A 71155-nucleotide genomic window follows, 5' to 3' on the forward strand; every position below is an offset into this window, starting at 1 on the left:
TGATATGCTCATTAAAAGAGATAGGAAAAAGAAAGTGGAAAATAGAAATTTCCATTGAAATCAAATTTATTTACAAGTTTACATATATTTGGGCAAATTATAAAAACTATTGATATACCTTCATTTATGTTTTAATTCAACTATAAACTTTTTTTTTTAAGTAACATCAATCCTAAAGTATACACAAATATTGTCAAATAACTTATTCTTTTTTCATTAAAAAATGGGTAAAGAAACCGTTGTTGGGAGGAAATTGCTAATTGCATCAAGGCATATAATGGCTTATGCAACATATATATATATATATATTAAAATAAATAAATAAATAAGACAAGATGGGATAAGAAATTACAAAGAAATGTTGTGGTCAGATGAAAGGATTTAATATAGGGAAACTTGTGTTTTGACGGGGTGATTTGGTAAATATATATTTTTGAGAATCCAACTTTTTGAAATCTGAAAACTAGTTTTTAATTGAAAAATTATATCTTTTTTTATGCACTTTGAGCCGGCTACATTTTTTATACCGGGATTGCCCTTTTCTTTTTCTTTTTTTTTCCTCTCGTAATCGCCTCTCCCTCCCGTGAAACTGGCTGGCCGGCGTCATCACCGGCCGCCACTCACACCTCGTTTGATTCCCAAGAAAATCCATCCCCCATTCGATTTCCGGGAAAATTCATCCTCGTTTGATTTCCGAGAAAATCCATGCAAAACCCCCAAGGAAATCCAAAACAATTGTTTTTCTTTTTTGCTCCCTGTGTTTTCTGGATCTGTTCTAGGGGTCTCTTTGTTGTTGTGCCATTGGATTTAAATTTCACGAACCCTAAATCCACGATTTCTTAGCCAGGCTGAAAAACACAACCTTTGTCTGTCGGGCGGTGAGAGGTATGAGTGGCAGCCGGTGATGACGCCAGCCGGCCGGTTTCACAGGAGGGAGAGGCGGATGGTGGGTACGGGAAAAAAAGAAAAAAAAAAAAAAAGGCAATCTCGGTATAAAAAATGTAGCCGGCTCGGAGTGCATAAGAAAAATATAATTTTTCAATTAAAAACTGGTTTTCAGATTTCATAAAATTGGTTCCCAAAAGTAAATATTTGCCAAATCACCCCGTAAAAACACAAGTTTCCCTTTAATATATGTCCAATAGATGGAAAAGAAAAGTTGGAAGTTCATGAGCATGAATATTGTTGGCCCATTTATATGCCCACAGAGTACCCCACAAAACTAATGGATGAAACATACACACTTCATCAATCTTATCCTCATACACCTGATCTCTGCAGCATCATAAATGCTGTCTGGTAGAGTAGATGGTGATGATAATAAGCTCCAAATCAACTGACTGACTACATGCAAAAACCTCCAAAATGGCCTCATATGTAAACGAATCTCTCTTTGTATCCTTCTGTAAAAGCAAAAGGCCCACTTGCATGCTCTATTTGAATGGATTAGGTGTAAGCAAAAAGGGTGTAGGAGCCATGCAAATTGAAGTGTCTCAAGCTTGCTTTTCCAACTATCACCTACGTGTCAAGCTCTAAACCCACTTTCTCTACTATTTATACCCGCCATTCCCAGTCGCCGCTTCTCCACAACAGCTTAGTAGTCTTATCTGCAGTGTTACCATGGCTAAGAGTCTTTGTTGCCTTTTGCTTTGCTTTCTTATTCTCTTCAATTACTGCTCGGCTCGGCAGCAAAAGTCTAGGCAGCAAAATGAGTGTAGCATCTCTAGACTCACTGCTCAGAAACCTTCCAACCGGATCCGGTCAGAGGCCGGTGTGACCGAGGTCTTTGATCATAACAATGAGCAATTCCAGTGCGCGGGTGTGGCTGTTGTTCGCTATACTATTGAACCCAACGGCTTGCTTTTGCCTTCCTACGTCAATGCGCCTCAACTCTTGTACTTCGTCCAAGGTAAAGCACTTAACTAGTAACGTAATAATCTTAAGCTATATCGGAAAACTTAGCTTGTGTGCTCCTTTGATGAAATGTTAATTATTTGAAATGGGGTGTTATCTACAGGTAGAGGCTTGCAGGGAATCCTGATCACTGGTTGTCCTGAAACCTTCCAATCATTCCAGGAATCTCAGGAAGGGCAACAAGGAAGAGAACAGGAAGGGCAGCAAGGACAACAGGGACAACAAGGCCAGCAAGGACAACAAGGCCAGCAAGGACAGCAAGGACAACAAGGACAACAAGGCCAGCAAGGACAACAAGGCCAGCAATTCCTTGGAGACCAACATCAGAAGATCCGAGAGGTCGAAGAGGGTGATGCTTTTGCAGTGCCCACCGGATTTGGGCATTTTATCTATAACAATGGTAACAGACAGCTTGTTGTAGTTTCTGTCCTCGACGTCAGCAATGAGGCCAACCAACTTGATTTCCAACCCAGAGTAAGTAGAGTAATACTAGCACAAAGCTATATCAAAACACATGAATGATCAGAATACGAACTGAAGGATTTAATTATGCCCATTGTAGAGATTCTATCTTGCCGGCAACCCACAAAATGAATTCCAGCAGCAACAGCAAGAAGGGGGCGACAGTGAGGGCAGAGGGCAAGAGAGTTCCGGCAACAACATCTTTAGTGGTTTCGATGCACAGCAGTTGGCTGAGGCATTTAACGTGGATGTCCAGCTCATAAGGAAGCTTCAGGGCCAAAATGACAGGAGGGGCAACATAGTGAGAGTGGAGGGAGGCCTACAGGCACTGTTACCACCAAGGGGACAACAGGAGCGAGGAGAGCAACAGCAAGATCACCTCCATGCACGCGGAAATGGCTATGAAGAGACCATATGCAGCTTGAGGCTCAAACAAAACATCGGTGATCCATGGAGAGCAGATGTCTACACACCTAGAGGTGGACACAGGAGCAGCGTCACCGGCTATGATCTTCCAGTTCTCCAAAAGCTTGTTAAATTAAGTGCTCATAAAGGACGTCTATATCAGGTACGATACTGAATAAGGGACATGCAAAATGAAATTGTGATAAATCTGAAAATTAGAAAGGATTCATCTTAAATATTGGTGCCTAAATGTGTAGGGCGCATTGGTGCTACCATACTACAACGTGAATGCCAATAGTGTACTCTACGCTATAAGAGGCAGTGCCAGGATTCAAGTAGTACAACAGCAGGGCCAGACAGTGGCCAATGAGGAAGTCCAGCAGGGTCAGGTGTTGGTTATTCCACAGAACTTCGCTGCGTTGATAAAAGCAAGGGATTCAGGCTTTGAGTATGTGGCGATCAAGACTGATGAAAATGCCATGATTAACACTTTAGCCGGCAATCTTTCGCTGATGCGGGCTATGCCAGACCAAGTCATAGCCAGCGCCTACCAGGCGTCCAATAACGAGGCTAAGCAGCTGAAGCATAACAGGCAGGAGAGCACTATAGGGGCTCCGGGAAGTTCTAGGTCTGAGTAGAGGGCCTCAGCTTAATGCATCAAGTTTGTTTTATCAGGTTGTTGTATAGGTTTGGAAAATAATAAGAGGCCATATTACTTGGCTTTTTTGTACCCCATGATGTACAATGAGAGTTGAGTTTTTGCTCTTTAATAATAATAATAATAACACCAATAATGCTTTGCAGTAATGTTAATTTATCCAACATCACCGGAAGTGTTCTTGGCTAATTCGTAGGTGGAGACAGTGAGGGAGGGAGAGCAAAACGCGGCGTTTTAGCAGGCAATGGCAGCCCATTAGCACCTTTTATTAGACTTGATAAAATTTACATGAAATTTCATTCACATTAGAATTCCCACGTGTGTATGCATAGAATTTGGTAGAAAGCACCAATTTTGCAGTGTGCCCTAGCATAGAGATCGCAATGGGATAAGTTTTTCTGAGTACTTGTGTTATCTTGTCCCAAATATATAGTTCAGAGTTTGGGCAACTACGGGTATCACCTTGTTCCATTTCACCTCATTCCAATTATATACATAGTTAAATAAAAAATAATTTTATTTAATTTATTTTTCATTTGTAATACATATAAAATAAAAATTATATTACATTCCAATATTTTCTATTTTAAAAATTAAAATTTCTCTTATATTTAACAATATTCATTATTAAAATATCTAAATTTTATAAATAAAAAATTTGTATATTATGTTATTCAATATATACAAATAATTTATATATTATATATTAATATTAGTTTATAATTTTTTTTCTTTTTTAACCATAAATTTAATTTACAATAAAAAAATTTGTTAAAAAAATAAATTTATGATACATGGGATATGCATATCCCATATTTTAAAATGAGATTAGCATATCTCAAGTATAAATGATAAATATATATATATATATATATACTATATATCTTATCTCATATTTGATTGAATATAGAATCAAAATAAAAAATTAGATAATTTATTATATCCCATCATCAATCAAATATGAGATATGATATAATATCTCATTTTTTATCTTATACTATCCAACTAAGCATGACTTAAAGGATAATATATTATATTATATTATTCTATGAGTAAACCAACCATCCTCACACAAGTAATTCACAAACTCCCATGAAAATTTATACCATCATATTAAGAGAAAATGTCTCGTTATAACCTTGTTAGGAAAAAACTTGTAGAAAAAATTTAGTAAAAAAGGAAAAATAGTACAATTTTTTTCAATGTTCTTAGACTACTACAACATTTTATATCCTCTTTTGACTCAATCACCTTTAATGTGTCCTCTTTTGATTTATACAATATATGCAATATGGTGTTCATTTAATGCTTTTTGCCTTATTTTTTATGACAGTTTAATGATTTTAGAATGTACTAAATTATGTATCTTAATTGACAATATCAAAAATAGGTACCTACCAACCGGGTATGCTTTGAAGGAAACAGCCCATTCCAACCCTATATCTCAAAAAGAGACTACCTTAGGTACCATGCACAAAGAGGTACCTTCGCGAATCTCCACCTAATCATTGGAATCTCTATACCGACAAAACTTGTGATTCCTAATTTGGAATCTGGCTAAAAAGTTGCAATCATCACCAAAATTAACTTAGGAAGTCAACATGCACCGCTGTATAAAAGGCAAACCAGCCTATTGTAACAATCACAATGAATCCAATAGGGAAAATCGTTTTGATTAATTATACACATTTACAAGTTGCTTTATGAAACATCAAAACATATTTTTTATGAATTTGACGAAGTGACTACCATTGTTTGTTTCACTATTTTTCCTAAGGTTTCGATTATATATATAGATAGATAGATAGATAATCCACACAAATAAATATATGATCGTGTTGTGTTCTTCCATTTTGAGTACATTGACGTTTATTGCACCTCCCATAGGGCAAAGCATCTTATTAAGCAATGTGGTTTTGCTCATCCTATTCTCCTATTTATTTTTAGACGTAGAGAATGGTCCTATACAATCAACGTTGCGAGAGGGACCATCCAAACATGCTCTAATTTGAAGGATACAGTCTTTTGTTTATTTATTATTTATTTATGTAATTAATGCATTAATTTGTTGCAAGGAGGTCTGTATTGGAGTACTTATTCTGGATTCTTTTATTGAGATGTATATATATATAAATGGATTGAAATAACGCACACTCTACCTTGAGTCGGTTTCGGGTCACCCGATATCAGGGTGATAACAGATCCTAATCAAATGGTTTGTGCTAAGCCGAAAGCACTCAATTTGTACATCATGTAGTACAAAATGGCTATGCATTATTGCCAGTTATTCTCTAATCAGTATCACAATCTTGCATGCATACTCCATTAACGCATTAAGCACTTTCTGACCTAAATCTTCCAGGAGCTATGCTGGCCTCCATCCTGTTAAACTTCAACTCCTTAGCCTGTTCTTCAGATATCTGGTAGGCGCTGGCAATGGCTTTCACTGGCATGGCACGGATGAGCGAAAGATCGCCTGCCAGAGTATTAATCATCCCATTTTCATCGGTCTTGATCGCCACAAATTCAAAACCAGAATCGCCTGCTTTCATCATAAGGGCGAAGTTCTGTGGAACAACGATCACCCGACCTGCCGTGACTACGTCATTGAACACAGTGCGGCCTTGGTTTTGGACAATTTGGAACTTGGCACTGCCCCTTATTGCGTAGATTATACTGTGGGCATTCATGTCGTAGTGTGGTAGCAGCATAGCGCCCTGCATTTTTAAGCACCAATTTATGGAATGAACATTTGAAGAGCATATAGCTAATTGTTCTAATTTCATCCGCAGTTTAGCAGTATATGCCATTGAAATATATCACACCTTGTAAAGAAATGCTCTGCGCGCACTCAACTTAACAATCCCTTTTAGGATTGGAAGATCAAAAGATGTGATGCCGCCGATGCGTCCACCTAGTGGGGTGTAGACGTCTGCTCGCCTTGGTTCACCGATGTTTTGTTTGAGCCTCAAGCTGCATATGGTCTCTTCAAAGCCATTCCCGTGAGCATGTAGGCGATCTTCTTGTTGTTCTGATCCTTGTTCCTCTTGTCCCCTTTGTGGCAACACTGCCTGCAGGCCTCCTTCCACTCTCACTATGTTGCCCCTACTGTCATTTTGGCCCTGAAGCTTCCTTATTAGCTGGGCATCCACATTAAATGCCTCTGCCAAACGCTCTGCATTGAAGCCAATAAATACGTTGCTACCAGAGCTCTCCTGTGGACCTCCCTGACTACCTTCTTGTTCTTGTTCTTGTCCTTGTCCTTGTTGCTGTGCGTCCTCACTGCGTTGCTGCTGGAATTCATTTTGTGGGCTCCCGGCAAGATAGAACCTCTAGAATTAATACAGATCGATCCATCAATTAGTACTCTGATCATACGTATATGTTCTGGTAATTCTACGTTTATTTAGTGTTTCTCTACATACTCTGGGTTGGAAATCAAGCTGGTTGGCATCATTGCTAATGTCGATGACAGAAACTAAAATGAGCCGGTTGTTACCGTTGTTGTAGATAAAATGCCCAACGCCGGTGGACACTACAAAAACATCACCCTCTTGGACCTCTCGGATCTTCTGATGTTGGTCTCCACTGAATTGGTGGCCTCCTTGTTGAGATTCTTGGAATGATTGGAACGTTTCAGGACAGCCAGAGATCATGATTCCCTGCAACCCTCTACCTGTACATGACATTACATCACAAGATAATTAAGTTTTCCAAAAGAACTCAACCTTGCTTCGTTGCAATTAAATTAAGTGCTTCACCTTGGATGAAGTACATGAGTTGAGGAGCGTTGAGGTAGGAAGGCAAAAGCAAGCCTCTGGGCTTAATAATATAGCGAACAACAGCCACGCCAGCGCACTGCAACTGCTGATTGTTATGATCATAGATCTCAGTTACACCGGCTTCTGATTGGATGCGGTTGGAAGGTTCCTGAGCACTGAGTCTGGAGATCTTGCATTTGTTTTGCTGCCTCTCCTGTTGTTGCTGAGCAATGCATATACAGCCATGGAAGAGGACAAGAAAGCAAAGTGAAAGGCAGAGACTCTTACCCATGGAGGAACCAGAGATCAGGCAACCCAGAAGTGAGTGCGTTATGGACTGGGTAGTGTAGGGATATATAAATAATGGAGGAAGTGGGTTTAGGGTTTGACACGTACCTGATATTTGGAGAAGCAGGCTAGAGACACAATTCAATTTGCATGGCTATTAAACCCTATCTGGTTACACCTAATCTGTTCAAAAAGAGCATGCATGCGGGTGGGCCTTTTGCTTTTACGGAAGGATACAAATAGAAATTTTGTTTGTTTACGTGGTCCTTTTGGGGGGTTTTGTACACAGTACTTTGGAGCTTAGCATCGTGGCCATCAACCCTAACGGATACCATCGATGATGGAGTGGCTTGGTCCTCTGTTGGCAGTTGACAAGACTGATGAAGTGGGTAAATCTCAGCCATTAGTTTGTGTAGGCCTATGGATGAATTTACTCTCTTCTAAAGATTCCCCCTTTCTTCAATCACTGTACAGTAACAATTGAATTAAGCCTTCTATTAATATTAAAATTTTAAAAATCGGATTAGACCGATTGATTCAACTACCCTCATAATTTCAGTATGATCTAGCCAATTGGGTCGGAAAGAAATTGAGTTGGAATCGAACCGGTTGAATTGAGAGTCCAATCAACGAACCAAACGGTTCAATTAATTTTATTTTATTTTTCCCCAACATCAAAATGACCGTTGTTTTGATGAGTATAAAATCTCTTTTTCCCCAACCCTTCTCACGACTGCCCTAGAGCCGTCCATGGTCATCTGCAGCGACCTCCCACTGGTCAGACGTCGCTCCCCCAGTGACGACCACCCCTCAATGACACCCTCAAAACCCCAAACACACACCAACCCAACAGACCACCCTCGACACCCGCACCAACAAAGCAATTTATTATATAAAAATTATTATATGAAATTTAAATATCATATATTATTTTTAATTTTTTTTAATTTTAATAATATATAAAATATATATTTATGATATTTTTAATTTTACCGTATCAATAAACTATCCATTGATAACTTTTTTAGTTTAATTAACGATAACATTATCAAAACATTACTTAATACCAAACATCCATTTCACACTATTGACAAGGACACCCATTATTATTACATCCTAGTTATGAACTCTGAATATTTTGAATAAGTATATTGATGACCTTTCCGCTGTTAGGCCCAGTTTGGGAGTGCTTCGAATCTGGCGATGGTGAAATGCAACTCTGAAAGTCAAATATAACATTTATGAACATCCCTGATTCTACTCCCCACAACCTCTACAAGTAATAAATGAAAGTGAGGGTGGGTGTGAAGTGTGATTTCAAAAAATTAGATTCATTGACAAAAACAAGAATTGAGGCTAAGTGGATAAAACCATGTTTACATAATGATAATTCTCAATAATTATTTTTCCAACCCTATCCTTTATAGAAATTGAGTAGAGGAACATATCCGTTTCATTAATTAGGTTTTTTAAGATAAAAAATAAAATAAAATAAAGAAGAAGAAAAATACCCAACAGAAATATTTATATTTTAATAAAAAATAAAATATTTATTCTTCCTCTATCCATGGAGTGGTAAGGTGAAAATGGTATTATGCTTTTCTCTTTGTTTGAAATGAGAATAACGGTTGCTTGCTCAGAAGGACTTCCATTTTGAAAAGTACAGTGAAAATGGCACTGTAACCCAAGATAAATAATATATATAAAACAAGACAGGCATTAGTCAGTGGTCGGAGAGTGGGTATTTGAACGAAACCCAGCTCAACAGATCTCAAATTCTCAGATCCCAAACTGCAGAGCACCGCAGAGAAGATGAAATCTTAGTGCAAGAGTGAAGATGGAAAGCTCTGCTCCACTGAGTCCACTCGTTCTCATTCTTTTCCTTTCGTGCTTTGCAGTTACAGCTACAGCAGCACAGACCCAATGGAGGCCTGGGTTTCTCTATACAAGAAGCAGAGGCAGGTGCACACCCCAGTAAGATCTCTCTCCAAACCCACATCGAGCTCTCCATTTTTCTCCTTTTTGTCCATTTTTCTCGTTACCCAGGGAGAGATTCACTGTGGATAAACACTAAATGGCGTGAACAGGTACTGGGGCAGCAGGAAAGAGGCATGGCCGAGGATGGTGCCGCAGACATCGACGGTGGCGAAGGTTTTCGGTTCCAGAGCGTCTGAACGGTTCAGATCGGACATGACTCTGTTGGAAGCGACGGCTCAAGACGAGAGCGTTGAGAACGTGTTCCATGGGCTGCTGAAACAGACGAGTGCGGCGCTGATAAACTCATATGCGAGAAAAGGGTTTCCTTACTCAGCGTGGGAAGTGAAGACTCTGCTCATACAGGCATTGGTCTCTGAGGAGGCTGCAGCTCTTCAGGCAGAACACTTCTCCATCGCCAATGAGGCTTGTAATTAGCTTTTCACCCCTTTTGTTTGAAGCTCTGTTGTGGTGTTTAACAGTGTATTTGTGGTGTGTGACGGTGTACTTGGGTTGGATTTTGGTGCGGATGGAGGAAGATGAAGTGTGGGATTAATTTCTCAATTACCCAATTAGCCTCCTGTTTTGGTTGCTTCCCTTTTTAGGCCTTTTTGCCCCACCTTAGCCTCCCTCAAAAACTCTCTCCCCCATTTTCACTCATATTTCTCTTATTTATGCCATGAAGCTCTCTTTCTAACTTGATGCGGCTTTCTCTTTCCAAGTAATTCTACATTTTGCACAAAACTATATGTAAGATTAAACTATTGAATATTATGAAAATATTTGAAAAATAATTCAATTAATAATATTTGAAAAAAAAAGGAAGAATTTCAATTCATTCAGTTTTGATATGTAAAAAATTTGAAATGGAAATAATCCCCTCCATTTGGATTGTAAAAATATGAAAGAAATATTTGTTCAACTATTTTGACTTTACTTTTACCATAAATATAATTAAGAGTCTAATTTATTTAAAAAATTAAATCATCAACCACTTTTTATTAGTTAACGTCTCCACACAATCAACTATAATAAATCTTTCATAAAATCTAAATTATCTTAAAATTGAAATTTGTTATACTAATTAAAAAATATTATTAATTATCAAAACATTTTTTGTTTTCACAAAATAGGGATGCAATTTCTACAATTAGCCCAACCCAACTTGATCTCAATTCGACATTTGGATGGGTTTAGGCAAACATTTTCTATATTTGAAGTTGAACTTGGATTAAGTTTTTTTAATCCAAACTCAATTTGTGTTGGGCTTGGGTCAAGGTTCAGACAACCCAAGTCTAACCCAAACCGATTTAATATTTTTATAATATTTATTATCCTCTATAATAATATTCATTTTCTTTTTAGTTTTTTTTTTTAAATCAAATTATAATTATATTATATACTTTTTAATTTTTTAAAAAATATATATAAATTTATTTTTACTTTTTTGTTGTTATCTTGAAATTTTGTATTATTTATTATTTGAATTTCAATATAAATATATATATATATATATATATATATATATATATATATATATATATATATAAAGTTTTAAAAAATTAAATGATTTTTTAATCTTGCAACATAATCAATCCAATTAACTTAACTCGAGTTTAACTCAATCAATTCAAATTTAACTCAACTAACCCAAGTTTAACTCAAGTAATTTGAGTTCAACTTGAGTTTAGAAAAATAAGGTTGAGTTGAGTACTTCGGTTTAATTGAATTTGAGTTGAGTTTAAGTTAGTCATCAATCCAACTATATTGCTTAAGTTGCGGCCTAATACAAATAAAAGTAATGTAAAAATAATATAAATGATATAAAAGTAGAGATTAAATTATAACTAAAACATTAAAAATGAGATTACAATTTAGAATTTACTCTAAGAAAGGATAATTATTTATTTTGATAAAAGTATTAAAAGAATATATTAATTATTATAATGTTTATATTATTATTTTTCCTTCTTTTATTTTATATAAGAATATATCTTTTCTTTTTTATATATTTGCATCTTTATTTAAAATAATTTATTTGAAAATAATCTACCATGAAAAAAGATTAAAATAAGAAAAGAAAACCATTGGATGACATCAACAGAATAAAAAGAAAATGAGAGTAAAAAAAAAACAAAAAACAAAATACATGTAAGAAGATCAAAGCCTTGTTTGGTAATTGTTTTCGAGAACAATTCTAAAAAATAGTTTTTAAAAATTGTTTTTTGATTTTTATAAAACAAAAGTCTATATGAAAATTTAAAATATTTTTAATATTTTTAAATATGTTTTAAAAATAATTTTTATATATAGTATTTTATTTTTAATTATTTTAAATATTTATATAATCATTTCTTAAAACAACCCTAAAAAAGAAGAAGCGAGAATAACAAAAAACAACAACTAAAAAATATTCTATGAAAATGTTTTATTTTTTGTTTTTAAGAATATAAAATAGAAAATAGGTTTTTATTATTAAACAAGCTTCCTATGTTTTTTTGTTATGGGGAGCAAAAAATTATTCTAAAAACAGTTTTCAAAAGGGTCCAAATCTCTTATGTGATGTAGTTTTTAATATTTAATGTTATGAAAATCAAATCACTCATGGGATTTTGGTACTTTAACTTTCAAATTTTATTTTAATTTTAAAAAAATCTTAATTTAATACGTTTAGGAATTTATAAAATAACTTAAAATTTTATTTTATCTTTATTTATTATTTCATTTAATGTTTTTATTACAAAATATTTTTAATCTTTTTAAGGAATTATTTTTTTAGTTATTTAATTTTTAAACCATATCATATTTATAATTTAAATATATTTTTTATTTTTATGATTTTTAAATATATAAAATTAATAAATTTATATGAGTTAAACTAATAATTTTCACACGTGCCAAAATTGTTACTTTTACCTAAAAGGAAGTCTATGCAATTTAGCTAAATATTTAAGAAAAAGTAAAGTTTATTTAAGATATATAATTTAAATACATTTTATAAAAATAAAAATTAGAATTTAAATTAAAAAAATTTTAAATAGTAAAATATCTTTATTTTCTCAATAACAATATTTGTAAAATACACTTATAAAAGATAAATTTAATCCCACCATAATAATCACTTTTATTAAATAAAAAAATTTACAAACAAAAATCTTATCATGAATATTTAAAAGAGAAAAAAGTGATATTTTTTTAAACGTGGATTATTTAAAGTATTTTTGAATGAAAGTACTAAAATGCCCCGTATATTTTTTTAATTGTGAAACAAAATGAATGTGAAAGGTCATACAAAAGTCGGAAACCCTAGCCGATTGTTTGGCTACAGATGTAGCGTATTCCCACCAGGAATAGGTCATTACGCTTTCTGATCCTTCGCAAAAAGCAGTGTTTGGGTTTTCCTTCAAATCTTTCGCGAGTATCTTCTTTTCTTGAGAAAAAAGCTATTTCTAAATTCTAATCCTGTTTCTATACCTATTTTATCCAGGTTCCCAAACATACCCTAACACGCCCTTCAGGTACGTTAGGTTTTCTCTCACAAGTCACAACGCTGCTCCCTCTTCCTTTCTCAAGAAAATCATCCCTTGATGGGTAGCAGAAAGCTGGTTCGAGATCTATACCTCTCCAAACAGCCCCTGCTTCTCCATCTACTCTCTTCTCAACAGGTTCGCCCCCAAAATCCGAAGTTTAATGCTTGTATTGTTTTCATTGTGCAGTGATTGGACTCTGATGTTTTCTGGTTTTCTTTTTGTTTTTCTGTTTTTTTGGGGGTTGCGATGCTTTTTATAGGCTTCAAGTGCAAGGCTACGATTGATATCTCCAAATGGATGTTCTGGTTATCGTGGATTCAGTGTCTTCAATGAGTTCTCCAATAAAATAAAAGGCGAAGTTAACAGGTATTTATGTTTATGTATGCATATGTATTTTGTATCTGGATATTGTAGTTTGTTTGATTTTATTTCGGTTTTTTATTTGTTGATTGTGTGGCAATATTCTTCTATAAGATAATATTCGATGAAGGTCTGTTTGGTTGCTGAGGAAATATAGGAATATTGTACCTTTTTATTGTTTGATAACTGAGGTTTGGCTTAGCTGGGGTGATCGTCAAATCAACAATTGTTTAATAAAGCTGAAAACTTTGCAAGGAAATTCTTTAGTGCTCAATTTTCAGTTCAACTGCTGCCGATTTAAGATATAGTTGGAATTAAGATGTGAAGTGCTTCAGTTTTATAAGATAATTGAGCAGAGTTTTGTTGAATCTTTCATTCATACTTTCCAGTGAAGATGAAATTTGAAAGATTACTATAACACATTGTCAAATGCATTGTATTGAGCACTAAATTTGTTAGAAGGAGCCCCTCTCTCTTTGTCTTATAATGAATTCTAAATTAAGATGAAATGTTTTGTTGACTCTAAATGTCAATTTGAAATATGATTAACTTGTATGGTTGGGCCCCCCAATTTCACAAAAGCGGAAGTAATTGGTTTTTTTTCTCTTTTTGTAAATTGCTGCTATCATTCCTTTAGCTTTGTTCAATTGGGTTTCCATAGCTTTTTTCCCCCTCTTATGCTTTGTTACTTTTGTTAATTATTTTAGAACACAACAGTATTAAATATAATATTCAGAATTGCATTTCTTTTCTTTTTATTTACACTCTATTTGGCTAATTATCTAGAAGTGCAGTGAAACAGAAAATAAAAAGGGGAAGTAAGGCAAGAGAAGGGAACTCCCATTGTGTTTCTTCTGTCTTTTTATGCAACAATGTGAAGGAAGAAATTGTGGTTATTGCAAAACTTTTAGACCTTGTGCTAAATTGTAAAATTTGACTTGTTTACAAATCTTCTCTTCTCCCACTGTTTTGTGGGGAAAAAATGTAACAAATGACCTGTTAGTTTTCTTTGCAACCAAATAGACTGCTCTATTTTTGCAAGTTTGATTTTAGTTTTTAATACAAGGATAATCATTTCATAAGTCATCTTTACTTTCCTTTCCTGTCACTTGGTTGCAGAAATTCAGAATTTCAACAAACAGTCAAGGAGCTGAAGGAGAAAGCAGAGGAGCTCAAAGGGGTGAAAGAAGAGCTGAAAGTTAGGTAATTCTGTAACGCAGTAACTTTGTATCTTACGTAAATTTTGCTTTATTAGTTGATAGGCTGAGACATACTGTTGTATGTCAAGGCTGGGAAGGCACTTCAATGGAGGCCCTGAGCTGGTACTGGCGAATGCAGAACGAAGCAGACAACAGAGCAGCTGTACAAGCATGTGGATGGCGTGTGGACGGAGGCTGAAGCTACAGCAAAGAAGGTTTGATTTGAATCTCTCTTCATGTGCTGCACTGATCCTAATGACACTATCTTGGCCCATGCTTACAGATAGCAACTCATTATTGTGAAGTATAATGCATGTTATTATGTTTTCTTTGAGATGTTCTGCTACACATTTTTTGGGTTCCTACGGGATGCTCTTGTTTCTGTGATAAGTATTTTCATCTTGAAACAAGGCATAATAACTCCCTGTTTCCTCTATGTCTACAATATTGCTGCTTTTACCATGTTAATTTGTCTGGGGCTTTAAAACTTAGTTTATGGATTTGTTTTATTTTATGGATTTTCTGGCTTACCTTTGATGCTTGAAAAGGTTTGATGCCACTGGTTTCACTTCTTTGTATGCGTTTCATATTTTACTTTTCCATTGTGATTATTATGGTTATGCACAGCTGTAATTCAACTCCACTCAAGTTTCTCAACAATTGGTAATAGCTAATATTTTTGTCTGCTACATGAATCCTTCTTAGCTATTTAACTCTATCTACAGAGCCATTCCCTTCTTTTAAATCCTTGATGTGATTAAGAGCATACTTTCTTGCATGAGTATCATTTGTGTATGAATTTTTTTTTTCTATTCTTTCAAATTAAATAATTTTAATTACTTGTATCTCATGCACCTAGAGGCCTTAATATCTCCCCTTATACGTGCATACCTTGATTCAGTTGTCAGTAAATTGACTGATTGGGGCTTGGGCTAATATGGTTCAGTTTGGTTCATCTTTAATTCTTGTTGTCCAAAATGCACAACCAAGTAAAGATATTAAACATTCAGTACATTGTATAAAAATATGATATTTTGGTGGGTTTCAGTAACTTGGGCCCAGGCTGTATGTCTAGACCTGACTGCACCAAACAAAGTTCTTGGGACAATGAAAGATGGGTGGGTGTCTCTGTGTATGTGGGTGACCAATGTTTTTTGGATTTTAACCTCGGAGTAAAATTTAACCAACACATTCTATCTTCTTCCTACTTTGTGGATGAGCATTTGCATTTAATTACATTGGCATTCTTGTTTCATTGTAGCTGGTAAGCAAGGCTTGTGTGCATGTGTTTGTTTGATAGGCACCTTTTGATTTAGCTTTTGAAGATGATACTCTTTTTCAAAAGGCAAACAAAAGTTATATTAAAAACATCTAACAAAAAGTGCAACCAAATTACACATGTGGTACACAATGGTAGCCGAACAATCAAGAAAAAGGAAGGAAAAAACAAATGCACCTCGCTTTAACTAGAGCCCAACTATTCAATAAAGTTTAAAAAGGGCAAAGGGGACTCATTCAAGAAGTTTCTAGACTGAAAAAGGAAAGGTAGGAAGGAATGAATTTTTAAGTGCAGGGTCTGAACGCTCCAGTTTGCAAACAATCTATGATTCCTTTAATTTCAGTCTTAAAATAAGCACAATGAGACAGACCTCTATGCTTACTGATAATTCTGCCCACAAAACCTCATTACTGATAACACCTACATTACTCCACACAAAGAGAACAACAGTTGCCACAAAGTTCTTGGCTTTTTCCGAGTGTAAGAAAATGTGGTTAGTTGATTCTTCTTCATCTTTTTCCCCCTCTCTCCTCTCTCTCTCTCTCTCTCTCTCTCTCTCTCTTGTTTTATTTTAATTTAGTTTTTATTTCTTTTATATATCTTCTGATAGGCAAAGAATGATAAAATGCTCCTAACAAAAGAGTTGTGGGTGGGGTGGGATGGGATGTTACAAAGGGCATCGATAGTTGGAGAAGAGGCCCCCTCAACCCCAAAAACCCCCACCAAAAAAAAAAAACCCTGCACTTGACATCAAACTATTATTTATATTCAATAAAATCTGCAACAGTACAATGATCAGCATGAGGAGGTTGATAAGGCCAATGAAAATATATTTTTCAGTGATAGTTCTATCCATTCCACTTCTCTAAATACTTATCAAAAAAAAAAAAAAATTTCCATTCCACTTCTCCAAAATATCTTCTATTTCCATTCTCTCAAATTGTCTAGAAAGGGCACAAAGGAGTTGTTGTCCCTGCTTTACTATGCTTCTTCACCACAAAACCCTCATGCCATCCCAATAATAACTTTTCACCAAACGAGGGAGCATCTAACAAATATCACAAAGAGAGAATAAAAGATTCTCCAACCCCCTAGCTTTCCCACAATGCATGAGTAGATGGTTAGTTGATTCTTTTACTCATTTACACATGAAACAATTGTTCACCAGAATCCATGCTCCTTTTTTTTAAATGAACCAAAGTCAATCCTCTTCTATTGAGATGGTCGACTAATTTTATTGCACCTTGCAAAGATGCAACTTTTCACCGCAGTTCATCCTCTTCTTTTTAACTGATGTAAAGTCAAGATTCTCCCCCACACAACTTCCCAATGCAAAGAGCTCTACTTTTGTGGGATCCTGGAGTTTCATACTTGCTTCACAGGGAAAATCCTGTCTCCCTCGAGTAAACAGCTTTGAAGCAAAAACTTCCTTCTTTAGAATCTTTCCAAACCAGCCTATACTCACCATTCTCAAAACTACTCTCTCCTGAAGCTTATTAAGAAAAACCGTGACCCTTTACTACTCCCAATCATGGAACTATAAAATATTAAAAAAAAAGAAAAAGAAAGGTGCTTATTTAACCCAATTATGACGTCCCTTCTCTCGTACTTCACACCTCAGAACACACCCTTCTTATAGAGAGGAACACACTTTCCCTTTTTTTTTTGGAGGGTACTCCCAAGAATAGATCCAGTGGCTACCCTATCCTACTTGAGTCCTTCCACATCTACAACCCAATCATCTTTAGAATCAACAATGGAAAACAAAGAGGGGAGAGAGGTTCTTAGAGGCATATACCCACATCAAATTTCCTGTGAAGCCTTAACTTTCCTGCCATCCCCCACAACCAAACTCGTTTCATTCTTAAGATCTTTGCATCCTCTCCTTTTAGCCTTCTACAACCTGACACCAAACCCCTCCATTCCTCCACAAGAACAACCACCACCCACTTCTTCTCTAAACTCCCCAATGATGTGCCCCCTCCATAGAGGCTCCCTTTCTAAAGAAAATCTCCAACACCATTTGTGAAACAAAGCTTTATTAAGAACTGAGAAGGTCTTATCCAAGCAAATGGTTGACCTTTTCACAGATGTGACTTTTTCTCAAGGCCTTCATTCTACACTATTCTTCATTAATCTCCAACTTATATATCATTCTTGCTTTTCCTTATTAGAACACATCTTAGTAACTGTACATACCTTTTCCATGCTTACTAATAAAAGAAACTGCTCTAGTCCAACCATGTTAATTATTTTAATTTATTTGGCCATTATGTGATATGCAGGTTTCTGCCAATGTGAAGGAGAAGATTTCAGCGGCCACAGAGGATGTGAGCACTATTATTTATATTGTCAGCTTATCGGTTTTCTACTGTTGTATTTTCTTAATTAATAATAGCATGGTACTTATTTTATGTTGGGTTTTACTACTTAGGTCAAAGAGACTTTTGGGAAGGGGAAGCAAGAATTTTCAGAATCTGCTGGTACTTCAGCTAAATCTGAAGCTGATGTTAAAAATGGAAGTAGTTCACCTGGTGAAGAAAAACACCATAAGTCTGGGCCTAGTGATACTGCAGAAACATTATTTGGAAAATTTAAGTCAAGTGTCTCCACTGTATCTCCTAAAGTTTCTCTAGCCTTTGAGAAATTGAAGGAAGCAAAAGTTCTTGATTTAGCCAAGAAGGGGTATGACATTGTAAAGGATGAGTTGAGCAGTAATCCAAGTAAGAGAAAGCAAATGCAACGTGCAGCTTCTTCTGCATCACCAGGTGAAAGAAGTACAAAAACAGACATCGTTATTGTACCCTCAAAGCAATCTCGATGGAGTAAAAAATGGGAGGCACTCAAAGATAAGGCAAGTTATCCTTGGCTCCAACTTGCATGGAAAACTGTAAAAATCTTAGTTCTTTTCTCTCCCTTGACTGGGTTTTTTTTAGATGCAAGGTCATCCTGTATTCAAGCGTATCAGTGGATTCAGTGAACCTGTTGTGACCAAGGGTCAGGAGGTACAAACTGTTCACTTCACTTCACTTCACATAAATTTATCATTGGTTTTCCTTTTTGAGTTCTATCAGATGGTTATGGTTTTTGGACATTAGTACAAGAAGTGTTCGACATGGCAGACCCACAAATTAACGCACTGAGACACAGTTTTCCTTAGTTATTTGTCTCTTGGTATTTTTTTTATATCCCTTGAATTGCCCAAATTCCTTACAAATCACTCAAGGTGACAATGCCCCTTTGAAGTGTAAAATCGATGTGACCTTACAGGTTGTGTTGGTAAATGAAGCAGATCAGTAAAAACAAATGTAGAAACAGGGATTGTCTTAGAAAATAAGTGAATTGAATTAAAATAGGGAGCCAGTGAGATTGGTCAATTAGAACCTATAAAAGGAGGAAGAGGAGCCATTTACAGCTTGAAGGGAATTCCTAGGTGCTCTCTCTCTCTCTCTCTGTGCAGGTGCTATTGGACACATGAGGTTATCATAGTTTTATTTTTAGTTTTAGCTTTCTTCTTTTGATATAGAAATATAGATATATTGAAGAGTGCCTAACAAAAAAGTGAGGGTGCCACCCATGTACACAGGGAGTATATGAAGCACCACCAAAAAAAAAAAAAAAATGCAAACACAAGCATGGCAGCTGAGTAGGGCTTTAGGATCTGTTAAACCTCACTGCAGTTTCTCCATTGCCTTATGCTCATTGTCATCTTTTCTTTTCTTCTCGTCCCTTTCAATGGTCTTTTCTATCTGCAAAGCAAGCTTTGTCTCTCTTTTTCCTAAGTTCAAAGTAAACTTTGGGCCAAAAGGAGAGTCTTTTATTAAATGATTTTTTTTTCTTTTTTTCCCTCTCTTTATTAAATCCACCTAAGAGGTGCAATTTGGTTTGACTCATGTTGAGAGAGAGAGAGAAGAAAGACCTTAATTCTCATTAATGTAATGATCTACTTACAATTGAGTAATATATATATATACAAGGCTAAGAGTCCTAACTACCATACATGTGTCCTACCATATATGTGTCCTATATTAACAAGGAAAGGTTATACACTATAAATACATTATATTCAACAACTCAAAACAAGATTAGTGGTTGAATCAAATAGGATAAGAGGCTGACCTATGGTTAATCCACATTCATAAAATATTTATTATGTCAATCTGGTGAATCCAAAATCATTTGGAACATGGCATTTGGTATTAAGTGTGAGTTTTGATATATGCTTTCAATAGAAATAGTTAGATAACACTCTAGATGCAGATCATTACTAGATCATGCTTGTCTATCAAAACAAAAGGAAAAAAACAAAAAACAAAAAAGATCATGTTGTAATGCATCTTCAAATCGCAAGAATGCTGTTAAATTGTGTTCATATTTATTTATTTATTGATTGTTTTTCGATTGTTTATATATGAATTTCTTATTCCCTATTTAACCGATAAAGGCAGCTAAAAAGGAAAAAAGAAAAAATTTTGAATGCAATTTTAAATCTCTTCAGAGAAATAAATCTATACACGGTGATATTCTGAAATCCTCTTCACTAGTATATGACTTTCTTATAACTTCTGCAACTGGAAAGTTGTAAATTCCGAAATGCAGTCTAAGTGAGGGCAGGTGATGTTTTTTGTTTCTCTCCCTCTCCCTCTTGGGCGAGCCTTTGGGTGGCCGGAGTATACCTCATGTACACTTTGGGATGCTGTTTTGGCTTCTCTTGTTTTTATGTATATATGCTTTCTGATCTCGCTCATAAAAAAAATCTGAAATGCAGTCTTGATTACTGTTATGGTCTCAGCAGTTAATGTGTTAATAATTCCCTTATTTCTCCATTATAGCAATTTTTTGTTCATGCTTCTTTTTACAGTTTATTTGGAAATTGTCATTAATCTATAAATAAGTTGATTTTTTAAAACAAAAAAGATAGAAGTGGCAAACCCCTGAGGTATCATTTACTATTCTTGAGTTTTATTTATTTTTTTTTATTTTAAAAAATTTTAATTTAATTTAATTTAATTTTTTATTTTTATGTTGATGTTTTCTAAATTCCAAATGTCTTCATGTGATGTGGGTTTTCATAATTTTCAAAAATAATTCCCATTTTTAAGGGCACCATTTCATATTAGATATCCTTTTCTTTGGGAGGAATTTATTCATATGACATCAAATTTGAGCTAAGTTTTTTCTAAATTTAATTTTTTTATTATTATTGAATGTTTTATATCTTTTTTATTGGTAACAGATAATTGTGTGATTAGCAATTTGTTGATTGATTACACATGTGTTTCCTTGTTAAAATTAAGTTTCAATTATTGTTTGGGTTGGCATTGTAGTTGGCAGAAGATGTGCGTGAAAGATGGGAGACCAGTGATAACCCTGTTGTGCACAAAATTCAGGAGTATGCTATCTGTCTTTATTTAGTTTCTATATTTCTGCATGTCATTTTTATATTTAGGCTTACTAGCTGTTAATATTATTTTATGGGTGCTGGAATTTGTCTTATGACAGTCTCAATGAAAGTGTCTTTGGAGAAACAGCTGCTGCAATGTCATTTAAAGAAATACGTCGTCGAGATCCGTATGATGATATGTCCTCTGTTTTTTGTTCTAGAATTTATAATATTTTTAGTCACCTTCTAACTTTTTTAATATTGTATGGAATTTGTATTGCTTAGATCTTTTTCCTTACCAGACTTTGTGTCAGAGGTTCAGGAGGTGATCCGGCCAGTCCTTAATGCTTACATTAAGGTAGATGCTGAGCTTATTCTGGAGTGCATCAATAATTTTTCAAATTTGGCTTTAAATGTTTTTCTTTCTTTATTTCTTCTTCTGGGCGTTTTTTTTTAATTATTTTTTTTCTTTCTCCATCAAATAACAAATGCTTTATTATATGCAGGGAGATGCAGAAACTTTGAAGAAGTATTGTAGCCCAGAAGTTATTGAGCGATGTAAAGCTGAACACGGTGCCTATCAAACCATGGGTATCATTTTTGATAACAAGGTTAGGAGCTTCAGCTTTGATATGAGTGCATTTCTATTTTTATGTATATGTTTTACTTATAATAGATGTATTAGAACAATCAGTGAGTAAACTAGTCAATATGAAAGTGATTTTTAACTCCAGCCCTCAAACCTTGAGATTTTTACCTTGTTTTGTTATGTTTGTTTGTTTCCCCCCCTTTTGTGCCCTATCTAGAAATTGGTTGGTTACTATGTCCCTAGATATAGTGATACACCTGTGAGGAGAGAGAAACATACCTTGATCTTAATTGAATTCTTAGACTATGTTCGATTTCTAGAAAGTTTGAGGGAAAGAAAGTACAAAAGGAAGAAGAGAAGGAAAAAAGGGTAAGGAAAAATTATAATTTTTTTTGTTTGGTTGTTCATATAAAAGTTGAGGGAAAGAAAATTAAATTCATGAGGAATACATTTTAACCAAACTTTCCCCATTTCTTTTGAAGGAAAATGGGGAGGAAAATCTCATCAAATTACTCCCTTTCTTTTCCTTTGCATTTTTCTCCTCCTTTTTCCATGGTATCCAAACTGAAAAAAATCATTTTCCCTTTCCTGGTTTCCAGGAACCAAACATAACTTTAGTTTCTTCTAGGGAAAACAGAGGACAAAGCCACTCCTTCCCTCCTGCTCCACCATCACATTAAAAGAAAAAAAGGGAACAACTTCAGACTGCATTTTTATCAAATGAATTTGAATAATTCATGTATTGGAAGCTCATTTTCAAACAATTTATGTTATCAAAGGAAGCTCCTAGGTGTGCCTAACCACTCGGACTATTGTTTAAAGCCTAGACAGTGATTGTTGTGGCAGGATTAAGCTTGGTGCTTGCATGATTTTTTGAGTGCTCACCTCAGCTTACTTTTCACTGAAAGTTTGCAGCATTTCTTTGGTTCAGCTCCTCACCTGTGACCCTTTTCTAGTGTCATGAAGTGATCAATGAAGTCCTGTCATTATCAGAACCCATCACTTGATGCTAAAAATAATTCAATTAAAGCATTATATCTATAATGGTGTATGGGAATGGTTTGTTTTACAGAGTTGGTAGAAAAATCTGTGTGATGCCTTATGCTTTTAATTAACTGAAAGAAATCAGGTTATAGATGCTAGGCTTTCAAATAGCACCACAAATAATAGTTTAGATATGAAATGATGATGTTAATAATTGTCGATCTTCTCCTTGGTGCAGATTCTACATATATCTGATGTGGAAGTAAGAGAAACCAAAATGATGGGAACCAGTCCCATAATTATTGTCGCGGTAGGCATTTCTTTGGCCTTTTATTATGAACATCTCAAACTTTTCTGGTGGAAGCAATATATTAATGGTCCTCCTTGGGAATCATTGCAGTTCCAAACACAGCAGGTGTACTGTGTACGCAGTGCAGATGGCTCCATAAAAGAAGGGGGCAAGGTGAATGCTGTCTCTTTTATGCATCATATACTTCACATGTGCAACACAAACATTTTTTTTCTTTTTTTGATAGGCAACATGTGCAACTCATAGACATAAGTAATATCCATGGATTCTTCATCTGTTGCTTATGTACTGTCAATTTGGTATTTAATTCACAATTCTTGTTGAATAGTAGCACAAAAAATTGAAGCCTGGTACAGCCCTTCTGCTTGTTGCTTTTCTTCCCCTTTTTAACACTGTTGGATCATGGAAAGTAGTGAAAGAAAAAAAGGAGGAAGGAATTTAAAATCTCTTGTATGGTTTACATGGAAAATAAGAAGGAAAATAAAATATCCTCCATTCTTTATATTGAAGATGAAAGATGAGAGATAAATTTGGAGAATTATATGAGAAAAATTGAGTTGAGACCTAAATTTCATTTTCCTTGACATCTTTTTTTTCTTGTATTTTTTTCAGCTCCATTCTCTTTCCCTCACAACCTCTTGAACTTTCCAAGATCCAAACAAGTCCTAAGTGTAGAAAAATTTACTTTGCATTTATTTTGACTATATGAACACTCTTTGCTTCCTTTCTGTAAATACAATTTTTACCAATGACAGGTTGAATTTGGTAGTCTCTTTTTGAATCTTTGGTTTCTTTTCTAAATGTTCAATTTTATCATGCGATTACTTGAAGTTGGTATTATGTGTCCATGGTTTGTTGGAAGGGTGATGGCAATCCGACACCATTATTAGCCATTAGAAAGAGGAACGAATTCCTGTAGGGCTCCAATCTACCATAATCTATAGCGAACTAGCTCAGCTTGCTTAATATGATAGTATGCTTGCTAGTTATTGCTGATTCCTGAAAGTATTTACATTTCTTTTGGATATTATATTATTAATCCTATCATTGGCAATAACAATTGGGTCGCTAACGATAGATTATATTTATTGTTTAATCAGGATACAATCCACACTGTGTACTATGCATGGGCCATGCAACAAGTGGATGCAGAGGAACTTGGGGAAGGGGCTATCTACCCAATATGGAGGCTAAGAGAAATGCAACAGCTTGGTGTCCAAGCCCTCATCTAGCTCTTTTATATTCCCATCTTGCAAATGGATGTTGTACCGATTCATTTTCTCTGGGTTTTGTTATTTCACTGCCAGGGGAAATTCTAATGAGCTATTTCCTCATTATTTTGTTAAAAATAAGGAACATGAGTCTTGCAAATTCATTAATTCAAGAGAAAGGTATATTTACTTGTTGCCTGAATATGGACGAACTTGTGCTACCAAAGAGAACAGCAGTCACTGAAAAATTTAACAAGGAAAATAATCATATAGATGGTTTAGCCTCAGGATTGTACATAAAATTCATCAGTTGGTAAAATGTGATTATCCAGCATAACATTTTTATTTTTTATTTTTTTCTTGTGTTGGAGCTCATTGTTTTGTATTTCAGGGATTGGGCTAACAGAATGCCAGGCCTGGTTTTCAAGGACAATTGGCCTCTTTTCTGGATGCTACAAGTAAAGGTGACAATTCATGTTGATGGTTGGTGTTTCGGTACTAGCTAAATAAATTAAATGCACGAAAAATAATTGGGTTAGAAATATGAATGCCCTGGCTAGTTGGCTCTATTATATTGGATTGGCATCTTTTACCCCTCCCAAAAGGGTCCTGTCCTATTCTACCCACATGCAGCCTGGGTTGTATTTGATAAAGCCAACCTAGCCCACTAAAAATCCAATGGGAACCATCTAGCCACTCAGAAAATAAGGATGTTTCTGCCTTTCACTTTCTAATTTATTTTATCTACCTATGTGTCAAGAATACTGGCCTCTAGATGGATTCTGGGTCCAGGAATACAATTATAATTTTTAATCCTTCTGTGCGGAGTGGTGGCCATTGTTGCTATGTTCTGTCAGCCTATACGCAAGTTGGAGAATAGTGAAGGGCAGATGCGTTTCCCCCACGCCTACCACTGCAAGTTGGGAGCTGGATATCATAAAAGGAGATGAAAAAGGCATCCATCCCCGTCATCTCACTTTCGAGGGATCTGGCAAAACTAAGATAAGGCCTAGCCTTATTCTTTGTTTGTTCCAATGAGAAACGGTTCTTTAAGAATAATTAGCAAAAATGGTAGGTAAAGAACAAAGTTGGTTCCCTTTACCACACACCCACAATTCAACACGCACCATTACAGGACAAGCCCAAGAAAAGTGAGAAAAAATGGTTAGAAGTCCTCTTAGATCAATTAGCAATAGTATCCATGGTTATCCTTTCAGTAAAGTATTATCTTGCGTCAAAGACTTAGCGTAGGATCTAAGTTGGTCTACGAATTTGGTGGATGGATATGAACGCTGCGGGAAAAAAATATTTCCTTTGAAGATGGAATCTAGCTTTTCATATTATAAAGAGCCATCCATTTTTATGCCACCTTCACAACACTGCAAGCCTTCCTCTGTATCGCAAGCACGCCAATGTATTGCTTGAACTTGAGAAAGAGGCTTTTGCCAGCCAGAAAGGCCTGGAGGAGCTTCACCACCAAGCTTCAAAGCAAACTGCACAAGCTCCAGAAGTCTAAATCCATCAAGAAGAAAACCCCCTGCCAAAGGAAGGCTTTCAAGAGAACTAAATACCGGACCAGCACTGCAGTTCTTCGGCCCTCAGTATCGTCTCAGCCCCATCTTCAGCATAAAAAACAGTTAATCCAGCCACCCAACACGCTTGCTGTTCAGTATCGTCGAAGCCATGTAGTGCAGAAGAGGGCTGCACCTGTATATGTGGATGAGCTCTTTAACGAGCCCATCTCCAAGGGGGTAGAGCCCCTCCACACACCAGCAGTCGCAGCAGGAGGAAGCAAGGGTGCTGCTGCAAGGTGTCCACCGAGCACGAAGAGGATGAAGGTTCTTAACCAACCGGCTATGCTGCCAGGATCAAGCCAGGAAAGGAGGAAGTGCAGCAGTGATCAAAAGACACGCGGAGCAGATGAAATGTGGGAATCTGTGGGATTGGCATCACCACTGATGTATGGAATAGATGAAAGGGCAGAGGAGTTCATAGCAAGATTCAGGGCGGATTTGGCCCGCGGAGTATAGCACACTGAAGTGCCAGATAGAATTTAGATCTAATCTTCGAACTCTTTTTGGTATGTATTTCAGTTTGTAAAGGAGTTGATGATATGAATGAAAAAGAAAGGGGGGTTCATTTGTACCTGCACCCAACTGTTCAGATATTATTCGCTTTGTCCGCTTTAAGCCCAAAGGGAGTCCTTATGACTTTAAAATACGTTTACATGGTTAAGAGAAACTCATACTTATATGTATCAAAAACTCTCTCATATCCGATGTGAAATATATCGTGGGATTAAAAAGACAAACACCCCCTACAGGGCTAAACAATCCCTCACACTGGAGTCAAAAATCAGATTTGATACCATTTATAATGACCTCCATCCAACCGTGTAGATATTGTCCGTTTTTTGTCTAAAAGGATCTTTACGACTTTAAAACGTGTCTACATGATTAAGAGGAGTTTATATTTATATAGTGTCAAAAAATTTTTTTCCCCCTCCGATATAGGATATTACAAACATAGAACACTTGCAGGATTGGATTAAATGGATTGATGTTCTTGAAATAAAAAAACATATTTGATGATCTATTTCAAGCCCTTAACATTATAAGCATAAACACTTTTAACCAGTATGTAGTAGCAAACGAGGCTCTAATCACAAGGGAAATTAAAACTTTAGATTGCCTTGTTGTGTACTCAGACGGACACTATAGGGGATGGTGTCAGAACCAAGAAAAGCGAGTACTTGGGAGAGTGATTATAGAAAATATCTAATTCTAAGAGAGGATAAAAAAAGCATTCACGAAGTGTTAGTGAATTAGGTTATTTAAATTAAGTTGACTATTATGTTACATCTATCCTGATTTAGAACTCTGCATATTTTCTTATGGTTTATATATATATATATATATATATATATATATATATATATATATATATTTAAAAATTCAAGGTTGTTGTAAAATTGATTTAGGATTAAATAGGTAAGTATAGTTGATTTAAGTGGGAATAATGACATAAAACTAAAAATATGTTGCATTTTTATATTTTATATTAAAAAAACAAAACTTTTTAGGGTTTATTACATTTTACCTCTCTAACCTATATCGTATTTTTCACATTTCCCCCTTACATTTAATGTATACTTTATAAGTACATGTAATATACATTTGTTGAGTGACGACGTTAGATGTAATGAAGGGAAGGCATATGTTCTGAATACATAACATGTTTAAGTGAGGGAAAAACCGTCATTTCATTTTAAAACCCCAACCCAACCCTCCTTCCTCCTTTGATCGTTTGGTGGAAATTTCCTAAATCCCCAAATTGTAGCCAAAGCCCCAAAAGTATCTACTTTTCCAGTTTATCAAAACTGAAGTAAAACCATAAATTAAAATTTATAGAATCAAACAAAGCAACCAAAAAGAAAAAACAAAATTGGAAATTAATATAAAGGAGACTCCTGTTATTGGAGAAGTGGAATTTTGATCAGAAACTTCTCCAAAAAATCATTTTCACAAGTGTTTCAAGGAATTATTAAAGAGGAAAAAAAACCAACAAAGAACCTCATTTGGATGCTTCGAAACCCTGGGAAGAGAAACGAAAATTAAATTGTAGATCTAACTCATTACGATGATTTATTTCACAAAATAAAAAAAGAAATAAAACTTCAATTCAATAAGCTAAATGATCGTATTCTTTTGTGGTTTAGGAAATTTCAGCTGATCAAAGGAAGGAGGAGGAGGATTCAAACCCAGGCCAAAAGGCTTAGGTTTAAGCCTAGTTACCATCGACCAAGTTCTCACTTGTTAATATATATTAATAATAAATATATTAAAGTTTATTATTAAAAAAATAAATAAATTTTAATTATTTTACTTTAAATTTTGATTAATTAACTAATTAATGTATAAAAACCATCATTATAATTTTCTTAACAAGTATTTTTTTAATATCATTTATATGATAATTAAATATAAAAATATAAATATTAAAAAATCATATATGCATCATCATTTATTTTATATTATTGAAAGCATTTGAATTAAATAAATTATAGTTTTAATATTAAATGTATCATCATTTATCTCACGAATCCTATTTTTAAAAATTATTATCACTTCACTTTTAAATTTTTTATATTTATCCTTTTAATTTTATTTAATTTTGAATGTTTTTATTCTAAAATATTAAAAATATAAATTTATTAAAAAAATACTAAAATATAAAAAATAATAATGAAGTTCTAATATTTTATAAATTAAAATTAATTTGAATAAATAAATAATAAATTATTAAAACTGATATATTTTTGCTTACCGATATTTTCTTTTTGACCATACCTATGCTAATTATACTTAGAAAATAACTTTAACATGTGTATTTTTAATTATTTTATCATTTTTTAGAGTTTTTCTAAATATTTTCATGAATTTTGAATAATTTTCTTTTTACCGATATTTTCAATATATTTGTAAATTTCAAGTAACGATATATCTATGTTTATCGATATTTCAAAACATGAATTCAACATATTATGATCTATTAAGGAAATTAAGGGAAGGGAAGCAAGTTTATAGACTTTATAACTTGTGTGGACCAAAAAAAACACTATGCCCTTGGTACATGTTATGTACAACATCATAGCTTTCAAATATGTTATTTTTAACACACCTTTTACATCATGTCAAAATCTAATGATGTTATAATTGTTATATGCCTCAATGTAAATAATTTAATTTTATATGGAATTATCAGTGTGGACCCACCATAGCATCCCCACTCAAAAGGAATGGTTGGACTTGTTTTTTATTTGAAATTTTGATTTTTTAAAAATTTGGTTTTGGAGTTGTCACCTATTTTCATTTTATTTTTTAAGGGAAAATAAAATAAGAAAAAAAAAACTTTAAGTGTGACTCTTGAAATGAAAAAAACAGATATATGAAAAATTGAGTCTTAATTCAGGGGTTAAGTTATTTATCAGAAAAGTACGGTAATAAGCCTGACACCCCTTTAAGCCTTAAAATAGGTCTCTACCAATCAAAGTGAAACAATAAAACATGACAATTGGTTAGCTAATCAATTGATACCAAAAAATGATCATGATATACTATGGTCGAAATATACATCGAAAAATAGTCAAACAAGTAAGAGAAAACAAGGGTGTATATGAACAACAAGCAAAGTGCTAGCTTTATAAAAACAAGATTAGTATATGATAATAAGTATTAAAAAAAAAATTCATATATCCTAATAGCAAGGCAAAGACAATTAGCATTTAACAAGTACAAGATATTTAGAATGAATAATTAACTGTAAGAGAATATCACGTAAGTTGGGCCCCATTAATGTCCAATTTATTTGCATCAATTCATTCTACACAATTCCATTTTCTTAATGATCATTGAGGAAGGATTTATCAGTATATTAAAAAAAATAAAAAAAAAATAAAAAAGTGCTTGTCCCAAGGAAATATTGGCAACATGTATTTATTAAAATCGGGATTTCATTACCTAAAGACCAAAGATGAATTTTTAAAGTTGGGATTATTTGAATGGAAAGTAGATTTTGAAAACCTAACTTAAAACATGTAAATTCACACAAATACAAGAGAAACACACTACGAGGAGGAAAAGATAATAGAATGGATCACGTGCATATGGTGGCACACCCAAAGTGGCCATGCAATAAGGAGTGAATTGTGTAAGAAGAATGTAAATCTGAAAAAGTGTTTTAATGATTTTGGCTAATTTTTACAAAAATTCAAAATAATTTTTATTTTTATTTTATTTTATTATTCTTATATTTTTGGGAAGAGTCTTATTGGGATTGTGCTAGTGGAGTCTCGTTCCACTTATAAGTAGAATCCTGTTCCTCTTTGAGTCCTATTCTAATTACAAGTAGAGTCTTGTTGGGACTATGTTAGCGGTCTATAAAAGTAGGTAACCTTTCATTCTCAAAATATGAATATCAATTTTTCAAAGAGTTTTTTAGAGAGTTCTTCATACATCTTTCTGGAGGAATTTTTTTAGAACCGAGTTGTATACATCTCACTTACAAAGTGCACCAAATGCGAGATTTCGCTGTTGAATCCTGGAAATAGACCATTAGTATCCTAGTGCACTGAGTTCGTTTTCGAGGAAGGTGGATCTATTTCAAGGACAGTGTTTTTCACGCATCAACTGATAAATTTTTCTTACTATTCATTTTGTTATTTGTTTGTGTCTTTTGGGCTAGTCCTTTGTTTCCATACCCTTAATCCAACAATTTTGAAATATATCCAAATGGAAGCTTCCTTAGTTCACACTTTTCCTGACACCTCTAAAATTGACCCCTTCAACGGGACATTCTTTAAGAGATGGCAGGAAAGGGTTTTCTCTGCAATTGATGTAGCGAACTTGGGACACATTTTGACTTACCCAAAACTAGAAGATGGTTCTCATTTGTTACCAACTAGGGAAACCGAAAATAAACAAGTTAGGCATGCTATTCTGAGTACCCTTTCTAATGAACTTTTTAATATTTATTGTCAATTTAAAGTTGGAAAAGAAATTTGAGATGCAATGAATAAAAAATATATTTTGGAAGATGTAGGAACTTAGAAATATGCCATAGGGAATTTTAGAAATTTCCAAATGACCGAGGATAGAGATGTATCATCTCAAATCCATGACTACCACTTGTTGATTAATGACTTAGCTATTGAAGACATTAAATTACCTGAACCTTTTGTGGCTGGTTATTTAGTAGAGACTCTTCTAGAGTTTTGGAAAGACTACAAAAATAACATGAAACATAAAATGAAACAAATGTCCCTAGAGGATGTCATAATCCAAATTAGGATTGAGGAACAAAACCAAAATAGGGACAATGTTGAGAAAACTAATGAATTGTCTTCTAAGGTTAATGTAGTAGAAGAAAAACCCAAAAAAAAAAAGGTCTAGAAAGCAAAACTATAGGACCAAACCCAATACATCAAACAAGGTCCAGAACCCAACTATTAAAAAATGGGGTAATTGCTTTGTCTGTGGCAAGTCTGGACACCATGCAGTTCAATGTTGCCATAGGAAGAGAACTGAGAAGTCCAATTCAAAAGCAAATCTAGCAGAGGCAGAGACAGAGGTGATCATAGTAGTAATCTCCTCTAAGATGAGCATGGTCACCAATATGAAGAACTGGGTGGTAGACTCTGGGGCTACTAGGCACATCTATGGAAACAGAAGTGCATTTACTTCCTATACTATTCTAAATGAAGGAGAGGAACAAGTGTTCATGGGTGATTCTAGATCTACTTCAGTGATTGGCAAATGGAAAGTTCTCATCAAGTTAACCTCTGGAAAAGTGTTTGCCCTCAGTAATGTTCTTCATGTGCCAGATATCCGTTGGAACTTGGTGTTAGTATCTCTGCTTGGAAAGTAGGAGTGACGATCTTGTTTGACTCTGATAAAATAGTTTTAACCAAGAATGATGCATTTGTGGGAAAGGGTTATTGTAATCAGGGTTTATTTATGTTGAATGTTTATGATATTATCAATAATAATGCATCTTCTTCTTATGCTTACATAGTTGATTCTAGTGATGTTTGACATGGTAGACTAGAACATGTGAACTTTTCATATATAAAGAAAATGGTTGAATTGAGTTTAATCCCTAAACCGTCCTTAGAAAACCATGGAAAATGTGAATCTTATGTAGAATCTAAAACCACAAAGAAATCTTGTAAATCAATTGAAAGAGAATTAGATCTACTAAGTTTAATACATAGTGACTTAGGAGACCTAAAAAATACAATGACTAGAGGTGGTAAATGATTCTACATAACTTTCATAGATGACTATTCAAAGTATACAAGGGTATATCTTTTGAGAAACAAAGATGAAGCAAAAGATGTTTTCATCAAGTATAAAAATGAAGTGGAAAATCAACTAAATAAGAAAATTAAAAGGCTTAGAACTGATAAGGGAGGATCATGGGAAGATCATGGGATCATTCACGAAACTACTCCTCCTTATTCCCCTGAGTCTAAGGGAGTAGCAAAAAGGAAAAATGAGACCTTAAAAGAAATGATGAATTCAATGTTGGTAAGTTCAGGAGCACCCTTGAACTTGTGGGGAGAAGCTATCTTATCCACATGCCATATTCAAAATAGAATACCTTACAAGAAAACAGGTAAAACTCCTTATGAGTTGTGGAAGGGTTATGCACCTAATATAGCATATCTGAAAGTGTGGGGGTGTTTAGATAAAGTTTTTTTCGCTTAACCTAAAAAACGAAAACTAGGTTTTAAAACCTTTGATGCAATGTTCATTGACTATGTTGAGAATAGTGCAACATATAGGTTTCTTTTTACTTAGTCAGAAAACAGTCTTATAGATGTCAATACTATAATAGAAACAACAAATGCAGATTTCTTTGAAAACATCTTTCCTATGAAACTAAATAGTGAACAACAAGTTTAGAAAACAAGTGGAGACAAGTCTATTGGACCTTTTGAATTTGAACCTAGAAAGAGTAAAAGAGATAGGAAAGAAACAAACCTTGGAGATGGTTTCTATACCTTCCTAATAGATGAGGACCCTAGATCCTACAAAGAAGTTATAACTTTTCTTGATGCACCATTCTGGAAGGAGACCATTAACAATGAAATAAATTTACCTCTTGGTGCAAAGACTATTGGTTGTAAGTGGATCTTTAAAAGAAAGTTAAAACAAGATGGGTCCATAGAGAAGTATAAAGCTCATTTAGTTGCCAAAGGCTTTAAACAAAGGAATGATGTAGATTACTTTGACACCTTTGCCCCTGTGACTAGAGTAACATCAATGAGAGTATTGATCGCTCTAACTTCCATTCATAATTTGGTGATACACTAAATGGATGTTAAGACTGCATTCTTGAATGGGGATTTGGATGAGGAAATTTATATGGAACAATCTGAAGGTTGTGTAGTTCAAGGGAAGGAGAAAAATGTGTGTAAGTTGGTTAAATCAATATATGAGTTAAACAAACTCCCAAACAGTGACACAACAAGTTTGATAATGTGTTAGCAATTAATGGATATTCCATTAATGATACTAATAAGTGTATCTACAACAAGTATGAGGATAACACGTGTAGTCATCTGCCTTTATGTTGATGACATGTTGATCTTTGGAACTAGCCTAGAGGTTATGTGTGAGACCAAGAAATTCCTACGTTCTAAGTTTGATGTGAAAGACCTAAGAGAGATATGGGTGATTATAGGAATTAAAATAACTAGAACAACCTAATGGGCTTAAACTGTCTTAAAAGCACTATGTTGAAAAGATCCTAAGGAAGTTTGAATATTTTGATTATAAACCAGTGTCAACTCCTTATGATCCGAACTCACAGCTGAAGAAAAATAGAGAACATAGAGTTTATCAAATAGAGTATGCTCATATCATAGGGAGCCTAATGTACTTAATGAACTGTACCAGACCTGACATTGCTTATGTAGTAGGTAGATTGAGTCGGTACACCCAAAGTCCTAATCAGGACCATTGAATTACCGTTCGTAGAGTCTTTAAGTATTTGAGAGGCACCATTAACTATGGTTTGTGTTATAGTGGATTTCCAAGTGTCCTTGAAGGATTTAGTGATGTAAATTGGATCTCGAATTCAGATGAGATGAAATCCACTAGTGGATATGTTTTCATCCTTGGTGAAAATGTAGTTTCTTGGAAGTCTACCAAGCAAACTTGCATTACTCGGTCTATTATGGAGGTTGAGTTTATTACCTTAGAAAAGAAAAGTTTTGAGGCTGAGTGGCTTAGAAACCTCTTAGCAGATATCCCTTTATGGATGAGACTAGCCCCGTCTGTGTCTATGCGTTGTGATAGCCAAGCTGCAATTGCTAAGGCTAAGAGTAAAATATTTAATGGGAAAAACAGACATATACGCCTAATGCACAATATTGTGCGGCAACTGCTTGAAACAAGAGTTATATCCTTAGAATTTGTGAGGTCAGAGTTGAATTTGACTGATCATTTTTTACCAAACCACCAAATAAGAAACTAGTGGAAGAAACATCGAGGGGGATGGGGCTTATGCCCATTACAGAAGTCAAGAATGGTGGTAACCCAACCTATTAGAATGGAAATTCCATGAAGTAGGTTCATATGGGTAATAACAAATCACTTGTTGACTTGAGATGCTCTATCAACTCTAATTGTATGAGAGTCTATTCCTATGGTGTAGATAAAACATGTTCTGCATTGACTAAGGTTGAGTGTTTACTCTTAATGAATATCATATTCCTTATGGATGGTATGTTTAAATGTAGAACATACTTAATAGATTCACCTATATGAGAGTGGATGAGGGATCGCTTCCTATAAGAACTTAGGCAAATTTTTTGGAGCTCTCATGAATATCCAGGCAGGGCACATGACCTATTTGTGCCAACCTGTTTTATACAGCTCGTAGTGAAGTTGAGAAAACCAATGTAGATAAAAGTCCCTTGAGTTTCATAAAGAAACACTAGTTCATAGAAATTTATTTTCATCGTGTTTTGTGATTCAATACTTATGTGTCTTAAGATTGGTTCACAGTCTTTGGGTACCAGTACTGATGCATTGGATTTTTTTTTCCTCCATTTTTTTTTATTTTCTTTCTTTTCACATCTACACTATGTAGGGGATTATAGGAAGAGTGTAAATATGAAAAAAATGTTTTAATGATTTCTGCTAATTTTTATAAAAATTTAAAATAATAATTATTATTATTTTTATTTTATTAGTCTTATATTTTTGGGAAGAGTCCTATTGAGATTGTGCTAGTGGAGCCCCATTCCACTTATAAGTAGAATCCCGTTCTTCTTTGAGTCCTATTCTGATTACAAGTAGAGCCTCGTTGGGATTGTGTAAGTGGTTTATAAAAACAGGTCACATTTCACTCTCAAAATATGAATATTAATTTTTCAAAGAGTTCTTCATACATTTTTCTGGAGGAATTTTTTTAGAACCGAGCTATACACGTCTCGCTTATAGAGTGCACCCAAGACGAGATCTGGCTGTTGAATCCTAGAGTTAGACCACTAGTACTTTAATGCACCGAGTTCGTCTTCGAGGAGGGTGGATCTATTTCAAGGACAGTGTTTGTCACGCCTCAGCCGATAAGTTTTTCTTACTATTCATTATGTTATTTGTTTATGTCTTTTAGGCTAGTCCTTTGCTTCCATACTCTTAATCCAACAAATTGCATATAGATCATGACCTGAAATTCTCAAGAAATACAAAGCCATTTCAAAATCCAAATGAGACAATGTAGAAACTACTTTGTCTTACTTGCTTGAATATATGAGTTCCACCTTTGTACAAACTCAACATGTCAATTATGTTTAAGAAAATTCCTTTCCCCGCCATGAGCAACTATAGATTCTAGGACATCAATAACACTTGTAAGGTTGTAATTTGGTGATGTCAGAAGAATGTTTCTCTAAGCTTCATTTTTCTACACAAAGGACAATGATGAGGTCTTTGAGAATGGCTCAAAATGAGTCTGTCCAACATTCCATGTATAATAATTTTAAGTGCTATTATGCCTTGGACTCCATGACAAATGGGTCGATGACACTACCCACATAATCTATAGGATTGAACCAACCAGCAATTTCTCAAGCTTTCGTGTTTGAGTAAACATATGACCCCCATTATAACTACAATCACTCACAACATGTGTATTCCTTGTTCTAACAACAATAACCATATCCTTAAAAGCAACAAACCGGTGATACCGATCAAGCAACAACAGTGAATTGTGATCCAAATCAAACACATAAACCAGCAGAACCCTACTGAAGTCCTCTTTCAGTATGTTTTCCAATCTCCTAAACTCCTAGTCGAGTTTGACAATTACTCGACCTTGAAATTACAAAAGAACTAATGGCACAATCAGCATATCACAACTTATATATAAGTCTTAAATTGCAAAGACTGATTCCCTAAGATAACCCACGCTAATTAACCTCATCCATAAAAGTCTTTTCTATAAATTCAGTCTGCTCATACATTGCATCTCTTGTGGATGTAGCCTTATCATCAAGCAATCCATGCTCATCCTTATAAATACGTGTGAAACCAAGGTTTGATTAATCTTGATTTTGATGACAACAAAACAAGGTTTAGAACTAATGATTATATTTCAAGTGTGATTAGGCAAGACGATTTACAAAGTGGCAATCACAAAGACAAATCAAACCAATGAGAAATCATAAAGAAGAAAACCAACTCAAAGAGAAGTGTTTTTCAAGACCCAAACTTCATAAGATCTCTTTGTAAGGTTGTTGGTGCACTAGGATTTTCTTGCATTACATTATTTACTTATGCACTAAAATCATCCAAGAGTTATTTTGTTTTAAATATCTTTAGAATTGGATGATTTCATGTTTTCAACTAAAACCTTGTGTTAAATGTTTTTCAAACTTGTTTTAAAAGGTTTTAAGTTGAAAAAGTTGGGTGTTGAGCCAAAAAATGGCTCAACCGGTTCAACCGGTTGAGGAACTGGTCGATCAGTTGTGCTCGTCCGATCGAGTACCGGTCGAGGGAGGCCAAAAAGTTTCTATCTCTCCTTGTGGCCTTCTCTTTCCGATCGAGATGATTCTCTTCCTAGTTGAGGTTTGGTCGAGGACCGGTCGAGGTCCGATTGAGGCCCAACGGTCACCTACTAAGCATTTAATGCTAACGGCTAGTCAACCGATCGAACCCTAGCTTGACCGGTCGAATCCCCAAATGGCTAGTTTGACTTTTCTCTTCTATAAAAAGGTTCTAATCTTCATTGTTTAAAAATTTTAACCTTCCCAAATCTTTATTGATTATATTTGAGCCTTGGAAGAGTGTTTTTTAGTGCACCATTGTTCTAAAACTTGCATATCTTTAGTGCACATTTTAATCCTAGTTTTCTTGTATCATTTGAGCTTAAAGTTCTTGTGCTAGGATTTTTGTAAGATCATTCATTTGTAAATCTTTGAGATGAAGTTTTTCAAGAGTGGAATATCTCTTAAGAAGTGTAAAGGGTGCTTGGAGCCAAAAGTCCAAGAGGGTGGATTAGAACCATAATCCAATTGTATTGCTTGAAGGCTTGGTTTGGAAGCCTTGAAATATTGGAACCTCAAGCTTGGGATTGAAGTTAGAGGAGAGTGGAGGTAGGTCGGGTTGCGCTGAACCATTATAAACTCTTGTGTTTGCATTCTCTTTTCCCTACTCTTTTAATTTATATGCAGTTATCTTTATATTGCTTATTATATACTTGCATATAATTGTTTCTTACTTTCGCATAGTTTAAATTTGCAAAAAGAGACCATCACCCTATTCACTCCCCCTCTAGGGTGATTACCATAGGTTGGATTAGCCTCATATTTCTAACAATACACTCAACCTCTTCTTTTATACTTAGCAAGGCTTTGTCAACCTCTCATTGATGGGTCTCAATTAACTTTAATTGTCTTTCCTATTAAGTTTAAGTCTCAACCGCTTTCGCCACTTCAACCTCAAGTCTTAGAAGAACATCACAATTCTACAAAATCTTATTGTCCCACTTAGCTATTGCAGTAGCCTATTTTCTAAATTTTCTAGTGTGTTCCTGTAGCTCAGTGTTTCTTTTCTTGATGATCTCTTCAACCGTTTTCCCAGTGATCTTAGATGGGGGAATGCAAGCTGACTCCAACTGATTCCTTGTGTTGTGGACATGCAAAATATATAGGCGCCTCGTGGTCCTTAGAGCATACTGCTTAGAACCAATGCTTACATCCCACATCTTGTTGACCCACTGACTGGTTTGCATCATCAAGTTCAGAATAAAACTACAAATATGCAGCAGCCTCCTTGTAGAATACAAATAGCTCTACACTGAGGCTTACGAATTTGTGGCAGTAAACCTAATACACAACTCTTTCTTCTCAAGTGTAGATCAGAACACAAAACCAGATGTCTAGAGCAAACTCAAAGCTGTGAGCCAGAAACAGGGACACCGATTAAGATACCAGATATAGAGAAGTGCACAACCCAAGATAGAGCATACCTAGAGCGAAATAAATAAACAAGTAAAACATTAAATGAAATCCAATTTCATGTTGAAATCAATGGGCTCAAAGACCAATGGTGCAAGTGAAAGATTCAGAGCAAATATTGAAACAAATTCAACAATAAACTCTCAATGCAATAGTGAACCATATCCAGATTTTTGTTTAGATGAAAATTGTTGGCATCGAGCCAATTGGATTTAGATATGTCCAACTTCACTGGAGTCAAGAGGACTTCTTCCTTGCACAGAAGAATGTCCGAATAGGTGGTCCGAGCACACCTTTCCGAAGCTAAAGTAAAAAATCATTGAGAATAGCTCTAACTATTGCTTTGTGGGAGATAATGAGCGTGTATATCTCGTTCATGCTTCTTGAGGGGTTTATATAGAGTTGATGACACCATCAACGTTGATTATGCACTCTAACCTTTCTTGTAATGATGATTACATGGACTATCAATGTTGTCACTGGTGCATGGACTGGGCAATCACATCAAGTAAGGGTTGCTGATTGGTGCCATTTGTTGACTGTTGTGCCAAAATCTCAAACTATGTAGCTGATTTTCCATTTAGCTTGCTAATATTTGGGATAGTGTGTAACAATTAATTGACATTGACTTTTGGGTGTAAGTAGCGTTTAATTCGACGCTTAGACATCGGGTGGCTAGGTCGCTCAGACATTAGGCGGTTATGCTGGGGTTCAGACATTAGGCGTGGTTAACCATGTATGTTAGAAATCCTGAAGACTTGACTGAATTGATTTGTCCATATGAAAGGTTTAGTTGGTTTGGTCTGTCCATTTCGTCTGGCATTGTGAGTCTGTCTAAAAAGTCAGTTGACTTAGTCTGTCTATTCCATCTGGTATTGTGAAAAAATGAAAACTTCTCACTTCTGGTGCCAGACGGAGCTTATCTTGATCTAGATGGAGTGATCCCAGATGGGTTATATGTTTGCCCTAGTCGACCAAAGGGTCTTGAGTCTGGGAATGCCATGTGGAGGGAAGCTCCTACAGAAAAAAAAAAAAAAAAAAAAAAAAAGAGCAAAACAATATCACATCCATACGCAAACAATCAAACCGTGATTATAAACAACAAATGATGATGAATAATATAGTGATAATGAAAACGAGCACTCTTGCTGAAATCTGTTAGGCTTCTCATGCTCTATTGCTTCCTCCAAACTCAGTAAACCCAGTGAACCTCATTTTCTTATCCTATAACCCTTATCTCTATTAACACTTTCTCTTCTTTAACCACCTTTCTCGAGAATATCCTCTGCCTATGAACAGTTGGTCCCCTCTCTCTCTTAACAGCTTACCCCAAAAGAAAAGAAAAAAGAAACATGCTTCAAAGAAAAACCCCCACTAGAAACCACACGGATGGCCCCTAGGGACCTTTAGAAGGCTTGTTCCAAAATGCTTAGAGGAGCTGCAAGATGAGAACACGTGTCCTTATCTAAGCCAGCTGCTAAGCCTCTCTAAAAAAATACTAAAATCGTAGAGTTCCGCCAAAGGCTGAAAATAAAACAAAAAATAATAAACCTAAAATCAGACCCGAAATTACCTCCTAAATGGCCTCCAAGATATAGTTCAAAAATCAATAACAAATTGGTCGAACAACCAAAAGTGTATGATATGAGCTCCTAGCAAAACTACTTTGGAGAAGATTTTAAAATCCAAAGTCAAGCTTTTCATTTTATTTATATCATAGTATAGCGGTCATGCCTACACCCAACTTCACGCATGCTTGCATTAGCAACGTAAAATATTACAAACTTTTGTGTACTTTAAAGGCTATTCGTTGACTTAATTTGAAATGACATATTGTATATAAATTACTTATTATATATATGTGTGTAATAATAAATTAATAAATTTTAAATACTTATAATTATTTTTTTTATAAAATATCATAAAATATGGATATATTTTAAAAACTTTTGTATTTTACATATGTAATCTCTCGTGATTTATTCTTAAAAATAATTCTCAAGAATAATTTTTAATTTTTAAATAATTTTAACTATTTTTTGTAAAATATCTTTTGAATAATATTTTTTAAAAATTTATATTGTACATACTTATGTAATCTCGGGATAAAAAATAAGTTCAACAAACTAAAATAAACATTTGGTAAAATTTAATATTTATTATTTAATTAATTAAGTTGACTTTAAGTTAAATTATTGTTAAGTTGTTAACTTAAAGGTTATTTGATAAGTCTTAATGTTTATTGCTTAATGTTTTAAATTGATTTTAAGTTAAATTATATTTAAATTGTTGATTTAAAACTTATTATTTATTCAAAATAATTAAATTGACATATTTATCCTCATAAATTATAATTACGGTAAAATAGATCAAGCAACAATAAAGGTCATAAAGTAATAAAAGAGATTAGGAAAGTAAAAGAGATTTTAACTCATATTTATTTTTATTAATTGTGAATAATAAATTTATTTATAAAATTACTCATAAATATAGAATCACAATTCTAAAATATATTTTTACTAGTGTGGGCAAATAAGATTAAAAAAATTTGATATTAAGAATGAGTTAACTATTTTAATTTAATACTTAAAATTTAAAATAAACTTAAATCTTAATATTAAGTCATTTTATCGCACATACTTAATCTAATTAATAATTATTAAATTAATTTACCAAACTCAACTAAGATTGTGCTTAAAAATGATCTTTTTAAAAATTATTGTTGAAATCTTGTCAAACACACAGAATATTTTGCTGGACTCAAAAGCTCTTAAAAATTTATATTTATTTCCAAAATTTATCATTTTTCTTCAAACAGGTGGAAAAAATAGCGAGGCACAAAAGCATATTTAGAATATTCTCTTATGAGCTAGGGTTATTTGAGTAACTAATTAACTATAACGTATGAGGAGCTGACACGTGGCCAAACACTTCGTTGACGAAAAGCAGCGGCACGAGAACATTGTGAATCCTACTATAAAGGGAGCACACAACGGTGGTTAGTGTAGTAACAGATTAGATTTGCAGGCGTCGTTTTCGTCTCCCTTCCTCTTCCTACGATTCTTACAATGGCCAAAGAACCAGTTCGCGTTCTCGTTACTGGAGCCGCAGGTAACACGAGATCTATGGCTCTCTTCTTCATGGTTTCACTGTTTGGTTGCTTGGAAAGCGAAGATTTGTTTTGTTTTGTTTTTTTTTTTTCTTTTTTCTTTTTTGTTTCCCATTTCTTTGTGTTGATTGCTTTTTTGAGCGTAGAAACTGGGGGCTACTGTAGATCTTGTGATTTGCATAAATATGTTGTTGAATCGGTTGTTGATTTGAAGAAATTAGGGATCAACCATGGTGTTCGTTGTAGTTTTTGCTTCGGTGCTTGATGTTGTGGTAGTGTTTGTGATTGAATCGGTTGTTGCTGCTGCGTGTTGTGTTTTTTGATCTTGCGATCTGAATAATACTTCTGTCTATTATGGGTCGATTAGTGTTTTTAGCGATTTTTGTGGTGGATCATGAAGTACTCATGGTTCTACGGACTGAGTTTTTTTTGTAGTTCTTTTGCCTGTTGTTGAGTCTCTGGTTAAGGTTGCGTTTGGATCTCGGAAATGCTGAAAATAGATTTAAGGAAAATCCATTTTTAATCAATTTTCAGCATCTTTCCTTCCTACCTATGATCCAACGGAAGCTTATGAAAAGTTTGGAAAACGGAATATGATTCTAGAATATTATGTTAATGTTGTTTTGGTTTTGACAACGAAAAAGGAAAATAAAAAGACTTCAGCTTAACTAAGCCATACGGTTCTAATTAGTGATGGTCGAGTTGAAGTTTGTTTCATGGGGTTCCAAATGATGAAAGCACTAAGATCCAAGACTTTAAGTTTTTTTCTTTTCATCTTTGTAATCAGTGACAAGAGGTAATCTCTACCAGAGTTAGTGTAGTATGACTATGCTTCTTGAAATTAAATGTGGTGGATCATAAAAGCATCTGCATTTCTTCTGGAGTAGAAAGATAGTTGGTGTTGCATATCATGCATTAATTCTGTAAATCATCTGCTTTTAATTTAACATATATTGTACAGCAAATTCAATGTATATTGTTCATTACAAAGATCATTTTTATCCAGCTGCTTGCATTTTTTGGTGTTGCTCAACTTGTATAGAGACTATGCCATTATAATATCAATAATTGGATTCAAATTAGTTGGTTTAAGAGTTTATTAATCATGCAATTGTTGACAAAGTTTGGTTTTTCGTATTTTGATGTGCTAAACTAATGTACAATAACCAAAATTAGACACAGATTCAATATAGTCCATTTTTATGTTCCTCTTTTCCCTTTCAATTTGCTTTGGCTGATTTTGTTGTGGTAAACTGATTTTGATTTGTAGGACAAATTGGGTATGCACTTGTCCCCATGATTGCTAGGGGAGTGATGTTGGGTGCTGATCAGCCTGTGATTCTGCACATGCTTGATATCCCTCCTGCTGCAGAGGCCTTAAATGGGGTCAAAATGGAATTGGTGGATGCTGCTTTTCCACTTCTCAAAGGTAGTTTTTCTTTTCTTCCATAAAATGCTGAGTCATTACATATCAGTCAAAGTGATGACAACAATACTGAGTTCTAATTTTTTTTACAGGTGTTGTTGCTACAACTGATGTTGTTGAGGCATGCACTGGAGTCAATATTGCTGTCATGGTTGGTGGCTTCCCAAGAAAAGAAGGAATGGAAAGAAAGGATGTGATGTCCAAAAATGTTTCCATCTACAAGTCTCAGGCCTCTGCACTTGAAAATCATGCAGCTGCAAATTGCAAGGTGCTCACGATTGTATATTTTGTTTCAATTCCTTGATAAAATCATCCACTTGATTGAACATTGAACCACCTTAATGGTTACCGGGAAATACTTTTACATAGAATTAACCTGCATTACTTGGCCAATGGTTCTTTCTTTTCTTTTGTGTTTTTCCAATCAATTTTATTTAATATTCATTCATTCATTTATTTCAGGTTTTGGTTGTTGCTAACCCAGCAAATACAAATGCCTTGATCCTGAAGGAATTTGCACCATCAATTCCTGAGAAAAACATTAGTTGTTTGACAAGACTGGACCATAACAGGGCACTAGGTCAGGTCTCTGAAAGGCTGAATGTTCAAGTATCCGATGTTAAGAATGTTATCATATGGGGAAATCACTCTTCAACTCAGTATCCTGATGTCAACCATGCTACTGTCAAAACCCCAGCTGGTGAGAAACCTGTGCGGGGGCTTGTGGGTGATGATGCATGGTTGAATGGGGCATAAGTCATGTTTGCTTTTAATTAGTATTTTTTTTTGTTTTATTTAAATTTATCTAATCATTTTTACATTTTTGTTCATTAAGGTTGAATGGGGAATTTATCACCACTGTCCAACAACGGGGTGCTGCAATTATCAAAGCACGAAAGCTCTCGAGTGCTTTATCTGCTGCAAGTGCTGCATGTGACCATATCCGTGATTGGGTGCTTGGAACTCCAGAGGTTGTTTTCTGTTAGTGCTTTTACATCTGTATGCTTCCAGTAACAGATTGAGTGTGGTGTATCTGATGCATTTGATTTTCTCCTTGCAACTTTAGGGAACTTGGGTGTCCATGGGCGTATACTCTGATGGTTCATACAATGTTCCGGCAGGGCTTATCTATTCCTTCCCTGTAACTTGCTGTGCTGGAGAATGGAAGATTGTACAAGGTAACAATCATGCACTATGATAAAATGCTCTGGCTCTTTGGAATCTTCACTGTTTTCTGAGAATATTTAATCTATTCATTTTCCTTTTATTTAAAAAAGTGAACAGTGATTTCTGTATGGAAACCGTGAACTTTGCAAATAATTGCGAAGATTCCTATGCCTTTTTTTTTTCTTTCTTTTTTTTTAAATTCCAAATAATTCCTGGATGGCCAAATATATGATTCGCTTGACATCATTTTTCTTCTTCTTCATTATTGGGATGTTTGGCTTACAAGTATTGTTGATATTTGATGAATGGAGAATGTTTAGGATAGGAACATGGATTTGATTTACAGAACTTTTATGTGATTTGCTTTATGCCATTCTTTTTTGTTTTCTTGATTCGGGTGACTTCTTTGATTGTGTCATTGATAGATGGAAGTGGGATGTAGTGCCAATGTTTTGACTAAATCTCTTCTTCCTTGTTCGTTTGAATTGGACCTATGAAACATAAAACACAACTTTAGGTACTAGGTGCTTATTTTCTGCCCTTCGATACCAACTGTATTCTGCATCCAGATTTTAACATCTGTTATTATACCTATCTATGTAGTCTAGTCCTATATTTGGAGCCCTTCCGATCCACTGGCTGGTGACCTATTTTCAATTCAAACGGGTTTTCTTTTGTTTAGCAACAACTTAGAGTGATCTTCTCTTTGAAACTTGTGCTTTTGTTTTACTGATTGAAGCATCTTCAGAGACCATATTTTATATCATGAGTCATGCTAATTCTTTTTTCTTCAATATAAATACAGTGTCTAACGATTCATAATTGTTACCTGGAGTGTTGTCGCATGTTGAATTATGGTTTCAATTGAAATTAAACGTCAAAGCTAGTTGAACCTCTACTTTTGTTTAAGCTTTTCAAGTTTATGTTCTCAAGAATTTGTCTACTTCTGGTCACGTATGTGAGGTCCTTAAGCCTTGTTAGCTACAGATGAAGCATGTGTATTAGCTTCTATCAGCAATTTCATATCAATGGATTAGCTTATTCTGTTCTCCTTATCTTTTTTTCTCTTTCTCTGCCCTCAAATTGTCTCAGGACTTCATATCGATGAGTATTCGAGGAAGAAGTTGGACTTGACTGCACAGGAGCTTAGTGAGGAAAAGGAGCTGGCATACTCGTGCCTTTCTTGAATGTGCCTTCTACCTTTTCTCTATTGCCTTGGTAATTTTAAGCTTCATAATAAATCTGATTAGGATTGAAGAGGCATTTCTGCAGTTTTGAATAAGGAAGAAAAACCTTAAATTCCACAAAAATTATGATCGAGGAGAAGCAATTTCTCCCATGTTTTTGCATCTTTCTCATTTATGCATGGTGATTCTGATGATCTCTGCTTATTGCAGACCTGTTAATCGGTTTGTAATGTGCTGAATGCCATTGATAAATGTTAATTGTTTTAGTTCTGAGGTTTCATTTGATCATTCATATTATTTATTCATCAAAAGTAAAAAATAAAAAATGAATATACACGTTATGCTGTAACAATTTATTTGCAGATAGAATAGTGTATACCAGAGAAAAAGCACAATGTGGTCCTCTCCAACCGAAGAAGCAAACTTCTATTTACAGGTTTTCTTAAAGTTACAGATTACTTCAAAAAATTAATTTTCACATAATTTTTCCTCTCACATGACCCTATTTCTAAATGCATCTACATGGAATAAAAACACTCTGCTTAATATTTTCGACAGTTCATATGTTTTGCCTTAAAATAATTCTTTCAATCTCAATCTTGGCAACTTCAATAGGTTTCTTGCATATAGTTTACTCATTTTTATCTATTTATTTTTTCTTGCTTTAAAATAATTTTTACTTTTCAATATAATGTTGTCAACACCATTGAAAATTATTGTCAGCTTTATTTAAATTTGATTGTCGGAATTCACCATATTAATGTTAATACATCAATAACAACAGTAATTATACTAGGTTTTTTTATTTTTGTTGTATTATATGTCTATGTAACCCACTTATAATTTGAGGATGAATCTTAATGATGTACTACACCGAGAAGGAAAGTATCGATGCAATAATACTTTCTCAACAATTTATAAATACAATTTACATGTAAATGGATTGCCCCAAACTAAATTCATAAGAACAATTAACTTAGCATATTTTTAATTACTATTTGATATCATAATCAAATTGAATAGAACATTATTCAAGATTTTCAAAGAATAATCAAACTCATTTTAGTTCATTTTTCACCCATCTAACATATATGTCGAAGTATGAAATTGAGGTTAATAAATAGGAATAAACAAAATAGAAGAATGAGAGAGATGCAATAACACCAGATTTTAACATGAAAATTCACCTAGGAGACCAAAAATCGTGGACCTATCAAAGATCAAAAGCTTCTACTATGAAGAATAACCGGGTACAAGGTTTTACTTAACTTAAATTTATTTATCCTTCTCGGACTACTTAATTAGTATTTCCCAAATTCAACTTCACATGTTCTTTTGAAGCACATTTAGAGTCCACAACAAGCTTAATCTTTGCCTCTTCTCGAATCCACTCACCCTATGTCAAACAAATGAGAAAATGAGAGATGAATAAATGAAATGAATTGACCCATTTTTAAGAAAATCAAATTGAAAAATGACTTGAAAATATAGGTAAGGATGATTTTTTTGGAAACTAAACACTTCCAATTTGATCGAAGAGAGAGAGAGAGAGAGAGAGAGCTCAAGGGGAGTTAGAATGATTGTTGGTGTTTCCTCTCTTAAATTAGAAACAATTGAGTTAAATATGAAAGAAAACCTTTAATCCAATGTTTAAAAATAGATCCAACGAAAGATTGATTGATCTTACTTAAGTCTAGATCGATATGAGAATAAGACACAAAAATATTTTAGTAAAAAAGGAAAAAAAAAAAAAAAAAAGCCATTGTCTTGACTTCCTTATTATTATTTTTTTAATAGTTCAAGAAAAAAAATAGGAATTTAAATACTTGGTTGATTCACATTCGCCTACATCTTCAACTACTTATTTTGACCTCTAAGCATTTTCAACATTTTGATCTTTATTAGGCAAGTAGTCTAAGGAAGGATTTAGAAAACCCGAGTTAGAAAATGTTTAAAAAAATTTATCCAAAATTGTTCACCTAAATAAACACTCTCACAACTTAATACATGTCCCTTCACATATTATATCTATATTGTAGTCACATTCAAATATATATATTAGGAGGATATTTAAATAGTTATGATTTTCATATGATCTGCATCCCACTCGATTCAACTCAATTGTGACTATGATATTGTATTTATGTTAACTAATAATTTGATCAAAGTTAAATTCCAATTCAGTTGGATTTTAGATTAATTTTACATTAATGTTTAGTTTATTGGAAACAATATGGGATAGAAAAAAATGTACGATAATACGTCCATATACAATGAAATAAAAAGTGATAGCATAATTTGTTCGGTCTTTGTTTTGGTTCATGTCTTCTTCATGAATAATAAAATAGTTTTATCGGAAGGCATGGATCATGAATGTGAAGTGCTTATGATCTTACATCATCCCTTACTTTGAATGGTCATAGAATCAATCGGGGCATGCATGTCAACATACACACGTTGACTAGTGGATACTATAGCTTACTAGAGTCAACATATTATGATATGTTGACTTTACAAGTTTGACTTTACAAGGCAATGTATGAACTAAAGCAAAAAATTATGCTCTTGTACATGTGGATTGACACTTGAAAATTACAACATCATACTTTCACATATGTCATTTTTAGCTTACACTTGACATCAAGTCAAATTCTAGTAGTGATATAATGGTTATATGCATCAATGTGAGATCAAGTTGCAAATATCTTTACAAAGCCATTTTATTAGAAGAGTTGAAAGTGATTGATGCTTAGTATGGTTGATTCTAAAATTTAGCTTAATAAAGGTTGTTGAAAATATTTATATGATTTAAAGTTAAATTAGAAGAATTTTTTGGACTTGAGAAGCATTTGGAATTGTTATTTCTTTAGTTTCATATTTTATTTACAAATTATAATTTAATTGTACGTTAAACTTATATTATAAATATGATTAATTTATTATAAATGTTATATTGTCATTATGTTGATTAGAAATTTTCAAGAAATAAAACTTTTTATTAAAATTATTTTCAACAACCAAGTGTATGGGCTCCAACTATGGATGCAAACTTTTGGACATGACAGGGTGGTCCAACCCGTCCCGAACCTAATTTGATTTAATGTTATGATGATTATGTATATTATCCGTAGATAATTATACTCATTTTTCTTTTAGATTTTTAAGAAAAATAATATCAAATTATATTATATCATATGTTTTTTTTTTTTTTTTTTTAGAAAAATATATAAATTTATTTTATATTTTTGTGGTTATCTTGAAAGTTTGTTTTATTATATGTGTAAAAAAAAAATTAAAAACATAATGGATGAATTTTGAATTATATAATCTGATAAATCTGAACTCAACTTAAGTTTAGAGAAATGAGATTCAATTGGACTTGAATTAAATACTTTGAATTATATATCAAATCAAGTTAGTATTAGATTAATTATTTCTTAATCTAAAAATATTATATCAAATGGACATTACATCGTAAGGCAGTTTATTCAATGACTTATATTATGTTATACTTATAATTAGTTTGTAAAATGAATTATATATATATATATATATATTAATATTTTTTAATCATAAATTTAATTTTTTAATAAATTTTATATTTTACAAAATAATTAATATTAAACAAAATAATAATAAATAAATTTATGATCCATGGTATGTATATACATATCCTACCTATATCCTATATTTTAATTTAAGATTTACATATCCATGGAAAGGGTATAAAAATGAAAGTGGATGATATATCATACCACCTATTTTATCCAGGGTTTGGTTAAACATGGGATAGATAATGCTATGTTTCATCAACCAAACATGGTATATTAAGAATGGTAGAGAATTAATTATTTTTACATCATTTTCTAATGTTAAATTTTTAAGCTTAGAATAATTAAAACTTTTATTAAAAATTGATTACTTTGTACTGAGAGAAAGAAAAAAAGAAGGAAAAAAATCTCAACAAAATGCACAGTTTCTTTTTATTATTTGTTTTGAAAATAAATTATTTTTAAAAATAGATTTTAAGCATTTTTAGTTTTTTTGATGAAATATCATGAAAAATCTAGAAAATATTTTTTAAAAATTTATATTGTAGGTAAGTATATGATGTCTTAGTAAAGAATAAGTAAAAAAAAAAAAACTTTTTTTCATATTTAAGAACCTTTATTAGATATTATTTTTGAAATAAAAACGTAGAAATTTATATTTATTGTCAAAAGTTATTGATTTTCTTGGAATAGGTGACAAAAATAGCAAGATATAAAAGGATATTTAGAAAAAAGAAAATTAATAAGGACTCAAATTTTAAGATGTCAATTTTACCCTTTGTTCAATCTTTTTACCATTACTCCTTTGCTTGCATATGATTAAAAAAACAATTGTAAAACTAATGAAATTACAACTTTATCCTTTATTTCACAAAATTTTTTTATTTCTCCTTAGCTTATATGAGGTTGAAATTTTTTTTTTGGAAAAATGAAAAAATAGAAAAATAAATAAATAAGAAAAAATATAAAATCAAGACAAATAGGTCAAAGGAAAAATTATAAAAAATTATCTCATTTTTTTTTCTTATTTTATTATAAGAAATTAAATTATTTGAAATATACTTTTCTAAAAATTTAAAAATTAAAAATTTGAGAGTTTTGTAGAGAACCTAGGAAAAAAACAAAGAAATTTAATTTTCAATTTCTTTAGAATAAAAACCAAACTCTAAGCTTACTATGCTATTTGTGCATGGAACGACAAATTTCAATAATTACTTACAACCAAGTAAAAACTTTGTTATCCTAATATAATGACTAGTTAATTTTCATGAATATTAATCGATTGAATAATGTATGATTATTCGCTTAGTAGTATAGCACATAAAAAGATTAAAAAGAAGAAGAAGATTATATTGTAATGTATTATAATGTTAGTGTATTTATATTATAAATATAACACATTTATGTAGAATATATCTTTATAATAAAATCAATCATTTTTAAAATACCTATTTATTCCCTATTGATTTTAATACATCATACCAATGAATTAATATCATTAACTCAATATATTGAAATTGCTTAATCATTTTTATTTAAAAAAAATGACAAGTCTCATGAATTCAAATTAATATTGTATTTGGTTCCTTTTATGAAACCAAATATCGTTAAAAATATCATTTTTATCATACCAATATTGTATTCGATGTTAAAAATATCTCTAATATCGTTACTTTTGTTATAATATATATATATATATATATATATATATTACAACAAAACTCAATTGAGAAAATTTTGAACTTTTATAAAACCAACAGTTTAAAATTCATCATACTAGTATAATGTATTAATACCAATAGAGTATAAATAGATATTTTAAAATTAATAATTTTATCACAAAAATTGTTAATACATAAACACTTATAATACAAATACATTAATATTACAATATACTACAATATAACCTAATTTTATTAATTTTTTATTTTTTGATGTGCTAATTAATTTATTAGTCCTTGGAGGAAGTAATTTTTCATTCTATTAGGATATGTAAAATTTGTGCATAGAAATCTTAGGGTTTGGTTTTCATTCTAAAGAAAATAAAAATTAAATTTCCTTTTTTACTACTTGTCTACAAAAATATCAAGTTTTTAAATTTCTTTGAGAAAAGTATGTTTCAAAAATTTAATTTCTTATAATAAAATAAGCAAATTATTTTATTTCTCATAATAAAATAAAAATATATAATTTTTAATTATTTTTCTTGATTTTTATATTTTTATATATATATATTTTCTATTTTTTCACTTTTCTAATTTTTTTTCAACTTCACGGGAGAGAAGAAATAATGGAAAAAGTTGATGGATTAAAGGGTAAAGTTGTAATTTCATTACCTACTTTTCCAGATTTTTTTCAACCTAGGAAGCAAAGGAGTAATGGTAAAAAGGTTGAAGGATAAAATTGACATCTTAAAATGCCCATCCTCTTTGATAATTTTCTAAATATGATGGCTGAGGATGTGCCACGTGGCAAACCTCTGGTTTGACGAAAAGCAGCGGCACGCTGTAAATTCTACTATAAAATTGAGCACACACTCAGTGGTTAGTGTACAGGCAGATTAGATTTGTAGGCGTCATTTTCCTCTCCCGTGCTCCCCTGCGATTCCTACAATGGCCAAAGAACCAGTTCGCGTTCTCGTTACTGGAGCCGCAGGTACCACAAGATCTACGGCTCTCTTCTCCATGATTCCGCTGTTTGGTTGCTCAGAAAGCAAGAGTTGTTCTGTTTTGTTTTATTTTGTTTTGTTTTGTTTTTTCTTTTTTGTTTCCCATTTCTTTGTGTTGGTTGCTTTTTTGAGAGTAAAAGCTGAGGGCTACTATAGATCTTTCGATTTGCGTAATAATTTTGTTGAATCGGTTGTTGATCTGAAAAAATTAGGGATCAATCGTGGTTTTTCGTTGTGGTTTTTGCTCTATAATTGCATCGGTGCTTGATGTTGTGGTTTCTGCTGAGTGTTGTGTTTTCTGATCTGGCGATCTGAATACTTCTGTCTATTGTGGGTGGATTAGTGTTTTTAGCAAGTTTCTTAGTGGATCATGAACTACTCTTTATGGTTCTTTTGACTGTTTTTGAGTCTCTGGATAAGGTTGCGTTTGGCTCTCGGATAAAATGACTGAAAGGAAGCGAAAATGCTGAAAATAGATTTAGGGAAAATCCATTTTCAGCATCTTTCCTTCCTACCTATGATCCAAAGGAAGCTTAGGAAAGGTTTGGGAAACAGAATGTGATTTCAGAATATTATGTTAATGTTGTTTTGGTTTTGACAACGAAAATAGATAATAAAAAACTTAAGCTTAGGATCCAAAATTTTAAGTTCTCTTTTCATCTCTTGTTATCAGTGATGAGAGGTAAACTCTACCAGAGTTAGTGTAGTATGACTACGCTTTAGTGTAGTATGACTATGCTTCTTGAAAGCTGCTTTCATTTTTATCCATCTGAATTTCTTCTGTAAATTAATTGTTTTTTGTGGAGTAGAAAGATAGTTGGCGTTGTATATGCTGCATTTACTATGTAAATCATCTGCTTTTAATTTAATACGTAATGTACAGTAAATTGCATGTACACTCAAAGATCGTTTTTATTCAACTGCTTGCACTTTTCATTGTGCTCAACTTGTATAGAGACTATGCCTTTAAAATGTCGTAGTTGGATTTGATTTTAGTTGGTTTAAGCATTTATTAATCATGCAATTGTTAAAAAAGATCAGTTCATCATATTTTGATGTGCTAAATTCATGTACCAACCGAAATTAGACCTAGATTCGATATAGTCCATTTTGATGTTCCTCTTTTCCTGTTCAATTTGTTTTAGCTGATTTTGTTGTGGTAAAATAATTTTGATTTGAAGGACAAATTGGGTATGCACTTGTCCCCATGATTGCTAGGGGAGTGATGTTGGGTGCTGATCAGCCTGTGATTCTGCACATGCTCGATATCCCTCCTGCTGCAGAGGCCTTAAATGGGGTCAAAATGGAATTGGTGGATGCTGCTTTTCCACTTCTTAAAGGTAATTTTCTTTTCTTCCATGAAATGCTGTGATTACATATCAGTCAAAATGATGACGACAATACTGAGTTCTAATTTTTTTTCAGGTGTTGTTGCTACAACTGATGTTGTTGAGGCATGCACTGGAGTCAATATTGCTGTCATGGTTGGTGGCTTCCCAAGGAAAGAAGGAATGGAAAGGAAAGATGTGATGTCCAAAAATGTTTCCATCTACAAGTCTCAGGCCTCTGCACTTGAAAATCATGCAGCTGCAAATTGCAAGGTGCTGAAGATTATATCATGTTTCGAATTTTCTTTCTTGATAAAATCATGCACTTGAGTGAACATTGAACCACCTTAATAGTTACCAGGGAATACTTTTACTTGGAAGTGACCCACACTCCTTGGCCAATGGTTCTTTCTTTTCTTTTGTGTTTTTCCAATCAATTTTATTTATTATTCATTCATTCATTTATTTCAGGTTTTGGTTGTTGCTAACCCAGCAAATACAAATGCCTTGATCCTGAAGGAATTTGCACCATCAATTCCTGAGAAAAACATTAGTTGTTTGACAAGACTGGACCATAACAGGGCACTAGGTCAGGTCTCTGAAAGGCTGAATGTTCAAGTATCCGATGTTAAGAATGTTATCATATGGGGAAATCACTCTTCAACTCAGTATCCCGATGTCAACCATGCTACTGTCAAAACCCCAGCTGGTGAGAAACCTGTGCGGGGGCTTGTGGGTGATGATGCATGGTATGGGGCATAAGTCATGTTTACTTTTAATTAGTATTTTTTTGTTTTATTTAAATTTATCTAATCATTTTTACATTTTCATTCATGAAGGTTGAATGGGGAATTTATCACCACTGTCCAACAACGTGGTGCTGCAATTATCAAAGCACGAAAGCTCTCGAGTGCTTTATCTGCTGCAAGTGCTGCATGTGACCACATCCGTGATTGGGTGCTTGGAACTCCAGAGGTTGTTTCTTGTTAGTGCTTTTACATCTGTATGCTTCCAGTAATAGATTGTGTGTGGTGTATCTGATGCATTTGATTTTCTCCTTGCGACTTTAGGGAACTTGGGTGTCCATGGGTGTGTACTCTGATGGTTCATACAATGTTCCAGCAGGGCTTATCTATTCCTTCCCTGTAACCTGCTGTGCTGGTGAATGGAAGATTGTACAAGGTAACAATTATGCACTATGACAAAATGCTTTGGCTCTTTGGAATCTTCACCATTTTCTGAGAACATTTATGCTATGTTTGGTTCCCAGAAATTTTGGGGAAAATGTGAGAGAAAGAAAAAAGAGAGGAAAAGTGGAAGGAAATAAAAAATGAAAGAAAATAGAAAATAAACTCAAAATCAATAAATTATTTTTATATGTTTTTTCAAACTCATTTCACTTAATTTCCTTCATTATATAAAGATTAAATAATTTTAAAATGTATAAATTTCTAACTAATTTTAATTATATTTAATTTTCTTTAAAAATTTTTATAGTGAAATCAAACATGAGAAAATCATTTTTCTTCGCATTTTTTTTCTTTCCTTGGTACTTTCCGGGAACCAAACATAACTTTAATCTATTCATTTTCCTTTTATTTAAAAAAGTGATCAGTGATTTCCATATGGAAACCATGAACTTTGCAAATAATTGCGAAGATTCCATGCTTTTTTTATTTTTTTTATTTTTATTGTTTTTTATTCCAAATAATTCCTGGATGGCCAAATATATGATTTGCTTTACATCATTTTTCTTCTTCTTCTTCTTCATTCTTGGGATGTTTGGCTTACAATTATTGTTGACATTCGATGAATGGAAAATGTTTAGGATAGAAACATGGATTTGATTTAAGAGAACTTTGATATGATTTGCTTTGCATTATAAGATGCAACTTTAGGTACCAGGTGCTTACTTTCTGCCCTTTGATACCTACTGTATTCTGCATCCATGATTTAACATCAGTATTATACCCCCTAACTACGTTTTCTAGTCCTATATTTGGAACCCTTCTGATCTACTGGCTGGCAACCTGTTTCCAATTCCAACAGTTCACTTTTGTTTAGCAACTTAGTGATCTTCTCTTTGAACCTTGTGCTTTTATATCATGAGTCGTGCTAATTCTTTCTTCTTCAACATAAATACAGTGTCTAAAGATTTGTAATTGTTACCTGGAGTGTTGTTGCATGTTGAATTATGGTTTCAATTGAAAATAAAACATCAAGGCTGGTTGAACCTACTTTTGTTTAAGCTTTCTAAGTTTATGCTGTCAAGAATTTGTCTACTTCTGGCCATGTATGTGAGGTCCTTAGCCTTAGCCTTGTTAGTTACTGTTGAAGCATGCTTATTAACTTCTATTAGCAGTTTCATGTCTATGGTATAGCTTATTCAGTTACCTTTTTTTTTTTTTCCCTCTCTTCCCCCAAAATTGTCTCAGGACTTCACATTGATGAGTTCTCGAGGAAGAAGTTGGACTTGACCGCACAGGAGCTTAGTGAGGAAAAGGAGCTGGCATATTCGTGCCTTTCTTGAATGCCTTCTCCCGTATTCTCCATTGCCTTGGTAATTTAAGCCTTATAGCTAATCTGATGAGGATTGAAGAGGCATTTATGCAGTTTTGAATAAGGAAGAAAAACCTTAAATTCTAGAAAAATTATGATCCGGAAGAAGCCATTTCTCCCATGTTTTTGCATCTTTCTCATTTATGCATGGTGATTTTGATATCTTCCTATTGCAGACCTGTTAATCTGTTTGTGATGTATTTGAATGCCATTGATAAATGTCAATCGTTTTAGTTCTGAGGTTTCATATAAATATGCATATTATGTTTTCAGCAAAAAATAAAAAATAAAAAATACTAAGGCTGGAAAATTGAAGGAATTCAAAGGAAAGAAAATAGACCGAAGAAGTGAAGAAAAGAAAATAAAAGAAATAGATTTAAAATTAATAAATTATTTTTATATGTTTTTCATACTAATTTCACTTATATATAATAAAGATTAAATAATTTTAAATTATATAAAATTTTAATTATATATATTATCTTTTATGGTGAAATTAAATATGATTAAAACTATTTTTCTTAATACTTTCTAAGAACTAAATATAACTCAAAGCTATGTTTGGTTTTCAGGAAATTTGAGGGAAAATGTAAGGAAAAAAAAAATTAGAAAATTAGAAGGAAAGAAAAAGTGAAGGAAAATAAAAAATAAATTAAAAGTCGATAAATTATTATTTTTATCATTTCAAATTTATTTTATTTATTTTAACTCATCAATATAAAAATTAAATGATTTAAAAATATATAAAATTTTAATTAGTTTTAATTATATTTGATTTTCTTTTATATTTTTCGTAGAGAACCAAATATGAAAATATCATTTTCTTTTATATATTTTTTTTCTTAGTATTTTTCGAACCTAACATAACCTAAATGAATATTGTAACCATATTCCTTGTGGAGAACTGATGAATGCCTAGTGGTAGAAACACAATTTTGCCCTCTCCAAACTAGGAAAACAAACTAATATTTACATGTTTTTCTAATGGTTACATCAGAAAAGTGGTATTCATATGATTCTTCTTTCTCTGATATGGTGGCAACTACATCGAAAGTAGTTTTTATAGAGATCAAAGGGATTTGTCCTATTCATCCTCTTATTTCTTATTGCATCTGGTATGGAATAAAAACACTGTGCTTAATGTTTTCAATGGTTCATGCCTTCTGCCTTGTCTAAAAAGCAGCAGCTATGGAGGAGATGCTGGGTTTCTATGAAACTCCATGTATAGATAGACATGAAGCATGAAAGATGTGTTTGTTTAAGCATTAATCTTTGTGAACCTATGGTTCACTTCTCTGAGAACATGCCGCCTAGAGACTCAAGAAGCATTAGTAGAAAACTCAAAATCTACCAAAATCTACGGGTAAAAAGTACATTGGAGAATTGGGTCATTTTCCTTTCATATTTTGAAATCCGAAAACATGATGTATTCAACTCAAAACCACCTTCCAAGGGGGCTGTTTCTCTTCTCACGATATGAATTCATTTTGCTGGTTGTGTCCAATAGGATGATGATATTGGATTCCTGGTCGTGTGAATATTCACTGGGAAGTTATTCTTGTAAGAAGTTATTAAGCTACCAATCCGACCAAAAAACTTGGCTATTGGGTAATGGATCGACTCTAATATCGATTTCATGGGGCTTTGCATTTGCATTCAAGTAGGGCAAAACACAAACTATATGTCAATACATTCAGTCTCGGATTCGATTTCAATCACGGGTAGTCTCTGGATTACTTGGGCTGGCTATGGCTATGCCTGACGAGGTAGTCACCCCGTGATTTTGGTAACCATGGGTGGGCGGGCCCAAAGGACCATGATCTTAACACAAATTGGATTGCCATGATGTACATTATCGTCCTAATGGTTCTAAAAACCACTAATCAAATGTAAATGGGTCGTAGAAACTTCCGAGTCCACTAGACTAAGATGGGTCTGAACTCGTGTTTTACCTTATCACGAGTAGTGGAGCATTCTTTTTGACTTTGCCCCGTGCCCATTTAGGAAAACAGTGATGCTAGTTTTCTGACCAATTCTAGCAAATTTTCCACTTCAACCACACATGGACAGACTATTGAAATCAGTCCTGAAAAGCATTTCCAAAAGTATACCATTTTATCACAGAACAACACTTTTGTCAAAACATTTGAATCCAAGAACTTTGAACCTTTCCTCCTCAGACCATCTCAAAAGAAAAAGAAGCACCACACCACAATTTTTGGCTTTGATTCCTAAAAAATATGTTTTTTTTAAAAAGTGCTAAAAAAAATACAAAAAAAAAAACAAATAAAAATTATCAAAAATTTATATATTTTTAAATTATTTAATCTCTATATAATAATAAAATAAATAAAAAAAATAATTTTAAAGAAATATGTAAAAATAATTTATTAAATTTAAAACTATTTTTTTCCTTTATTTTCTTTGCCTCGAATTTAAAAAACCCAAACATTTTCTTCTTCTCGAGAGTAATTATAGTTTGGTTAAACTTTCAACTTCCTAGGAAAAAGGTCCAATTTGGCTGTCCCCATGAAGAAAAAAAGCAAGACTAGCAGCATTCAGCTTCATTATGAAGGCGTTGACCTTCAACTGCTTCAACCCCTTCCAAATTACGCTGTGTATGAATCAAATGCAGAGGAAATTCTTTTCCCACTGGAAAGAGTAATGGTTAGGTCTTTCGTCAAAGCCCCGTGGCATTTAGTTGTAAATTTGTGATTTGTGTTTGGTTCAACACCCACTCCTCCTTCACAAATCACAACTCTAAAACATTTTCAACATTTTTCCTCAGCCCAAAATGATTGCTGTCAGAGGGTATGCAATTTGACAACCACATTCCATGGCTATGATGGCACCGGCTGCTTGGGGTTTTCACATTGGCCTTTGAATCTAATCACTCAAACCACAAACCCACGATATGACTCTGACCTCTTGTATGATGGATACATGTATCATCATTTTCTACAATTTTTATTTATGAAATTTGAATTATTAAGATAAAATACATTTTATATTGATATATATATATATGTTAAAATGTTTATAATTTTATTTTTAAATTTGTATTTCTATTATATTTAATTTAGATAAAAGGATATTGACAAAAATTCATTAAAAAATTATGGTAATAATTTTTATATTTTTACTACTTAGTTAAATTGAATTTAAATATAAGATAATTAAAATTAAATTATTTATTAAAGCTTCATTTTAATATTTTGTGAAAATTAGTCCAAGTGGTTATGATATCTTTTTCCATGCCCTAGAACAGGGGTACAGGGGTTCGAGTATTCCGGAAATATGCATGTCAAAAGATAGCTAAAAAAAATTTCAACCATATATTATTAATACAAGTCAATAACCCAACATGTATCCAACATCATGTCATGACCACAGACAATGTCTTGAAAGCCAAAGCTTTCAATTTTAAAAGAAAAAGAAAAATCACATTTGAAAGCCCACATCCTCAACGTGGAACCTTAGGAATTCTTTAATCATGGGTAAAAACTAAAAACAAAATTTTGAAATTTAGTAAACATTTTTTCCCCTCTTATGTTATTAGTCTGTTTGATAATGCTTCTTAAAAATATTTTTAAATGTTTTTAAATTAAAAATAAGTGTATAACAATATTTTAAAAATTAAAAAAAACAATTAAAAAGTGATTTTTAAAAAAGCATTTGAAAAGTGTTGCTTTTAAAAAACAGTTTAATTTTTTAAAAATATTTTTAAAATACTCTAAGTGTTTTCCACTATTCTCCATTTCCTTTTCAATCTTCTATTCCTCTTTCCCTTTGGAGAGTTGTTAGTTCAAAGTCTCTCAATAATCTCATTTAACATTATTGAACTATGAACCTCTCTATTATACACACCTATCACAAACATTAAAAAACAACCATTTCAATCATATTTTATAACTCAACCCCCCTATCTCATTAAGGGATAAGAATTAACATTCCACTCTTTCAATTTTAGACAAACACAATTTAAGAAGCCTTTTGAATCTTGGTTAGCCGCCACCCATTATTCCATGATAAAAAATTGTTATACAATAATTGATGTTTATTTATTAATCCATTTTTAAAAATTTTCTTGTAATCATAAAAAATGATTATTTTTAACTTTTTAATCATATAAATATTTATACATATATTCTTTTATAATGTAAAACTCCCGATTTTTTATAATTAAATTATACATCCTTTTTGATAATTTATTAATATCAAAAGAATTTTAATACTTATAAGACGAATTATTAAAAATACTATTATAATTATTTTTTCAATTTCTCATAAAAATGTTTTTTACAAAAACATTGTAGAAAAAAAATACTTCCAACAAAAATGCTTTGACTACGGGCTCTAAGCATGTTATCATAAGTTTTTTCCTTTATTTTTAATTCCTTTGAAAATCAAATTAAAGTTAAAAGTTAACAACAACAACAATAAACATGTGTACACAGTATCAAGTTTTTTTTTTCTTCCTTAAACTACACCAATCATTTATTTCTTTCCTCAATATTTTCATCATTAAAGTGAGAAAAAGTAATCATCAACTTCCATTGAAGAGAAAAAAGCAACCCATAACCCATAACCCATTAACCAGAAGCAAAGCCTGGATACCAATTCTTTATTTACATTTACAGCCTCTTTGTTGACGCATGCACAGAGAAAACACTACTTCTGAGCTCTCATCATAGGGTTAAAAGAATGCAGACAAACACTTATATGTATATATATATATTGTGCCGACTCCCCTCTCTCTTCATTATGTGGAATGTAGAATGGAAAAGAAAAACGTTTCTGTCAAGATAATCAATCTTTTCCCTTTATGAGAATGCATTACAAATGACAATATCATGGCTTATTTTTATAGTGGTTGATAACTCCAAATCTCCTGAGAAATCCACTGTTTGCTAAAGGAGATCTTAGTGGAGCCCATCAAACTGGAATTGAATACTGGGATTTTGATGATCTTCTTTGATATAAAATTCAGATGAAATCCATTTTCTTTCACTTTCTTGTCATGGTGGGAAAGCTAGTAATAAAGCTGCACCCGTGTTTTTCATTTCATCACTAGTCGCCTTATTATAGTATGTATATTGTGATGGCAGCATGCTGTCGACCTCTCAATCTTGAGTAGGAGCTAACCCTACTTCTAACTTCTAAATTGTTTGTCCTTTTTACTAGCAGGGCTTGAAGTGGATTAGGTTTACTTGGTTATCACATGGGATGTGGGGAAAATTAAAAACTAAGAGGTTAAAAGATCACGGGTTCATTCCATCACTTTTTTTATTTTTATTTTTTTCTCCTGTTTGTCACGTCTCCCGTGAAAGGAAGATATTTGAGTTGAAGAAGAGGGAAGAGTTAAAAAGGAGAGGTGAGAAGAGAGTCAGACAAAAAGGCAATGGAGTTGGATTTAAATGAGGATTTTGTAAATATGGGAACTTTAAAAATTGATATGGGAAAATTTTAGGAAAAGTATTAGCTCAGTTTTGGTAGGAATTGTTGCTTTAGATTTTTCCTATTGGCTAGCATAGATAAAGGTTTGAGACTTGAGAACACTTGAGGACATTGGTAGCAAGGTTTTTTTTTTTTTTTTTTTTTTTGCTAAAAAAATGAATTTAACTTGTCTAAGAGCATGCTTGATAAATTGATAAATTAATTTATTGATTTAATAACTTAATTTAAATTGTTAAATATTTTTTAGTTTGTTTGGTAAAGTAATTTAATATTATAATTTCAAATTTGAAAACATTTTTTTTATTAATTTTTTATTTTGGGAGAATAAGAGTAAAAGGATTTGTTGGAGTGTAACAATACTGCTTTTAAGTCTTGAATGGGTCACCTAAATAATAGTCTTAAAATGGACCCACGAGGTGTAATGTTGAATGCCATAAAATGTTTAATTTATCCCCATTGATTATCAATTAGTTTTTAGATGAGATAGTCAAAACCTGTTTTAGGAATTGGTATCAGAGTTAAAATCACAGATTAAGTCACGAGATCTAAGAAGATTGATAAAGAAAGATCTTTTTGTTCTTATTATAAAATTATGATTTCATTTGCATATTGATGATAAAAAGAATGATCTTCCATAATTTGAGACTAGTAAAAAATGGAAAGTGTTCAATGAGAACATAAAAACATAGTTTTAATCTTAAGTACTCTTTAAGACTAAGAGAAAGAAAAACGAGATTCTTCAACAACAAAAAGTATCCAACGACTTTGAAAAAATTGAACAATGAGTTGCAAAAGGTGAAACTTTTATAATTTGAGACTAATAAAAAATGGAAAGTGTTCAATGAGAATATGAAAACATAGTTTTAATCTTAATTACTCTTTGAGACTAAGAGAAAGAAAGATGAGATTCTTGAACATGGAAAATAATCTAGTGACTTTGAAAAAATTGAACAATAAGTTGGAAAAGGTGAAAAATTTCATATATGGTTCTATAGAATGGCTATAGTGATAACTTATATATCAACTTTTCCACTGTCACAAAAAAAGGGTTAAAAGTGATTTTACTAAAACAATTTAATGACTTAATAACTTAAATATAATTTAACTTAAAATTACTTAAAGTTATTACACCTTAAGTTTAAAGTTTAATCATTCACTCTCTAAGTGTCATGAAAGTTAACATGTAAAGGCTCAAAACTATTTTAAAGTAATCATTGACAAGACTAGCTTATTCTTGTTGGATTGTAAAACCTAAATCAATTTTATTGTATTTCGCTTGAAATATTGGAAGTCGAGTTGGCCAATCAACTCATGGGGATTGAGCTCCCTACTGAACTTGCAAGGATTGAGCTACCTAGTTAGTGTGCAAGGATTGAAGAGGGCAACATCCATTGGAGAATTTTTTTTCTTTTATGAAATGAATAACGAGTTTGTCTTTATTATATATTTAACCTTTTTATGTTTTAAAATTTTGTTTTTTAGAAAGTGCGATTGTAATTGAGAAGAAACCATTATAACTCTTTTTGCTCCTTTTAATTAGTGAATTATTGAGTGTTGATGTATCATGTCGATATAAGGATTACATTGATCGTCAAACCACACTAAAAATTTTATTTATTTTATTTAATTTTTTGTTCATTCTCCTATGTGTATGATTTGATTAACAATTCTCAAGGTATATTGAACACCTCCCATGCATTTTCCACCTCAAGTCTTATTTTAGGATTTTGATTAAAAAGAAAATGAGTGTGGGATCATTAAAAAGTGGAGTTTTATAGGAATAACAATGTAATACATATATATGAAAAATAATTAAACGTCTTGTGAAATATTCTTAGGTTCATCACATCACGGTTCATCACATCACTATAATAGTCTTATCAACATATCCTCGTACCATCACCTATGGAATTTTGAATTTAAAGGCCATAAATCAAGATAAAGCTAAAGAAAAGAAAATAGTTATTTAGGGGCTTTTTTGGATTTTTTTTAAAAATAATTCTCAAATTTTAATTAAAAATTCAAATATAAAAATAACTAACAAAATTTGAAAATTTATTATAAAAACATATTATAAATTTTAAAAAATTATATATTTTTTTTTCCCAAAAATTCATCAAGTAGTTATATATATTTAAGGCCAACACTACACATCAATCAACAAAAATTGTATCACATTTAAAAAAAAAAAATATTAATTATAAATTTAACGGGTTATAATTAAGATAAGGGCATGATTCACATGATTTAGAATCATTTGCAGAGTGAAAGTGCAACACGCACACACCACTTTGCCTCTGATGCATTTCCAAGTACTTTCCAAAGGGCCAAAAAACCACTATATCCTGCAAGTCATTCTCAATCAACATCATTAAAATGTACACATTTTTCATTCCCCCTTTATTTTATCGAAGAAAATTATTGCTTGCCGACAATCATTTGGCTGAGTCTGTTCGATACATGAATAATTCTAACCGGTACGACAGCTCCTGTCCCACAGAAAATTGTTGTCCAATCTTTCAACAGTCAAAAGAGGCCACCCAAAGAATTTCATTTTCCCATTTCCCACATCGGACAACTTGAAAATTACAAGCCCCTTCCCTCATATTTCTGATAATTCATGCAACTCCCCAGACCTTGTGAAAATATTGTACCAAAATTCCATGTCCATGTCATACGTGCCATATGGACTACTGCCAATGACAGCACGCGGAGAGAATGGAAACTGAAGCTGTGGACCACTGGCCGCCCCTGGCAAATCACCCGCCGCGCCGGATTTGTTGGATGACAGTACTTCCGACCAGAAATTCTCGTCCATTTCTGGGAAATCCTCCGGTGAATCGACCTTAATGCAGGGTGTAGTAATGTCGGACATGGTGGCGGTGGTCGTGGTGGTCGTGGTGGTGGCGGCTGAGGAGATATCGCTAAAGGACTGCTGTGGGGACAGTACTGGTCCATACCCAAGGCTCTCCGATCTCGAATTGGTTGCAGAATTAATGGGGTTTTGTTGTTTTCCGACTTGGGACGCATCAAGAGAGTGTCTTTTAGGGGGTGGCGTGGCGTGGTTGTGCTTGAGCCTCTTCTTCAAGTGGGTGTGCCACACATTTTTTATCTCATTGTCTGTCCTCCCCGGTAGTTTCGCTGCTATCGCTGACCATCTGCAGAGTTTGAGAAAATAAATTCATGTCAAGTGTCTGCATTTGCTAGCTAATGTCTTTATTAATCAGCCTCTTTCATATTTTTAATTCCATATAAAGAAAAACTGGTTACTGCACTCTCACATGTCTGTGTTTCAGTAGGGAATCTTTTCAGTCCCACATGTTTCTTTTACAAAATTAACTGATCAAGTGAAAACACTTTGGAGTTTGGATAGTGTTTTTGAAAACAAAAACTGAAAGCAAGATTAGTGCTTCCAAAATGCTAAGACAACAGTATCTTCTGGGAAACAAAAAAATCAGACCAAATACACACCTATTGCCCAGCCTTTCATGTAACTCGATGATAGTTTCTTCTTCTTCACTGGTGAAGTTTCCCCGTTTGATATCCGGCCTCAGATAATTCGTCCATCGAAGTCTGCAACTCTTTCCACACCTCAATAAGCCTGAAAAACCAAAGTGAAAAATGCAATTTAGATTCACATATACCATATGTTAAATACATATATACATACTACACACAAGCCCTTCCTCTAAATTTCTTCTTCCTGGATGTTCAAGGTCTCTCTCTCTTTCTTTCTACTGAGTTTGGATTGGATGGAGTACTTACCAGCTTGTTTGGGAAGTGCCCTCCAGTTTCCATGGCCATAAAGGTGGATGTAATTGACCAAAATCTGATCTTCTTCGGGAGTCCATGGACCTTTCTTCAACCCCATCTTCTCACAACAAGGAGCTCTCCCCATTTTTTCTTTTCTATGTAAGGATTTGAGACTGAGACACCCTTGTTTATCTCTGTGTTCTCTCTTGATGTCCCAAGCTCAAACCGATTTGAAGCCCATGAGCGGGTATTTATAGTGAGAAGTCCAGCTGCTGCAATTTGCAGATGGTACAAACGACTGTTAGAATTTAGAAAAAAAAGAAAAGAAAAAGGCATATCCTTTTTAGCCTACAATTGCTAGGAACCGCCTCACTGGATGACACGAGTGTTTGTTTATTGGTCAAATAAAACGTGGGGTTTTTCTTTTCCTTTGAACTAGCATGGCCATTAATTGGGGCAAGTTCAGATATTTTACATTTGAGTTCAAGAATTTTTCTTTTCCTTCTTTCTTTCCTATTATTATTATTATTATTTTAATGAAACTTGTGACCAACTTTGGCAAATTAACGCACCAACTTGCTATATAATAACTTACCCGGAATGAATTTCATCTTGTTTTTGTTTTCTTCTGCAAGGCGATCCCTATGAATGTGACGTTCAATATCCCCAATTCCTTCTTGGTATTTTCCTTTTCTGCCTTTTCAATTTCGTTATTATCTCTTTAATAGAATAACCGGCTCATCTTAAGGGGGTGCTTTAGAATATTTGCAGAAAGATTTTAATTTTGAGTTTTCTATTCGTAATCTTGAGTTTTATGTGTTGTTTGTTTTTTTATTGAATATAAAAATTAAAATATTTTATTTTTTTATTCAATTAAAAGTAACCCGTTAATATCTTTCGATAGAACTAAACCGAACCTATTGATAATAAATTCAATTTATTTATATTGTACGATATCAATGGATCACTTTTAGATGAATTAAAAAAAAATTTCAATAAAAAAATAAACACCACCCTAATGTAAATATATAAAGTCACTATATATTTCAAATTTTACCGGTTACATCCGATAAATATATTTTATATATATAAATTTTAATTTTTAAAGAATAAAATTTAATTATTAGAGGATTTTTAAACACTTCTACTTAAAATATTTTCATTTAAATCTCTTTTAAAAAATAAATTTAATAAATAAAATGAATAAAATAAATTTATAAGTGTCCTAATCGATGAAATTTGAAATAAATTTCTTTCCTTTTCTTCCTTACATTTTCAAAAACTTATTTGAGTATGATGAATAAGTGTTCTCTTAACTCGACCCAAGATTAGACCCTAACACACAACACCTAATACCATATTCACAAAATGGACACGAGTGTGAGAGTGTACACGTGCAGTTCACATTTGTTGAAGTATTTGGGCTGCTTGGAATTTAGCATCGATGGTGTGAAGGGGTCAAAGAAAGAGGCTAGTGCACGTCAGTAGGCCAAATATTATTATTGCTTTTATGCCTGCCTTATCTTAAATAATTATTTCTCCCAAATTATTTTTCCCTAGACATATAAAATTTATACCCGTCAACCCCATCTGGACTTTGGTCTGTCCATCTCATTAACGTTAATTAATTAGTCAGCTTCATATTTATATTTATATTTATGAATATTGCTGTGTGGCCGCCTCATTGAATTTCCATTTTCCACTTGTATAAGCTCTATGATTGGTCCCAAATCATTTTTCACAATGTGGGTGCTCGATTAAAACGTAATCAGTGAAGGTTCATCTTGGATTTTTCCAAAGCCTACGTCACATGACAAGAAAAAAAATTAAAAAAAATCTGATCATTACTCATAGGGCTGATGAAGTCAATTTCTACCAACGTTTGTAAATGGGTGTGCAAAATTTGTCAGAGCTTTCAATCACGATATGTGAACCCATTTCCATATTAGCATCTCCATCCCTATAAAATAAAAACCCTAGTTGATTGATACCTGAATCCCCTAATGATGGTTTTCAGCATTAGTCTAAGCTAAAAGTAGCTAAAATATTCATCCCGTCAACAGGGAATGAACGCAAGTACAAGAAAAACCAGTCGGGCCATGATCAAAATATAATTTACAATTTAACTGTGGAACAAAGGGGCTGGTGGACATAATTTTCATAATCCAGATTTTCAATCCCTTATGTCATGAATTAGGTGAAAAGCGACATGAGTTTCAGCATCAAATCGGGCATTTTCTTCTGGTACAAGGGAGTTGGCCTTTGTTTCAATGAAGCTAGAGTAATGCATGAGCTTGATGACGAGGTGGACATGATTCCGCCACGTATGTGCCTCGTACTGAGAAAAAATGAAACAAAGACGACAATGGTTTCAATGCTAAGATCGATCTAATTAACCGAATCTTCCTCTTATTATTATTATTCTTTATGATCGTTACATCAGGGTTTTGTCGATGAAGATACCGTGGAAGGAACGTGGTTCAGCTGCTAACTTTGAAACGTTATAGACCTAGTATGGTTGGCGTTGGAGATTATTGATCAACATATCAGCAGTCCCTTTGAATATGCTTATATCATATAGAACAAAGTCCAACGCTTTGAATAGAAAAAGTCCCAACTTTCATTATACATCAAGCAATTCCAAACTTCGGGTAGGTAAATCTCATCTGTTTTCTCTTCTTCGGACAAATTTTTCCTTTCTGATTTTTCCAAAATTTCCCATTTTCCGAAGCAGCACTGGCCCTTGAAAACAACTTTTAATGGCCATCTGTCTCTTTTTGTTAGAATTTAGACTACGATACCATCTTAGAGCTACACGTGGAAGAAAAAAATGGATTCGAATGAATTTCTATCAAGGATGAAACCTTATGGTTTAGCATGGAATAATTATATGCTTTTAAGAGATTACGTGTAATTTTAATTTAGGAGTAGATCTCATTTGATACAACTTGAGAATCAAGTTAAGTGAATTAAATTTGATTTGATTACAATCAATTTAAATCAAATCGATGAAATTTGGTGTTGGTTGAATTTGGTTCCGTTGAATTCAGCGGTTTTGAACAAAGATTTAGACTTGCATATTTTAAAAAACCTTGAAGCAAAAAGTCTCTATTTTTACGTTTAGGTAGCTTAATGACCTCAACATATGACATCAACTTAGAAGTTGATGGGGAGAATAAAAATATCTAACATAGATATTTATATTGAAAAAACATGTCATTGTTTGAAAGTTAAACGCAAGTCACGTATAAAGCCTATTTTATAGAATTTTTTTTTGAAAGGGGGTGAATAATTTTTTTCTTTTAATATGAAGATCAAATTAATAATTTGATTTTTTTATATTTAAATTGAGCCATAAGTTTTAAAAAAATGGAAAAAAATTATTTAGATTCTTTTATCAATTTAGGGGGTTTTTTTTTTTAATATTATAAGTTCAATTACGATTGACCATGTGTCGTTATTCAAAAATAATTTTATTATATTTAGTTATATTATGAAAGACATTTAAAAAATTAAATATAATTAAAATAAATTGAACTTATTTAAAATATCATATAAAAATAATTTATTAAATTTTTTTTAAGTTGTGACTAAAGTCGTTGTTTATTTTTTGACTGAGTTGAAAAAATCAAAATATTTAGATTTTTATATCTGTATATATATATATATATTTTTTGAATCCGATTGGCTTAGAAAGAGAAGTCCTACCAGCTCTGAGGTACAACCGGAACACCTTTCTACAGATTTCAAACATAAAAAGCTGGTCAAATCTCCAATAAATTAATGGCTTGACCGACACCGAAGTTGCTTCTTGCTGAAATAATCATTTAATTTATTTTATATTTCAAGACTTGACTTTACAACATCTATTTTTTCTACTTTCTTTTCCTTGTATATATAAAGCTTCAATGCTTAATGCAAATCCAAGTTGTACGTCTGTCCCTCCCCTCGTCTCAAATCTATTTAATATGTTTCCCAAAACAACAAAAACACTTTCCCTCATTTGACTGGCGTTACGTATCCCATTTAGCTTTCATAACTATTTATTTTACTTCACTTTCTTTTAGTCTTTTTGGTTTCGTATGGTGTATAAAATATATTTGATTCGACTTGTTTTATAATTATCTTATTTCTTAAACATGACTTATAAATTTAGATTACCTAATCGAATAACTCTCTCTATCTCTCTCTCTATATATATATATATATATAGACTTTTCTTAATCTCATGATTGTGGACACGTTTTAAAACTTTAAAACTTTAAAAATTTGATTGATTATATATGCATTATTTCTTAAACATAACGTATAAATTTAGATTATCTAACTGAATGATTATATATAGACTTATTTTAACTTTATGGTTGTGAGCATATTTTGAAACTTTGAGGGTTCTTAGTTAATAATATATACACAATTCGATGAATGTCATTATAAATGATATTAAAATTGATATTCGACCTTAATGTGAGGTCTTATTTAAATTTAAAATGGACAATATCTATACAGTTGAGTACAAGTCATTACAACAACAAATACAATAATTTAATAATTTGAATATTTTTTATAATGATTATATTAAACAACCTTGATAATAAAATAAGGATCGATTCAATAATAAATCTTAAATCGATAACCAGCGTTTAGATATATTTACATAAAAATTACCTCGTTATCTTGAAGTCGCTTTTTAAAATTAAAAGAAAAAAAATTGTACAAGAGAAAAGTTTTTCCCTCTTAAATTTTTAGAATTTTAAAAATGATAAAATTTTCTACTCTAGAAAACATATTCAAACACACAAGTAAATAATTTAAGTTTAAAATCAAATTGACTTATTAAGTATATTAAATTTGATGGCTTGTCAAGGTTGAAGGTTGAAGGTTGAAGGAGGGAGAGATGCATGAATGTCGGACATGGATGTGGGATCATCCCATTGGCCACCATGGAAAATGAATTAATAAATAAAAAGGTCAAATATAAATTAGTAAATATATAGGAGAAAAAGGACAAAATAGTAATCCAAGAAGATAACCGAAGAAAATCTTAAGCATATATAATATATTATTATAGCATTTGTTGAAATAAGAAATTAAGCAAGCGCAGGTGACATTTTGGCCATGTCTTGTTGCCCATCTTCAAACCCGTTACATTTTTCTCTACTTCCATGATTGTGCATAGGGGCTTTTCAACTGTTTCTGTCACTCCAGATTCATTGAACGTCCTTTCGGAACCTCTGGCAGTTATGACTTTTGATCACGTGCATTTTTCTAATTTCAAATTATATGATTTATAAATAATTTTAATTTAATATTATTTTTTTCACTCTTTGTGAATATATATATATATATATATATATATATATATATATATATATATATATATATATATATATATATATATAAATTCAATCTAAATTCAACAATTCAATTTGAGTTCAACCAAAACCATTTTCTTCAAGCAAAATGGCATAAAAACTCAATCCAAATTCAACAATCCAAATTTGACAATTCGAATTGAACCAAAACCATTTTACCGAAACTTGGGTGATAATTGGGTTGACCTTATGTTAAAGAAAAATGTATAAATTGGATTAAAGTTGGACAGACATATGAGTCAATTGAATCCAAACCCGAAATAGATCAATTAGATTATATCAAGTAAAGAAAACTAATATATATAAATATATATATTAGGCTCTCAAGAAAATTTGCTTATAAATAAATCATATGTTAATCTCGAGGATAGTCTATCCATTAATTTAATACAATATTTTTTTTTTAATTTTAATAAATAAGAAATTAATCTCTCACATTAATTAAAAATTTTAAGTTAATTAAAATTTAAATATTAGTTAAATAATATAATATAAAATTTAATTATTTATAATATATGAATATGATTATTTAATTAAATTATGTAATACCCAATTTGAAAAGGGATTAGATTCACATTCTTTCTCATCTTAAATTATTAAATACCAATAGAATTATGTGCAAAAATAAGCCATCCATCTAATACAACAATTTGGTTTGGTAAAAGATAAAAAGTTAATTTATCTAAAATATTTGAGTATTAATTAAAATTTAAATATTATTAGTTAAATAATATATTATAAAATTTAATTATTCATGGTACCATAAACCCAAACACTTAACGAATCGTATAATACATTTATTTTATTTAATTAATTTAATTTTTTTATTGATAATCAAATTAAGTTAGATTGTGTATCAATTATTAACATCTCAATTACAAATATTTATAATTTAATTGACATGTTCATTTAAAAACTCATTTAAAATAAGTCGATTTAAATTAAATAATTTAAAATTATAATTAGATTAACCAATTCGATTAATAAACGAGACTATTCAAATCATATTTTTATTATATATATTAATAAAAAAATTATATATTTATTAAACGAGTTATACACATCAATACTCAATTCAAATATGTGAAAAACATGTTAGGTTAAAATTACTTGCCAAATCATATACTCGGAGCATAAATTACAAAATGTAATAATAAAGTGAATAGTATATATATATATATTATTATGAATTAAATGAAGCGAATCAAATGTTCTTATCAATGGCATTCAAAAGGTTGC

At 32.7% G+C, this 71155-nt stretch overlaps 8 protein-coding genes across 8 annotated transcripts; 6 read left to right on the forward strand and 2 right to left on the reverse strand.

Moving 5' to 3' along the window:
• Positions 1-1620: 1620 nt before the first annotated feature.
• LOC117918182 (prunin 1 Pru du 6.0101-like) lies at positions 1621-3419 on the forward strand. Its single transcript, XM_034834693.1, has 4 exons — positions 1621-1909; positions 2018-2388; positions 2477-2944; positions 3039-3419. Exons 1-4 carry the CDS (start codon positions 1621-1623, stop codon positions 3417-3419), a joined length of 1509 nt encoding a protein of 502 aa, XP_034690584.1.
• Positions 3420-5772: 2353 nt separating this feature from the next.
• On the reverse strand, positions 5773-7492 carry LOC117918183 (11S globulin seed storage protein Jug r 4-like). Its single transcript, XM_034834694.1, has 4 exons — positions 7201-7492; positions 6865-7115; positions 6265-6771; positions 5773-6156 (listed from the first exon to the last, which is right to left on the reverse strand). Exons 1-4 carry the CDS (start codon positions 7490-7492, stop codon positions 5773-5775), a joined length of 1434 nt encoding a protein of 477 aa, XP_034690585.1.
• A 1709-nt stretch (positions 7493-9201) lies between these two features.
• On the forward strand, positions 9202-10161 carry LOC117917694. Its single transcript, XM_034834055.1, has 2 exons — positions 9202-9462; positions 9576-10161. Exons 1-2 carry the CDS (start codon positions 9326-9328, stop codon positions 9898-9900), a joined length of 462 nt encoding a protein of 153 aa, XP_034689946.1. The 5' UTR covers positions 9202-9325; the 3' UTR covers positions 9901-10161.
• A 2753-nt stretch (positions 10162-12914) lies between these two features.
• Positions 12915-24509, forward strand: LOC117918540 (mitochondrial import inner membrane translocase subunit TIM44-2-like). The gene is made up of 14 exons (XM_034835266.1): positions 12915-13127; positions 13252-13358; positions 14472-14555; positions 14691-14766; positions 18116-18160; positions 18265-18684; positions 18767-18835; positions 21158-21222; positions 21333-21401; positions 21499-21571; positions 21720-21824; positions 23025-23096; positions 23187-23249; positions 24197-24509. The coding sequence occupies exons 1-14, from the start codon at positions 13050-13052 to the stop codon at positions 24326-24328; spliced, it is 1458 nt and encodes a 485-aa protein (XP_034691157.1). The 5' UTR covers positions 12915-13049; the 3' UTR covers positions 24329-24509.
• Positions 24510-24671: 162 nt separating this feature from the next.
• Positions 24672-26477, forward strand: LOC117918541. Its single transcript, XM_034835267.1, has one exon. It carries the CDS (start codon positions 25720-25722, stop codon positions 26335-26337), a length of 618 nt encoding a protein of 205 aa, XP_034691158.1. The 5' UTR covers positions 24672-25719; the 3' UTR covers positions 26338-26477.
• A 14863-nt stretch (positions 26478-41340) lies between these two features.
• On the forward strand, positions 41341-45513 carry LOC117917723 (malate dehydrogenase, cytoplasmic-like). The gene is made up of 7 exons (XM_034834091.1): positions 41341-41447; positions 42716-42874; positions 42964-43139; positions 43334-43611; positions 43707-43842; positions 43938-44049; positions 45131-45513. Exons 1-7 carry the CDS (start codon positions 41405-41407, stop codon positions 45223-45225), a joined length of 999 nt encoding a protein of 332 aa, XP_034689982.1. The 5' UTR covers positions 41341-41404; the 3' UTR covers positions 45226-45513.
• A 5808-nt stretch (positions 45514-51321) lies between these two features.
• LOC117917722 (malate dehydrogenase, cytoplasmic) lies at positions 51322-55578 on the forward strand. The gene is made up of 7 exons (XM_034834090.1): positions 51322-51431; positions 52626-52784; positions 52870-53045; positions 53244-53521; positions 53612-53747; positions 53843-53954; positions 55208-55578. Exons 1-7 carry the CDS (start codon positions 51389-51391, stop codon positions 55300-55302), a joined length of 999 nt encoding a protein of 332 aa, XP_034689981.1. The 5' UTR covers positions 51322-51388; the 3' UTR covers positions 55303-55578.
• Positions 55579-63034: 7456 nt separating this feature from the next.
• Positions 63035-64769, reverse strand: LOC117919459 (transcription factor MYB14). Its single transcript, XM_034836667.1, has 3 exons — positions 64554-64769; positions 64260-64389; positions 63035-63946 (listed from the first exon to the last, which is right to left on the reverse strand). Exons 1-3 carry the CDS (start codon positions 64684-64686, stop codon positions 63391-63393), a joined length of 819 nt encoding a protein of 272 aa, XP_034692558.1. The 5' UTR covers positions 64687-64769; the 3' UTR covers positions 63035-63390.
• Between the last annotated feature and the right edge of the window lie 6386 nt (positions 64770-71155).

Source organism: Vitis riparia, chromosome 7 (genome assembly GCF_004353265.1).
Source record: "Vitis riparia cultivar Riparia Gloire de Montpellier isolate 1030 chromosome 7, EGFV_Vit.rip_1.0, whole genome shotgun sequence".
In the NCBI taxonomy this organism is placed as follows: Eukaryota; Viridiplantae; Streptophyta; class Magnoliopsida; order Vitales; family Vitaceae; genus Vitis; species Vitis riparia.

Coding starts and splice junctions, on each gene's coding strand:
- LOC117919459 (XM_034836667.1), bottom strand. CDS start 64,686: ATGGGGAGAGCTCCTTGTTGTGAGAAGATGGGGTTGAAGAAAGGTCCA. Junction 64,390..64,553: donor GGCACTTCCCAAACAAGCTG/GTAAGTACTCCA, acceptor TTGGTTTTTCAG/GCTTATTGAGGTGTGGAAAG. Junction 63,947..64,259: donor CATGAAAGGCTGGGCAATAG/GTGTGTATTTGG, acceptor CAAACTCTGCAG/ATGGTCAGCGATAGCAGCGA.
- LOC117917723 (XM_034834091.1), top strand. CDS start 41,405: ATGGCCAAAGAACCAGTTCGCGTTCTCGTTACTGGAGCCGCAG. Junction 41,448..42,715: donor TCTCGTTACTGGAGCCGCAG/GTAACACGAGAT, acceptor TTTGATTTGTAG/GACAAATTGGGTATGCACTT. Junction 43,612..43,706: donor CTTGTGGGTGATGATGCATG/GTTGAATGGGGC, acceptor TTGTTCATTAAG/GTTGAATGGGGAATTTATCA.
- LOC117917694 (XM_034834055.1), top strand. CDS start 9,326: ATGGAAAGCTCTGCTCCACTGAGTCCACTCGTTCTCATTCTTTTCCTT. Junction 9,463..9,575: donor AGAGGCAGGTGCACACCCCA/GTAAGATCTCTC, acceptor TGGCGTGAACAG/GTACTGGGGCAGCAGGAAAG.
- LOC117918182 (XM_034834693.1), top strand. CDS start 1,621: ATGGCTAAGAGTCTTTGTTGCCTTTTGCTTTGCTTTCTTATTCTCTTC. Junction 1,910..2,017: donor ACTCTTGTACTTCGTCCAAG/GTAAAGCACTTA, acceptor TGTTATCTACAG/GTAGAGGCTTGCAGGGAATC. Junction 2,389..2,476: donor AACTTGATTTCCAACCCAGA/GTAAGTAGAGTA, acceptor TGCCCATTGTAG/AGATTCTATCTTGCCGGCAA.
- LOC117918540 (XM_034835266.1), top strand. CDS start 13,050: ATGGGTAGCAGAAAGCTGGTTCGAGATCTATACCTCTCCAAACAGCCC. Junction 14,556..14,690: donor AAAGAAGAGCTGAAAGTTAG/GTAATTCTGTAA, acceptor TGGCGAATGCAG/AACGAAGCAGACAACAGAGC. Junction 21,402..21,498: donor GAAATACGTCGTCGAGATCC/GTATGATGATAT, acceptor TGTATTGCTTAG/ATCTTTTTCCTTACCAGACT.
- LOC117918541 (XM_034835267.1), top strand. CDS start 25,720: ATGTATTGCTTGAACTTGAGAAAGAGGCTTTTGCCAGCCAGAAAGGCC.
- LOC117918183 (XM_034834694.1), bottom strand. CDS start 7,492: ATGGGTAAGAGTCTCTGCCTTTCACTTTGCTTTCTTGTCCTCTTCCAT. Junction 7,116..7,200: donor ACTCATGTACTTCATCCAAG/GTGAAGCACTTA, acceptor TGTCATGTACAG/GTAGAGGGTTGCAGGGAATC. Junction 6,157..6,264: donor GCAGAGCATTTCTTTACAAG/GTGTGATATATT, acceptor TTAAAAATGCAG/GGCGCTATGCTGCTACCACA.
- LOC117917722 (XM_034834090.1), top strand. CDS start 51,389: ATGGCCAAAGAACCAGTTCGCGTTCTCGTTACTGGAGCCGCAG. Junction 53,046..53,243: donor ATGCAGCTGCAAATTGCAAG/GTGCTGAAGATT, acceptor CATTTATTTCAG/GTTTTGGTTGTTGCTAACCC. Junction 53,955..55,207: donor TGAATGGAAGATTGTACAAG/GTAACAATTATG, acceptor AAATTGTCTCAG/GACTTCACATTGATGAGTTC.